General features: G+C 23.3%; 3 protein-coding genes and 1 pseudogene across 3 annotated transcripts; all 4 read right to left on the bottom strand.

Annotated features, from left to right (window-relative positions):
- Positions 1-2815: 2815 nt before the first annotated feature.
- Positions 2816-7150, bottom strand: LOC145839337 (uncharacterized). The gene is made up of 2 exons (XM_082946924.1): positions 6493-7150; positions 2816-3435 (listed from the first exon to the last, which is right to left on the bottom strand). Exons 1-2 carry the CDS (start codon positions 7148-7150, stop codon positions 2816-2818), a joined length of 1278 nt encoding a protein of 425 aa, XP_082803050.1.
- An 8769-nt stretch (positions 7151-15919) lies between these two features.
- Positions 15920-16732, bottom strand: LOC145839336 (uncharacterized). Its single transcript, XM_082946923.1, has one exon. The coding sequence runs from the start codon at positions 16730-16732 to the stop codon at positions 15920-15922; it is 813 nt and encodes a 270-aa protein (XP_082803049.1).
- A 16368-nt stretch (positions 16733-33100) lies between these two features.
- Positions 33101-46532, bottom strand: LOC145839335 (uncharacterized). Its single transcript, XM_082946922.1, has 5 exons — positions 46319-46532; positions 42220-42329; positions 40303-40552; positions 40020-40231; positions 33101-33169 (listed from the first exon to the last, which is right to left on the bottom strand). The coding sequence occupies exons 1-5, from the start codon at positions 46530-46532 to the stop codon at positions 33101-33103; spliced, it is 855 nt and encodes a 284-aa protein (XP_082803048.1).
- Positions 46533-49681: 3149 nt separating this feature from the next.
- Positions 49682-65164, bottom strand: LOC145839334 (uncharacterized; annotated as a pseudogene).
- Between the last annotated feature and the right edge of the window lie 6925 nt (positions 65165-72089).

Raw genomic sequence — 72089 nt, 5'->3', positions numbered from 1 at the left:
ATTATCAAGTTTACACTATACTTAAAAAACTGAATTGCTCGATAGAAAATTATTCTCACCTTTAAATTTTAGAAACTAGTTCTAAACCAGTTTAACAAAATGTGTTTAAATAAATAAATATGTGTTTAATAAAAAAACTAGTTTTTGACTTTTAAATTTTGTCATGTATTGACATGCATCTGTTTTCACTACATTTTTGAGTAAGTTTGTTTTAAATTGATTTTATAAATAGAAAATTTTATACATTAGTTTGAGTGGCTTTGTGTAGTGTTGATCTACTCGAGCAAATTTAATCAAACAAAAATCTTTTTATCATTATGAACCAAAATATAAGTTATCAACTTACTTATGTAATTAACTTTTTTTGTATACGTTACAAAGATTAATTCTATGATTATTTTTAAGAGTTTCAATGTTCATATTTATATTAAGTAGATACAAAACAAAGCCCTAATTAAGTTTAACTAACTCTTTAAAAATTGTTAAGACTAGTATCGATTATGCAAAGAATAAAATTAAACTAAACATTATTTTATGCTTAAAATTCGTTATTGAGATCTGATATTACTAACAATGTTACTTGGACTATTATGTAGTAATAAGTTTTTGCTATGGAACAAATTAAAATGGTTTGAAAATGTCATATATTTATACAAATATTTAAAATTCTTTCACATACTCATGTGTAAGTATTGTGAATTTAAATTTAGACTTTCTAAAATAATAATTTATTTATAATTAAAAAGAAGGTGTACTGAGTTTTTCATCCCTTGTATAATAATAAAATACTAAATAAACAATGGCTGTTAAATAAAAAATATTATAAAACGTTTAGGACTTTATTATAAGTTATTTGAAAGATATCTGTTTTTTTTTTTTGTTATTTAAACCTAAAATAATTCAGATCTTAAAACCTTCTAAAAGTTTTGAAAGTATCTTAGAAAATAATCTTAAAAGTTAAAAATGTCTAAAAATATATAAAGTCTAGGTATGGTCACTAAGAAATACTAATTTTTCAAATTGTTATTGTGAAAGAATTTCTGAATTAATTATTTAAAATTAAACTGTTTCATTTTTTTATAATGAATTTACAAAGTTTTACAACTATAATCATTAATTAAAATAACTTTAAAACATTTTTTTACCTCTATTAAATTATATATAAGATTATTTTTTATTATATAGTTTAAAATCGACATTTTAAGCGTCTATGTTTTTTTTTTGTTTTCTCGTTTTTAAAGTAGGCTAATATTTTTATAAACTGTTATTGTCAAGTCATTTATAAGTATTATTTTGCAGAGAATTTTTACTTTGTTTTTTTTTTTCAATTTAATAACTTCCCTTATACTTAAGAAAATATATAATTACAATGACTAACTAATTACAGATTAACTACTTACTCATTACTTGATCTTACTATATATATTTGTGTGCTTTGTGTTGTCTTATTGTTGCTTAAAAAGCTCTGAAGATTCTTTAGGAAAAACAGTGTCAGCTAAGTAACAATCGTTAAATAACATTTAAATAAATATTCTATCAATCTATTTAAAAATAAAACCAATCTTTAAGACAACTAAAAACCTTTTAAGACGCATAATGAAAGTTTCTTACTGTCCAAAAATGATACAAAACAGTAAGTCACTAACTCGGAAAATTCTTATATTGTGAATAACCGGGTATACTCACAATTAACATCTAGAGAAATCCTAACCAATATGTTTTTAATTATTTTATACTTATTTATTTTTACTCTACGGTCATTCCTAACCCTTACCCTTGGTCGGTAAGCAGTTCTCAGATTTGATCGGTTGGGATTTGTCCGCGGGTTATAACTTAGTAATTCCCGAATAAAGGTATAGTTTTGTATTAAAAATAAGCTTATTTTAACAAGTAGACTAAATTGTTAACGACAAAATAATCTTTAAATTTTTCACCTTAAAGCTATTTTAAAAATCGTTATCCCATAAAAAATCATCTTCAGTCTGTTTAATATTATAAGAAGCAAATTATTTAGTACACTTACTCAATACTCCATGCGATCAGATTAAAAACTGTTAAACTTTGCAGTAACTGGAACACTAGCGCGATGTAAATGAATAAACTATTTTTTTTATTAAATTAACAAATAATTATAATTTTCATAGCCCAATGTAATATCAGAAATGTAAATAAAAACTCATACGCAGTAAAGTCCAAGTAAAAACTAAATGTGTTATTATATGATTTTAATGCTGACTAGTTAATTAAAATTGTTATACATTGAAAGAAAAATTATTTATTTTCCTGTTTGAAATGGCATTAGAAAATATTTAATTTTAAAACTTTTTTTAGTTCTATTTAACAACCAGTTCTTAAATTTACAATATGTTAGTCATTAAACTATGCACAATAGTAAACATTTTAATTAAGTTCAAATAGTAGTTTTGTGGTTTAAAATTTTACAGAGAATGACAAATTTCCATTTTAAAGTTAAATATGGATATTAAAAATAATTTTAAGTTTCTAGTTTTTCAAATCTAAACTGATAATAAACAAATTAAATGTACAATAAATACAACATTACAGTCTATATAGTAAACGTTTATTTAAGAATTACTTCATTAATATAAGTTTTTAAACAGAGATATAACAACAAAAATTTTATATACCAATAGCTTTAAAGAATATTGTTTTATATATCTAAGTAGCTCCATCATAGAAAAAACAAACAAAAATAAAGCCTCAAAATTTAGTGTGTATATAAATAATGTAAGTTAAGATTATACATAAAAGAGTAATTTAAGTTTACCGACAATCTTAATTTTAAAACAAACTGCTAACAATATTTAGAGTTATATTCAGATATTGTTTTAAGATAATCATGAACAATACTTCTTTGTATTTTACATTTCAGTTCTGATTGCTTTTCTTTACTAAGTTCTTTATGACAAATACATATATGCCTATTTCGAGTAGAATTGTCAGTAAACCATTTTCCACATTCTGCACAACCATAAGGTTTTTCTCCTAAGTGAATTCTAAAGTGTGTGACTAAATCACTTTTCTGACTGAATTTTTTCTTGCAAATATCACACTCATGGTCTTTTACTTTAGTGTGAGTTAACATGTGTTGTTTTAAATGACCTTTTTGAGAAAACATTTTTTCACAAACTTCACACTGATGTTCTTTCTTTCTAGTATGAACCAGCATATGTATTTTAACACTATCTTTCCTAGTAAAACTTTTGTTACATAGATCACATTTAAAGTTTTTTTCTCTAGTGTGAATAACTAAGTGAGACTTTAAATTACTTTTCCGCGAAAATTTTTTATGACAAACATGACATTGGAATTCTTTTTTACCTGTATGAACTGACTTGTGTTGCTCTAAACTTACTTTTTGTCGAAATTTTTTGCCACAAACGTCACAATGGAATTTTTTTTTCATGCTATGAACTAACATATGTGTTTTTAAATGACTTTTTTGAGCAAATCTTTTCTCACAAATATCACATTTGTATGGTTTTTCACCAGTATGTATTCTTTTGTGAACTTTCATGTAAAATTTAGTTTTGAAAGTCTTCTTGCAAACATCACAAGAAACACTTCTAACAACCTTATAACTTTTGTTTTGACCAGAATCACCCATAGTTTAAACTAAAGTGCTAAAAGTTATGTAAGTATGAAAAAATATGTAAAAAACAGAGATTGATGTACCTTAATTAAACTAAAAAGTAATTAATTATTTAATAAAACTTTTTAAACTTAACAAATCGAAGCTAAAAACAGTGTATTTTATTATAAGATAGTACTTAATCAATGTTTTATTTATCATTTAAGTAACGAGTTATTTTACAATGTATTAGGACTGATGTTTTGGAATATATTTTTTATTACTTATTAGATTACCTGTTGGCTAAAAGTTACATGACTTGGTTAAAATTCGTTATAAAAATTAAAATAAACAAAGATATGTGTTAAAAAATTGTGTAGAGTAATTTCTATTTCAGAGACAAAAATTATTGGAAGTTTACATTTCTGAGGTTATTTAACATTCAAATTCTAAATTGAATATCTAATCGCAGGAAAACAGTAATAAATGTTAGATTTGTTTGAAAATTTTAAATTTTACAATAGTAAAACTGTTTTTAAAAATTATACATAATTTAAAAAAAATAGCAATTAGTTATCATTTATCTTTTAGTTATACAATACATATATTTTAAAAATTTAATTAAACAAAAAAATTTTACTTTAATTTTGATAAAATGTTAGCTGTCAAGTACTATTTTAATGTGGGTTAAAAGGTTTCGTGTATCTGACAATGGTAAACTGTAATTTATACATTATTTTTTAGATATGAGATAATGAAATAAACAGAAAGTACTTTTAATTGCTGACAATTTCTTTCACTCGTTAAAACTTTAGTTTAAATAAAATTGCCAAACAGCTTAGATAATAAATCTCTTTTTTTTTTCTTCGTTAAAAAACAAATAGAAGTAAAATTTATTTACTTTGAGAGATTGCTGATATTTAGTAATATGTAAGTAAAATTTAAGATAAAAAGTTCAGATACTGCAGAAGAAAACACAAGCTAAATATACATAAATAAACAAAATGCCTTAATCAAGACATCAAAAACTACTAGGAAACCAATTCAAAAAAGTCTGAACTATTTTAAAAACGTTTAATACTTAACTGTTTTAAGCTGCAATACTTTTAGAAAATTTTGTAGTTTTTTTTATTTTCTTAAATAAATTTATGATTGTCGTAAGTTTTAATGTATCTTTCAATAGTTATCCTGTTTTTAAAATAGCTTTATCTGCTTATGTAACTAAAACTATTTTATAAGTCAACTAGGGTGGCCATTGGTTTGTAAGAAATTTCTTCCAGGTTTTCTGAATTTCCTCCAGGTTTTTAAGAGTAAGTGTTTTAAGGTCTGTTTTTAGTTTAAAGTCAAGTTTAAAAACTAACTTAAGTAATATGACAATATTTAATGATACTGTAAAACTACTTTAAATGTGTTTCTGAACGAAAAATTTTTGATGATGACAAAAAATTTAACTATATGAAAGGTTTTTTGTGTCAAATCGACATTTTACAATTTAGCATGTGAAAATTGTTCAAAGTTTCAGGTTTTTTTTTCAATTTTTTAAGTTTTTTTTAGCCAAATTCAAAAATTTTAGGTTCAGTGACCACCCTGTATAAACTAGATAAGCAAGTTTTTAATAAGTTTTAAATCGTTATATTTAGTTAGAGACTATAATTGTTTAACTACTTAATTTTATCTCAAAAACAGTACTTTTTGGTATAATTGCAACTTAGTTTAAATTGCTTAAATTAACCAGAAGCTTGAGTTAACCAGTTTCTAAAATTTACATAACAATAAGGCTTTTCTTTAGGGTGATATCGGAATTATCAAATTAAAATTACTTCCAAGTTTGTAAATGATAAGATTAAAAACAATCTTTATAACTCTAAAGCTAATAAATCAGTCTATTAATGAATGTAGTAGAAAACATAAAAATAATAATATTCTTGTACTGTAGTTAAGATTTAATCTCTTTTACTGAATTAACTATAATTATTGCTCAGATTACACTAAAGTATTAACGTTTAAATCTATTAAAATATAAGATTTTAAATATATATAGTACAGGCATGTTTTGACTAATTACCTCTTTTCTGTTATTCCCTTGAAAAAATAAGAAAGATGAAGAAAACTATTCCAAGAATATCATTTTGTTTATGGACTTTGATTTGGTTATTTAATAAACTTTGAATAATTAATATTGAGTTTATAATACTGATAGATTATAAATTGCAGTTAAAAAAAGTCCTAAGCTTAAATAGATTTTATATAAAATCAAATATGACGTCATGATAGGTTAAAGTTTTAAAGTGGCATTTTTTCTGGGAACTTTTTACTAAGATGTTTTCTTTAATATTCATATCAATTTTAATCTACAAACCACTTTTTTTTTAACAAAAAGCATTAAGTTGTCGTTAAATAATTAAAGTTTTATTAAAAAAAAAAAGAAATTAGTTAAATTATATAAACAAAAAGCTAATGCATTCTAACAACAAAAACATTAAAACTAATCTAATATATAATAGATTTGCTTACAATGTATTGCAAGTACTTCTTTTATAGTTGGCAACATTTCGTTGTTTTTTTAGTGTTTAAACAACAGTTTTAACAAAAAAAAAACTTTTCACGCCAAAAACTTATAGAGAAATGAGAAAACATCATGAGTTAGTGGAAAAATGTTAGTTATAATCTTAAAATCATCAGTAGCTTTAAAACCGCATATAATATAAAATAAACAAACTTATAACAGTATTGCTACAAAGAAAAGAGTTTTAATAAATAAAGTCTGCTCAAACGAGTTGTTACTACCTTTTTAACAATATTTCAGTAAAATAACGAACCACCATCAATAGTGAGCTATTTAGAATTGTAATCAGATATTGTCTTCAGATAGTCAAAAACAATACTTCTTTGTATTTTACATTTATGTTCAGATCGTTGTTCTTTACTTAGTTCTTTATGATGAATTTGTAAATGCTGAGTTCTATTAGAAGCAGCAGTAAACCATTTTCCACATTCTGCACAGCCATATGGTTTCTCTCCTAAATGGATTCTAAAGTGGGTTACTAAATGACCTTTCTCAGAGAATTTCTTCTTGCAAATATCACATTCATAAGTTTTTGCTTTGGTGTGAGTCAACATATGACGTTTCAAACTACTTTTTTGAGATAACTTCTTCTCACAAACTGGACATTGAAACTCTTTTATTTTAGTATGAACTACCATATGTTTTTTTACACTATCTTTTCGAGTAAAACTTTTGTCACATATATCACATTTGAAAAGTTTGTCTTTAGTGTGAGTAACAATGTGCAGCTCTACGTGGTGTTTAAGTTTAAAATTCTTATGACAAGCATGACATTGAAATTCTTTTTTTCCATTATGTACCAGCATGTGTCTGGTTAAACTGCTTTTGTAATCAAAATATTTATCACAAACTTCACATTTGAATGGCTTTTCTTCTGAATGAACTTTTTTGTGTCTGATTAAACTTGATTTATATTTAGAGATTTTCTCACAAACATCACAATCAAGACTTTTAACATTTAGACTATCTATTGTAGGTCCATGTGTATTCATAGTTTAAACTGTTGAACAAAAGCTATTCCATGTAATAAAACAAAATATTATACAATGTTTATCAAGTTTATTATCCATTTTAAAATAGCACTTTGGTTTATATATATAAGTACATCACAAAAAGTATGACTATAATAAGCTTTTTAATAAACCATATGTTTTTATTTTCTTTTTATTATTGATAAATAATTATAGATGATAGTTAACCTAAGAAATTAAATTATTTGAAGCATTTTTTAATAATTAAATGTATAAATATAGAACAATTGTATAAAAATTTCTCGTAGTTTGTTTACAAACAATTATAATTTTTCTTTTTAATTTGGCATGAAAAATTACATCAAAAACAATTTCTACATACTAGTAGACTATGTAAATATGTTTTATTTTAGAAGGCTTCATTTTTATGTTATAATTAGTTAAATTCTTCAAACTTATACGAAATTAGTTTACTATTTTAACACTAATAAACATAAAAACTAATATGAAAACTTAATTGTTTTTAAAGTTTGATGATTTATCTACTTTAACTGTTATTTGTATTGTATATCAAAAGCATTAGATTGATTATGTCTATAAAATATTTTTATAATTATGACAGCATTACACAACCTCGTTTGTTTTTTTTTTTAATATATGAATTTAGTAAATTATTTAACTTATAAACAGTTTAAGTTTCTGGTTTGTAGTAAAAAAGAAGTTCAATATCACACAGCTTATACAATTTCATTGTTTTTGTTATTAAAACAGACAGTTCTAAAAAATATTGCAAGTATTATTTAGTCAAACTAAAGTTATTTAGTAAAATTATGCATAAGTATATTTAAAATCTGAGAAAACATAGTTGTAATTTTAAAGCTGTCAAAAATAACTTTTTTGAAGTTTTAATCAAAAGTCTTTATAGCTTTACACAAGTATACTTAATTTTATTTCAAAAACAGTACGTTTTGGTATTATTGCAACTTAGTTTAAATTGCTTAAATTAGCCAGAAGCTTGAGTTAACCAGTTTTTACAATCTACACAACAATAAAGCTTTTCTTTAGGGTAATATCGGAATTTTCAAATTGAAATTACCTCCAAGTTTGTAAATGATAAGATTGAAAACAATCTTTATAATAGTGGTATTCAAGATACGACGTTTACTAGTAACTTACAGAAGGTTAGAACAATTAAGCAGAATACGTCTTTTGCGGGATAGACATGTTTTAAAAGTTTTGGCAGAACAAGTAATTTGAAGAGTGTATGATTCTTTAAGGTAGAAATACTTTCATTTCATTATTTAAATATTAATAAAATAAAACTTAAACATCCAATCATTTTATATTTATAAAAATGTACAATGTACATAGGTTGAAATTATACTGAGAGTACATTTTGATATGTTTATTAAATAAAATTATATATTAATGTGTAGTCTTTACTTAGAAAAAGTTTCACGATCCAAATTTTTTTGCAATTGCTCATCACCATTCTGAACAACGTGTAAAAAAATACTTTTTTGCATATTTCATTAATGGAATGCATCAAAACCAAGTTAAGGTTTCTTAAACCAGGTTACGGCAAGATTTGGTAAACTAACAAATCCGGTCTTTTAAAGTTAATTTTTTGTTTATACAAATTTAAGAATACCAATTATAATGTTCGATATAAGACTTATACATAAAACTTTAATTTTAAGAAGCATATGTTGGTTTATTAGGAAACAAACTTTTTTTAAAGTCAATATTATAAGACATATGTTTTTAAACGTTGTTTAGAATGGGGATTGACAATTGCAAAAATATTTGGATCGTGAAACTTTTTTAAGTAAAGACTACACATTAATAAACAATTTTAGATAATAAACATATTTTGTATAAACAAATAATTATCTTATAAGTACCGGATTTCTTTGTTTACCGAATCTCGCCGGAACCTGGATTAAGAAACATCAACTTGGTTTTGATGCATTCGATTAATGTACAATTAATAAAGAATAATGTTTTTTGCATAAACAAATTTAATTCAAAATAACGATCATACTTAATATGTAACAAATAGTTTGATTCCGTAAATCATCAAACATAAACAAATTTATATAATTACTCGAAATGAAGCTGTCGCATGTTTTTATTATTATTATTTTTTTTTTATTATATTTTTGTCTATATATAAATTACAAAACGTTAAGTAAAAATCCCTAAGTTATAACTCCCTAAAGGCTATTTTTTAATCGAACACCAGGACACATAACAATAAACTTCAATCATAATCAGTTGTTGAGTGTATCCAATATTCTATATTTTACTGTAAAATGTTTTAAGTTGACTAAAATTAAAACCTAAATAAATTTTTTGAAATAACTTTTTCGAATTAAAACGACTTGCTCAGTAATTAAAGACTTCGTTTATATTTTTATTGCGTTAATATACAAACTGAAACTAATACCTGAGACTAATAAATTATATAGTTAAGTTAAAAATAGTTTTATATTTAAAAGTGTTGTTCACACTACAAATTTTGGTTTGTAACAATCTTTTGTTTACTTTTATTGTAATATATATTTTTTTTTGTTTTTCGTTTATCAAAGCTGTTATACTTAATGTAAAAAGTTATGGTAAGGCTTTAAGTCAAAACTTAATAGAAATCTACTAGAAGTTATATTAAAAAGCTATTATTCGTATAATTTATATGTTTTACTAATTTAAATATGAACATTTGTTTACGATATTGTTAAGAAATAGTATGTTATTTAGAATTTAAGCACCATAGTTCTAAGAAGCGTGTATTAATTAACGCGAATTAAAAATAATCTTAAAAATATTGTTAAAAATAGATTTAACATAAGTTTCTTTATTTTTCTTATTTATAAAACTTATGTTTCAAGAAGGTTTACAAGTTTACAGGTTATAGAAGGTTCAAGAAGTAACTAAACTTAAATTCTACGCGTTTTTATAACTTTAATATTTTCTTAAGTCAACATAAAATAATCAACCAGAGAACTTACTTGTTAAAGTCAATGTTAAACTAAGAAATAAGTTTTTTTTGAATTTTTTACAGATTATTATAGATCCATCAACTAAATCTTAAATTTTGAAGTTGTTAAAATACAAATTTAATTAATAAATTCAGTTAATAAACAACCTTAACTATTTAAAATTGAAAAATTCTACATACGATATTTTACAATTAAATTGCATAGGTTACGTACCTTTATTTATAAATTAAATCAAACGGAGTTGTAATATGTAAAATTCAATTCAAATAACTAATTCACATAGAAAACGATTACTAAAATAGAGTGTCATAGGTCAGTGTAAAGTTATAATTTCTGTTGAAAAAAATATTTATATTAACTAAATTTTAAAACAAATTAACTGCTAACAATAAGTCTCCTTAGAATTGTATTCAGCTATTGTCGTAGGGTAGTCATAAACAATTGTTTTTTGTGTTTTTAACTTTAGTTTTGATTGTTGCTCTTTACTTAGTTTCTTATGAAATTTACGTATATGCTCACATATATTAGAACTTCTAGTAAACCATTTTGCACAACTATAAGATTTTTCTCCTAAGTGAATTCCAAACTTTTTGACTAAACCACTTTTCTGACTGAACTTCTTTGTGCAAATATCGCATTCATGTGCTTTAACATTACTGTGAGTCAACATATGTTCTTCTACTTTTTGGAGTGAATTTTTTTTCACAAACTTCACATTAGAAATCTTTTATTTCAGTATGAACTAGCATGTGTGTCTTCATATTACTTTTTTGAGTGAAACTTTTGTCACATACATAACATTTAAAAGGTTTGTTTTTAATGTGAGTTAGTAAGTGATGTCTCATATCACTTTTTCGAGCAAACTACTGGTGACAAACATGACATTGAAACTCTTTTTTACCACTGTGCATCAGCATATGACTCGTTAAGTTACCTTTAATTATAAATTTTTTGTCACAAACATCACATTTGTATGGTTTTTTTGCTAAATGTATTCTTTTGTGAATTTTCAGGTAGGATTTAACTTTGAAAGTTTTATTGCAAACATCACAAGAAAAACTTTCAACAACCATATCACTTTTGTTTTGAATAAAATCATCCATAGTTTAAACTTAAATGCTAAAATTTATGTAAAATATTGTGTAAAATAACGGAGATTGGTTTACTTAATTTAAATTGCTAAAAATAATTGTTTAATTGTAGCTTTCAATCAATTAAAACTACTTAAAAAACAAACAAATTTGCTTAAATTGAAAGTTTTTATCAGAATACGTTTAATTTAACAAATTATAGGTAAATATGGTATATTTTAATATTTAATAGTGCTAAATGAACATCCTATATTTTTTGAAAAAACAGATTATTTTTAATGTATTAAGATTGGTTTTAGTATTAATATACTAGATTACATGATGATTTAATGTTACATGACTTGCTCAAAACTAATTATAAAACTTTGAAAACTAAATAAACAATAGTATATAACAAAAGTTGTAAAAATTAAATTTTATTTAAATGCAACACCTACATATAAAATTTACACTTTTGATGTTATTTTATTTTAAGTTATAAATTAGTTTCTACTTAAAAAAAAACTATTTACTAAAGTAAAACTGTTTTTTTACTTTTGTTCTAAAAAAATTTTAGCACTTGGTTACCTTCTAATTAATAGTTGTTTTGAGATAGTTATATAGTCAAAAATTTTATGTTTTAAAAATCTTAAACTAAGCAGTATACAAAATTGTTGAAAATTTTAAATAATTGTTTGATGCTGTTTGTGTTAATATTTATCATATATCTTACGTAGGCAGACTAATATTTGTACAAATTTTCTAATATATGAGATAATAAAATAGACATAAAACATTTCTTAATTGCTGACAACTATCTTATTATTATTTTAATTTAAGTGTGATTAAAAAAGCCAAGTGGCTTGATAGCAAACTAATCTCTGGTTTAGCTGCATTAAGTATGATTAAAGTTTTTTTTTGTTTAACATGAGAAATTGTTGGCGTTTAGTCAAGACAATAAGTTACACTTTAAATGTAAGCTTTAAGTAGAGCATAAAAACACCGCCATAAATACCTAAAAATTCTGATTAGTTTAATTAAAAACTTCAGAAGTTTTACTAGGAAAGTATTTCAAAAAACAGCTGAAGTATTCTAGAAAATTTAACAACATTTTTAGTGAAAATAGTTCTCTAAATATTCAAAGATTTTTTTTGTTTCTTAGATATATTTATGGTTTTCGTTACTTCAAATGTATCTTTCAATAGTCATCCTGTTTTTAATAATAGCCTTATCTGTTTTTAGCAATTTTAAAGGATAACCGAAATTCTTTTATTAGGGAATTAATTATTTATTAGTTTATAACTTACTAGTTTAAATCTTGCTATTAAGTTAAATGTTTTATTTCTAACTTGGATTGCTTAATATGGTTTTAATGTTTATTAATAAATTTTGCATATTTTTTTTTTATTTTTTGACGAAAATCTTACCTTATAAACTAAGAAATTAGCAAATCCAATCATTTATAACTAATTGTAAGTCCAAAAATCGTTTCACTTTAGCAACTTTTTTAAACTAAATAACTTCTGATTATGAATGAACTTTTTATTGTAAGTAAAAATATTTAAGTAAGTTTTTTTGAAGTGATCAAAAATGCTTCTTTTTTAACAATTAAAACGTAAAACTTTTGTCTTAGTATTTCTCATACAATTTAATTATAAAATATTTTACCTTTTGAGCAACAAAAAAATTAAATGAATAACTTAAATTTTAACTGATAGCTAAGTGTTTTACCTGGTTTAGAACTTTTTTATTTAAACAATACTATTTTGAAGGTCTTCAAAAATCTAAAATTTATTTTTTACTTTACACTCAAGATTATTTTCTTAAAAACGTACAATATTAAACTGTCTTTTACGATTAAAAAGGAACACATATGTAAAGTTTATTAAAACAAACAAAAAAGTTTTAGTGTAAGTTTATGCTAAGTTCAATAATATTCAAACTATTAAAAAACATATAAGTCAAAAGATTTAAGAAGTAAATTATTATTAAACAATTCTAGGTAACTAAAAACTATAAGTACAAGAACAAAGCGAATATATTCTTAATTTTAATAATAAGACTCTAGAACTACATAGTTTGCTAAAAATTACTAGATGTCTCTAATTACTAAAAGACTAAAAAAACAATAAAAAACTAAAAATATTAAATAAAATTTAAACAGAATTAACTACAGAAACAAAAATAAAATAAAATAATAATATATTTATATATAAGACAATATATTTTTAAGCTTTTTCTTTGGCTGAAACACCTTATCTGGGCATTTCAAACAAAACAAATAGTTTACAAAAACAATAAAAATATAACTTAGTGAAAATTTAATTGAAGATGAATATAAAAGTAATACTGCTGTGAATACAATTATGATTAAAGTTTTTCATTAAAAACAATAAAGGTTTAAATTTAAACATGAACATTATCCAAAAGTTTAAACCACTAAAATGAATTTAATTAAATGTGTAACACTATCAGTTATTTTTATTCTTACATTTTCTTTCAGTTGAGAAATTGTAGCTAAAATATAAATTCAAAAGAATTGAGCTACACTACATTTGTTTACTTCGAATAATTTAACTTATAAAATTAGAAAAGAACATATCTTTTAACATTTAGAACTGTTACTTTAACAATTTAAAAGTATAAAAAAACAGAGATTAATGGTTACACAAAAAGAAAATATGAAACTTATCTAGTAAAAACTTAACGTAAAAAATTATTTGAAGAATATATTTCTGTTAAAAAATTTAAGATGTTGTTGTTTTAATGGTCAAAGATTTAGAATAACAGTTAACTTTAAGGTTAACTACATAAGTTTCTGGAAATACTTTATTATTTTTAATTTGTAAATTATAACAAATGAAAACATATTTAAACTTATATATTCAACTATAACAATATACAAATATCAATTATGTACAAAACACAAAAAAAAAGTAAAAACTGACTTTTTATTTACAACAACGAAATATATATAAAATAGATTGGAATTAGAATCAGTTTAAACCTCTAAATTTAAGGTATATGTGGTCCTAAAGAAACATACGTTTAAACAATTAATTTTTTAAAACTTACAAAAACAAATTAATACTAATAGATTTAAATATACAACATAACCTTGTAAAAAAAACACACAAAAACTATTAACTATATAATAAATAAATACAAAAATTAGATAGCCATATTATTTACTTTATATTTCAATGATAAATTCAGTTAATTAATTAACTAACTACTTAATTTAAAGAATTATTGAAAACACCTTACTAAATAAACTTACATAAAACAAACATTAAATTATGAAATGAAAATATTAATCTTTATAATGTTGCACAACATACTGAAATATTAATATAAAAGAATAGTCTTTTAGAATTTTTTTTCAAGTATTCACAAATAGTAGTGTTTTTTTATTAATTCGTCACTCACATTTAAAATATTTATCTTTTATATTAAACACCTTTAAAAATTTCTAATTAGTTAACCAAAAAACAATTAAAAATTTTAACAGTTTTACCAAATGACTTAAAATTGAAAAAAAGCCCTAAGTAATTATTAAAAAAAAATATTTAGTTATTAAAAAAGGAAATACTTAAGGATTTTTGGTACCAACTGTTTAAAATGTTAAAAAACTATTTATACTAAATTTGTTTTTACTTTAGTAAAACATTAAAGTGTACATTAACTATTAACATTACTAATTACATAACACAAAAAAATAATTCTAAATAGAAATAAACTATTAAGAAAAAACTCTTAACAAAACTTATTTACAAAAATAAACAGTGTATTAGATCATAAATGTATTTTAGTTGAAGAAAAAAATGTTTTAATAAAATATAGATACCATTTAATTTATTAAAAAAAAGTTTGACTTATTTTTATCATTTAACATTGATACTTGTTATGAAAAATATTAAAACAAACTTTTAGTTATATAGAATAGTTTTACTAATTTTTAGCGAATTTTTAAATACATACAACTATCTATAAAAACAAGTAAACCAAACTAGAGTATTGTAGATTAGTACAAAACTACAAATTACTTTAAATAGGTTAAATATTATTAAATGTTATTCAAAATGTTAAACGATTTAGTTGTATAACAAAATATTAACGAAAAGGCTAACTAAAATTATAAATAAATTTTTCCTTAAATAGTCATCACCATTACTTCTTTGTATTTTACATTTCAGTTCTGATTGTTCTTTTCTTAGTTTCTCATTAAAACAGCGAAATTTCATCTTACTTATAATATAATCGAAATAAAAATTAGGAATTAAGATAATAAAAACTTTTATTTGTCCCACAAATAAAACATTGATTTTTTTCACAAATATTATTATATATGATTTTCTAATATAAACACATAAAATGTGTTAAACAATTTGAAGATAAATAAGAACTAAAATACTTTAGAATAAAAATTCTTTATATTAAAATTAGTCTACGATTTAAACGATAAAAGTCTCTATATCTTAGGTTATTTTAGGTAAGTTTAATGGATACAAATTTATGACAGATTTATAAATAAAATAAATTTATACATTATTAGCTTTTGAAAGAGAATTTTTCAAATATTCAAATAGCTTCTTCATACTGACTAAAAAACCTAACTAAAGCATCATAAACTATTACAAAATTATTAACTATGTTTATAAACGCTAAAAAAAGGGCTATTCAGAATCTTTACTTAAATTTATATTCAAAACAAAAAATTGCTAACAATACTTAGATTTGTACTCAGATATTGACTTAAGGTAGTCATGAACAATACTTCTTTGTATTTTACACTTCAGTTTTGACTGCTGTTCTTTACTTAGTTCCTTATGACAATTACGTATATGACTAGTTCGACCAGAAGCTTTAGTAAACCATTTTCCGCATTTTGCACAACCATAAGGTTTTTCTCCTAAGTGAATTCGAAAGTGTGTTACTAAACTACTTTTAAGTGAAAATTTCTTCATGCAAATATCACATTCATGGTCTTTTACTTTAGTATGAGTCAACATATGTTGGTTTAAATGACCTTTTTGAGAAAACCTTTTCTCACAAACTTCACATTGATGTTCTTTAATTCCAGTATGAACTAACATATGTCTATTTACATGATGTTTTAGAGTAAAAGATTTGTCACATATATCGCATTTGAAAAGTTTGTCTTTAGTATGAGTAACCATGTGTCGTTTTAATACATGTTTACGTGCGAATTCTTTTAAACAAACAAAACATTGAAATTCTTTTTTACTACTATGTACCAGCATGTGATTTGCTAAAGTTCCTTTTCCAGCAAAATTCTTATCACAACTATCGCACTTGAATGGCTTTTCTCCTGTATGAGCTCTTTTGTGAATAACAAAATTATTTTTAGCTGTAAAATTTTTATCACAAACATCACACTTGTATGGTTTTTCTCCGGAATGAACTCTTTTGTGACTGATCAAACTAGATTTATATTTAAAGTTTTTCTCACAAACATCACAACTAATACTTTTAGCATTTAGAATATCACTTGTAGGTCCATGTTTATCCATCGTTAAAATTGTTAGACAAAAGCTTTTTAATGTGAAAATAAAACATAAAGAAATATAATAAGATGTTTATTAAGTTTCTTATATAATTTTAAATAGCAGAAATAAATATATAACAAATGATTTAGCTACAATAGGTTTTTAATAAACCAGATTTTATTATTGACTGTTTATTGTTCATTGTTTTTAAAAATTTTATGATGATTATTAGCCTATTAAATTCTACTACAATAAAAAATTTTTGATTTTTAGTTTGCAAATATAAAACAGTTATATAAAAACGTTTCTTAGTTTATTCATAAACGGTTATTAACTTTTAAAAATTGGCAAAATAGATTACTAGAAAATTTATCTCAACACTCTATACTAGTCCATGAAACTATATTTTATTATAAAATATATATTTTTAATGTTTATGTTAGTTTATTTAATAAATGCAATATGATTTATTTTTTCACCTCACTTAAGCATAACAAAAATACTACTCATTTTAGTAGAAAAACTATGTAATCATTTATTTTGTAGAATTATGTAACTTAGTTAATATAATTCTATTAATAATTATAATAAAAAAGTATATTTACTTACATCTTAAAAAGTTAGTTATTTTGAAATTAACGTTTTCACTATCTTTATTTTTATTTATACTTATGTTTATTTACTTGTGTTTATTGCGAAAGCAGAAAAGAATTGTAATGTAAGTTTAGTTTAAAGCTTTTGAAATTTCTCTTCAATTACATAGTTGTAACAAATAATCTATTTAGTTCAAAAAAGTAAGTTTTATAACTAAAATATCTTGTGATTACTAAGTGTAAAGTATTTGTTAGTTACTTAATAAAGTTTCTCAAAATTAAGCTAACATCTTTAATTTTTTAAGAGTTAAAAAACACAACTATGCCTTTAAAACGTAGAAAAAAATAAGCAACTGTAAATTAAAACGTTTTTATCATATATTTTTATGATTGATGTTCTTAGCAGTAATTTGGGTCATTTATTTTATAAATGACAAAGAATTTTTTTTTTAATTCTTTTGTATTCGAAAAGTCACGTACTTTATTTTATCTTTTAAATACAAAGAGTTAGTAAAACAACATTGTATCGTCAAAAAGTGCACTTGAAAAATAGATTTAAATAGTAAAATATTTAAAAAAAAATGTTTGTCATTTCAATAACAATAAACATCTAACTAAGCTTAATAGATTTACCATATTAAATTTTAGTACTTAACACTAGTTAAAACTTGCATAATATAAAAACTATCTAATTATTTACTTTTTAAATTTTTGTATCTTAGTTATTTTAATTCTATTATCGTTATTTAGTTCGTGTTGCATTTACCAATGTTGAATTCAAATACGTTTAATTAAACACTTTTACTTAAGTCGGCAAACTGCGGCCCAGAGCTATAACTCGGCCTTAAAGTAAATTTCAACCAAAACTACACTTGAAAAAAAGTTTTTGTTGTAATAAAATGTTTATTCAAAATGAAGCAATAAAATATTTTTTTTACTATACTTTATATCATTTTATAACTTTTATTAGCTGTTTTATAACGATAGAATTTCTTAAATAAATGTGATACGCTAGCAGCTTTTTATTTTAAAATAGACTGACTGCAGCTTTGTAAATCTGAAATTGTTAACTAGTTTTTCTAAAAATATCTCATTAATAATGTGTTCCTAAATCCGCTCATTTAACAATTACATAATTTAGCATTTATTTGTCATAGGTAGAAAAACAACAACTCAAATATAGGTAGCCATACTATTTACAAGTTTACATAAGTTTAAAAAATGGACCACGCCAGGACACTACCCGGAGTCTTCTGATTAGATTTGAATTTGTAGCGTTTATATTAATAAAATCTGCATAAAATAAAAAACGACCGCGCCAGCGATCCGAACCCAGAATCTTCGGATCGTACATTATCCATTGGGCAACGCGTTCAACTGAGAGAATTGAGTTTGTATGGTTTATATAAATATGGTCTACAAAAGTTTTCTATAAAAAGCCCCGAATTCTGTTGAGAGAACTAAATTTGCAGTGGTCTTTCATACTAATAAAATCATTCTTAAAGTTTTTTTTTTAAGTATGGCCACTAATTTTTTTAAAGTTTTTTAATTTGTTTTATACTTAAAACGGGGCAGGTTCAAAACCCGACCGCAATCAAAATCCACCCGCAATCAAAATCCATCCAATCAAAATCCATCCGATCAAAATCAACCCGAGTCAAAATCTACCTGATCTAAATAAACCCTAGTCAAAATCTACCCGATCAAAACCTACCTGAGTCAAAATCCAACCGAGTCAAAATCCAACCGAGTCAAAATCCAACCGAGTCAAAATCGCCTGAGTCAAAACTCACCCGATCAAAATATACCCGTTCAAAATCAACCTGTTTAATATAAGTAAAAGTAAATGCATACTTTGAACAGTTTTTAATTAAAAATAAAGTAATTGAGTCACTCTTCTACAAACTAAAAATTATTCATCTTAAATCTTTTAAAAAGTTAAACTTTTTTACTATCTATTAACTGTTAAAAACATAACTTATTTTTTTGGAATTAAAACATCTGGCAAATTTTTTTCACTAACAATACATGCTTGTCAAACAAAAATTCTGCAATGTGCTTTGAATAATATCAAGCAAGAAATTATGGTTTTAAACATAAATTTAAAATAAATAGTTAAGAAGCAAATTTAAGATTTATTGTATCAATAATATGTTGTTTATTTTGTTAGTTCCTACTAGTACTTTTTTTTTATAGAGTATTTACCGCGTAAGTATGACCCGTTACTTAAAGCTGCAGTTTATTTAAAAAAAAACAAAGTTTAAGTAAAGTTGACCAGACAATAGCGTGAAATATAGGATTAAATCATTTACAAAAAGTACTATAATCATTCATAAATTAAGACAAATACAAAAATTAGAGATTCAGTAATTAAAACTAAAGGTTTCAGTAATTACTGAATCTCTTATTTTTGTATTTATTTTAATTATTCATACATCATAATTTAAAGTTATTTTTTAAGCTATTTATTTAACAAAACTTTTTCAAATTTAATTTAAATTTATCACTTGACAAAGAAATCTTGTATGGTTTTGAAGAACTTTGTGTAATAAAATATAAAAAACAAAATAAATAATCTATTGATATTAAGTTGCAAATGGTATATAAATACGTTCAAAAACCTTCTTATAAACGTACTTATTAAAGTGTTGTTCTACAAGTTTTTCATACTTAAAAATAATATAAGTAAAAAAAAAACTTAACCTATGAAAAAGTGGTTATTTTTATATGTTTCTTAAAACTAACTTTCCTTAAATTAAATCTAATTTTCTTGTTTTAAAAGATTACATTTAATCAGAAAATTCAATATAAAAAACAATTTACAGTGTTTTTAAATAATTTATTTTTTGGTTTATTATAATATATACAATTAAAGATTATAAAACTTACGTACTTCATATGAAATGTGTCTATTCACTTTTAGTTTATACAGATTGATTAGTGTTTAAAGTTTATATTTTATAGTTTGAAAAGAGAATTTTTACATAGTTAAACACCTCCATCCAATCAAATAATAAAACAAACAAAAAACAATATAACTTATATTATTTCAAATTATACATCAATTGATTTATTTTATTGTTTCGACTTGATTTCAATACTTAGAATTGTATTCAGCTATTGTTTTAAGGTAGTCATGAACAATGCTTTTTTGTATTTTACACTTCAGTTCTAATTGCTTTTCTTTACTAAGTTCCTTATGATAAGTATTGATATGATAACATTGATTTGAAGCTTGAGTAAACCATTTTCCACATTTTGCACAACCATAAGGCTTTTCTCCCAAGTGAATTCTAAAGTGTCTGACTATATTGCTTTTATGTGAAAACTTCTTCTTGCAAATATCACATTCATGTTCTTTTAATTTGAAATGGGTCAACATATGCTGTTTCAAATTACCTTTACGAGAAAATTTTTTTTCACAAACTTCACACTGATGTTTTTTTATACGAGTATGAACTAACATATGTGTTTTTACACTACTTTGTCGAGTGAAACTTTTGTCACAAATATCACATTTGAAAAGTTTGTCTTTAGTGTGAGTAACTATATGACGTTTCATATTACTTTTTCGAGCAAACTTCTTATGACAAACCTGACATTGAAACTCTTTTTTACTACTATGCACCATCGTATGACTTGTTAAGTGGCCTTTAATGATAAATCTTTTGTCACATAAATCACATTTGTATGGTTTATCTTCTGTATGTATTCTTTTGTGAATTTTCAGGTAGGATTTAGATTTGAAAGTCTTCTTGCAAACATCACAAGAAACATTTTTAATAACCAAATTACATTTTTTTTGACCAGAATCAACCATAGTTTAAACTTAAGTGCTAAAAGTTACGATGTGTAACAGAAAAAATTGATTTATCTAATATATATTAAAAAATATGACTTTCAATCTTTAAATGCTTTTTAATTAACAGTATTTTTTTTATAAAATAGTAATAAATGTACAAATTTTATGTTTTTATATAATAGCTTATTTTTTAATGTATTAATAGTGGTTATTAGTAAAACTAACTCTTAAGATAGAATTAATTAGACTAATTGTTGACTAAAGGTTACATGACTTAGTCAAAATCACCTAAAAAAACAAATTCCTTAATAAACAAATGTAAATATAAAAAAACTGTTTACAGTAAATTTTATTTCAGATGCAACTGTTAATAATAAAGTTCACATTTTCGAGGTTATTTTAATTTTAAATGCTAAATTGAAAGTATAATTGTAGAAAAACAGTTAGACTCTTAAACTTACTTTAAAACTTTTCGATTGCATAAGACTAAAAAAGTTTTTAATAATTTAACAAAAACTTTTGTTTTAAATAATTATAACACCTAGTTACACTTTATTTATTAGTTATACTACAATACGTCTACTTATAATTAGTACGTTTTAAAAATGTTAAATTAACTTTTTACTTTATACTGGATAAAAATGGTGGCTGTCAAATTATACTTTAGTCTAATTTTAAAGATTTAGTGTATCAGACAGTAATAAACTGTAGTTTGTACAATTTTTTAAGATATGAGATAATTGACTAGACATAAAGCACTTCTTAATTGCTGACAATGTTTTTCATATATTACCAGAAGTATGATTAAAATATTTTATCAAAGTTAAAGTTATTTAAATAAAAAGATTTTTGTCCTTTAGTTACAACATTAAGTTAATTTTGAAAAAAAGGTTCATATATGGGAGAAGAAACTCCACCTAAATATAGCTAAATAAATTGAACGATTTTGTCAAAAACTTAAAAAAATTTATTATGCAAACAAGTCAAAAACAGCTGAATCGTATTGAAAACATTTGATAACATATTAAGTTTCAATACTTTTCTGAAAATATCGTAGTTTTTAATTATTATTAATAAATTTAAGATTTTCATCGGTAATAATGTGTCTTTCAATATTTATTCTTTTTTTAAATATAGTCTAGTTCACTTTTAGCAAAGTTAGAAGTATAAATATTATTCATTTCTAAGTGAATATTTTTTATTATCTTTATTGTCAAACAAAAGCTTTTGTGAGAAAAACAACTTAGCTTGTGCCATTTTAAAAAGAAATATAGATTTTTTATTAATAAAATTCATGTAGAGTTTAGGTAAATTAAGTAGCGTTATATTGATATGATGCTAAAAATAAAATTATATATAAGCTTCGGAAATTTAAGCTGTGAAAAATTACTTTGATATTTGATACAAGCATGTTTTGTTTGAATGTTTGATCAAGATATTTTTGTACACCAAATACTTAAAAAACGACAGTAAGTGTGTCAGTTATGAGGTCATTAAACTTATTGTTGTAACGACTTTTTTAATTCCTATTTCTGTTTTGTAAAGAATTATTATATAAGTTTGTGCTAACGAAGTTCAAACAAAACGGCAATCTATAAATAGACAAAACGAGGTGGCCTATAGTTTTTCAGAAATTTCTTCAAGTTTTTCTGAGTTTTTTCAAAGCTTATGAAAGTACAAGTTTTAAAGTGTTTTTAATTTAAATTTAGTTAAAAGTATAAAACCGTGGTATTGCAACATTAAAACGATACTGTAAAGCTACTTTAAATGAGTTATTAAAATGAAAATTTTTGATAAGGACGAAAAATGTTTGTATTAATGATAGATATTTCGAGTAAAATTGAAAATTTATTAGTTAACACGTAAGAAGTGTATAAAATTTGAGGTGTTTGTAAAAGTATTTACTTTACCTAGTTTTTATTTTGTTTTATATTACAGACTTTATCATTCTTGTAATTAGTAATCAAATGATAGATTTTACAGACATAATCCTAAAAGATGTCATGGAAACAGGTTTAGCCGATGAGGATATTCTTAAAGAGGTGCTAGGATGGGAAAATCTAGATAAAAAAATGTCAATGAGACAATTGGTTTTATTGAAGGAAAAGAGATGGCACGTGATGCGATGTCAAAACCCGCTGTTACAGCCTAAGTTTTCTCATACAAATCCTTAAAGAAAATACGCAAAAACCAAGTAGTAAAATAGCTTGTAGCACATGTAATAAATCAACTTATAAATTTATTTGGAGCAGTAAAAATAGGAAGTACATTGAGTACTTAATTGTTTTTTTTTTTTGGATGTCTGACGTTGGGAAACTATTATATGTTTTTAAAGTACATTCCTTTTCACTAACTTTACACTGATGTCCCTTTATACCAGTATAAACTAATACACGTATTTTTATTTAGTTATTTTCAGTAAAAATTTATAAAACAATTTACATTTGAATAATTTTTCTCAAGTGTAAGTTACTAAAAGGTTTTTTAAAATAAATATTTTAGCAAAATTTCTATCACAAACGTAACATAGAGTTTTTTTTAATTTTAAAAACCAACATATGATATTTTATAAGTTGTATTATTGAACAATTAATTAAATTTTGAATATATTAATTTTGGCAAGAAAATCAATAACAAATTGAGCTTATTTATTTAAAAAAGTAAAAAAAAAATTTTAATATATTATTAAGAAAAAAAATTCTACTAAAGTTGCCGAAAAATATACTTTAACTAAAAAACAAAATAATAAAAAAAGTTAAATGTTTTACATACAGTTCAGTACAATCAACTGTTTTTTATGATAAATTTTTGTAGATTTTAATTTAGTTTTGGTGTAGTAACTAAGAACTAGCTTATTAAAATATGAAGTAATCAACACACCTAGCGCATTGTAGTTTCTAAAAAACTTTTAAACGTGTTTTACAAACTTATATATCATTTATTTTGAGTTATTTATACAAACTCTAATTAGTAAATTAATAACTTTGTGTTAAGATATTGACTTGGCTTAAAGTCATAAACGATACTTTATGTATTTTACAATTTACTGATTGTTGTTCCTTATGACAAGTACGTATATGCCAACATCGTTAGAACTATTTGTTAACTATTTTACACATTCAGCACAACCATAAGGTTTTCCTCCAAAAAGAATTCTCAAGTGTTTTAGTAACCTACTTTTAAGTGAAAACTTTTTTTTGCAATTTAATATTGAAATTTCTAACCGTTATTGACTTACATGTGAAGTTTCACATAAAGTTTTCTAGTAAAACATTCATCACATTAATCACATTTGAAAAATTTCTCTTTAGTGTTAGTTACTAAATATTTTTTGATAACCTTTTAGAGCAAAAATTTAAAGTTTTTTTACAAGTACGAACTTTTATTTATATGTCGTAAAATGACTTCTTAAAATGTTTGTCATACAAATCACATTTAAATTCTTTTTTTTGAGTGATAGTAGCTAAGTGTCGTTATAAATCGCAACCAACAAGACATATAAAATTTTAGTTTTCGAATATTGTTTTTGATTAGTCATATACAATACTTTTTTTTACACTATACAAAAGAACATACTTTTTGTGTTTTTATTTAAATACTTGTAGTTAAATTAAAATATAATAAATAATAATAAGCTATTTTTTTATAGTTTGGAACGACTTCTTGATGAAATAAATCAGTATTCTACGCTTATACAGTTTAAGTTTTCCGCAAAAATAACTAATTAAATATCATTTATTTTAATCGTATTAAATTAAAATTTTGTACTATCTATTAATTGTTATTAAAAAAATGCAAACATTTGTTAAATTTAATACTTCAGCCGAATTGTTGCCTGACAAATAAGCAAAAAGAATTTTAGTTTTATTCAATAAGACTTTTTTAAATAAAAATTAAGACACTATTATAAACTTTTCTATGTTTTTAATGCTGATTAGATAATTTAAAATGGACCCAATGAACCCATATATATATTTATTTATAATTTTCAAAGAGATCAAAAATGTTTGATGATAAGATTTATTTTTAAGTTATTCACTTTTATTAAACAACAGTTTAATTAGCGGTACATAAATTTACATTATTAAAGTCATTAACTTATGCATTATTTAGTATTTTTTGTTTATCAGTATTACAAAAATAATTAATACTTATTTTAATGTCACAGCAAATTGTTTTTCACAAACGCTATAATTTATCAACCTTAATTTTGGTTAAAAAAACAATTGTTCAATATATTCAAATTACAGTCTTTATAGTTTATAAATATTTAATATAAATTTTATTAATGTAATTTTATAAACAGAGATATAACAACAAAAATTTTATAAATTCATGGCTTTAAAGGATATTTTCTGTAATCAAATAGCTCCATCATACAAATTAATAAGCAAAATAAAGTCTCATAAGTTAGTGAGTATATAAGTAGTATTAATTAAAAATAAATATTGAAAAAGAGCTATTTAAAGTTTACCGAAAAACTTAATTTTATAACAAACTACTAGCAATAGTTAGCATTGTATTCAGATATTGCTTTAAGATAGTCATGAACAATAGTTCTTTGTATTTTACACTTTAGTTTTGACTGTTGCTCTTTACTAAGTTCCTTATGAAGAGTACTTATATGCTGATTTCGATTAGAAGCTTTAGTAAACCATTTTCCACATTCTGCACAACCATATGGTTTTTCTCCCAAATGAATTCTAAAGTGATCAACTAAATGGCTTTTCCGAGAAAACTTCTTCTTGCAAATATCACAGTCATGAGCTTTTAATTTGGTATGAGTCAACATGTGTTTTTTCAAATCACCTTTTCGAGAAAAGTTCTTTTTACAAACTTCACACTGATGTTTTTTTAGTTTAGTATGAACCAGCATATGTGCTTTTACATGATTTTTTAGAGCAAAACTTTTGTCACATATATCACATTTGAAAAATTTGTCTTTGGTGTGAGTAACTAAGTGTCGTTTTAAATTGGATTTTCGAGCAAAATTCGTATGACAAACATGACATTGAAAATCTTTTTTACCACTATGTACCAACATGTGTTTTGATAAATAACCTTTCATGACAAATTTTTTGTCACAAATATCACATTTGTATGGTCTTTTTCCTGTATGTATTCTTTTGTGAAATTTCAGGTAGGATTTACTTTTGAAAGTCTTCTTGCAAACATCACAAGTAATATTTTTAACATTTATGTTACTTTTGTTTTTACCAGAATCAGCCATAGTTTTAACTTAAGTGCTAAAAAATTTGTTTTAAAACAAAAAAAAAAGATTGATATACTTGATTTAATTTTTAAATATATAGTTGTTTAATGATAACTTTTTATCAATAAAAACCACTTAAAAATAAAAAAATGCTTGTTGTGATAATTTCTATTTAAGATATTAAACTTCACAAATTGGTGTTAAAAATAGTGTATTTTTTTATAAGATAGTACTAAAAGAACAATTTTTAATTAATAACTTATAATATAATAATAATAAAATATATTAAGTTTTTAATAACATTTAATTGTTATATTATTAAAGATTCGAGAGCCGAGAGGTTACTGTTTTACTAATTAATTTTTTTATTTATTTTTAAAGTAACAACTTAATTAACAATTTATTTAAAGTGAATTTAGAATTTTTTAATATTACTTATTAACTCATCTATTGATTAAAAATTACATTACATGGCCAAAGTCATTAAAAAAATAAAAACTTAAATAAGAAATAAGTTTTGTTATTTAAGTTGTGTAAACCATAAGCACATATCAAGTTGTAGAGATATAATTATTATTCTCAACCTTACTTGAAAACGATTTTAATTACAAGAGTAGAACTGTTTTATTATAAATTTTATTTCAGATGCTATTATTAAAGTTTACATTTCTGACCGTTATTTCACCTGTTAATTAAAGAATTGATATTTTATTGCAAAGAAAAAAAATAAGTCTAAAAATTACTTCAGTACTTTTCAATTTACAAGAGTAAAACTGTTTTTAATAATTATACTTTTGATATTAAAAAATTGTATTACTTAGTTATCTTCTATTTGACAGTTGTACTTAAATACATATATTTTAAAATCTTACAGTAAGTGAAATATGAAAAAATTACTTTTTTCTAAATAAAAACTTTGTTTTTTAAACACTTATTTAACTTTTTATTTTTAGAATTTTTTTTGGTATATTTAAAGTAGGCAAACTTATACATGTACAAATTTGCTAATATATGAGATAAAAAAACATACAGAAAGCATTTCTTAATAGCTGATAACTTTCTTTTTTTTAAAACTTAACTGTGATTGAAAGTGCCAAAAAGCTGAGAAAGAAAGCAAATCTTTATTTTTTTATTATAAATTTATTCAAAACTAAAAATTTTTTAACTTAAGAGATTGTTGTTGTTTAGTATAAACATTTAATAAAACGTTGGATAAAAAGGTTAAGATAGGGCAGAAGAAAACACCACATAATGTAGCTAAATAAACTGAACAACGAAGTCAATAATTAAAAGATTTTACAAAGAAAAGAAGTTCAAAAATTATTGAGTTATTTAAAAACATTCGATACAATATTAAATTGCAATACTTTGCAGAATTTTTTTTACTTTTTTAATTTACAAAAATAAGTATATGGTTGTCCAAAGTTATAATGTATCTTACAATAGTAACCCTTTTTTAAAACATAGCCTAAACTGCTTGAATGACTAAAATAAAGTCGTTAATAAGTCAACATATTTCATTTTTTTAGAGTGAAATAAAACCTTTTGTGAGGAAAGCAAAGAAGTTTGTATCTTGTTCTTAAAAAAAAATCGATATTTTTAGGAATAAACTTTATGTAAAAAGTTTAGGTTGAAATTTAAGTTGTAATACTAGCGTTATATCAATACGATGATTACTTAATATAAACTATAAAGTATTTTTTTTCAATAAGTTTTAGCTGTTAGAAATTGTTTTTTAGCTATAGATAGTTGATACAAGCATTAGTTGTATGATTAAATGATCAAAATACTTTTAAACCAGATACTTGAACCAAAATTTTCATAATAAAAATTAGCCTGTTTTATTGTCATAAAATTAACTGCCATTATGCTTTTGTATACTTATAATTCTGTATTGTGTAAAATGATTATATAAACTTGGGTCAATGTAATTTAAACCAAACGGTACGTTTATAAAATCTTTATTTTATTTTTATTATAAAATAGATCAAAAATAAAATTTTTATAACTTAAGAGATTGTTGTCTTTTAGTAGAAATATTTAGTAAAACTTGGATAAAAAGGTTAAGATAGGGCAGAAGAAAACACCACATAATGGAGCTAAATAAACTGAACAACGAAGTCAATAATTAAAAGATTTTACAAAGAAAAGAAGTTCTAAAATTATTGAGTTATTTAAAAACATTTGATACAATATTGATTTGCAATACTTTGCAGATTTTTTTTTTACTTTTTTAATTTACAAAAATAAGTATATGATTGTCCAAAGTTATAATGTATCTTACAATAGTAACCCTTTTTTAAAATATAGCCTAAACTGCTTGAATGACTAAAATAAAGTCGTTAATAAGTCAACATATTTCATTTTTTTAAAGTGAAATAAAACCTTTAATTTAAACCAAACAGTACGTTTTTAGAATCTTAATTTGTATTGATATAAACTGGGTGGCCACTGGTTTTTGAGAAATATTTCACAGTTTTTTGAAAGTACACGTTATTAGGTATATTTTTAGTTTAAAACTAAGTGAAAAGTAACAAAAAGCAGTTTTAATTGGTATAACAACATTGACAACATTGAAAAGATACTGTAAAACTAATATAAACATGTTTTTTTATATAAACAATTTTAGATACTGACAAAAAATGTTTCACTTTATATAGATTTTTCGTTTCAAACAAAATTTTTACTACTTAACATGTAAAAATTGTTGAAAATCCCATATATTTTTTTCTAAAATTTTCAAACTGCAATTTTTTTTAAACTATATCTAGGATCCCAGGTCAAATGGCCACCCCAAATGAACTAAATAAAAAAATGATTTATTTAATGAAAAAATGATTTATAACAATTAAACTTATATGTTCATATTATGATATCATAAAATAGTTGAACATATTGAGAACCTGTTTTTAAAACAACACTTTTAGGTAATCTATGTTTTATTTATTAATTTTATAATGCAGCTTTTTTTCTATTTACTTCGGTATAAGATGTTAAATTTTCTTTTATTTGAACATAAACTTATGTAAAGCAAGTATTTATTTTATTTTTTGATAGTAAAAATTTATTTCTATTTTAACAATCTATACCACATCTTCTAAAATATATTTTTAACCTTTTTAACCATTCTAACATTTTACAAAAACTGACCATTTCATTTTATTTAATCAAATAAAAGTTTATTATACATAATCAAATTTAAATAATTTTTTAAATAAGCACTAAAATTAAACTTTTTCAAGTTCTTAGTACTTAAAAGATAATTTCATAGTATTATACTGATATTTATGAGTTTTTCAGAAAAATATTTTCTAAATTTGATAATCATTTTAAATACTACTAATAACGTAAATAAGCATATTTAAAAAGTTTATGGTAGTCTTATACTACTATACATTAGAAGTATATAACTTATTTAGAGTTGAACCTTGTGTAAACCATTTACCACATTCTGCACAACCATAAGGTTTTTCTCCTAAATGAATTCTGAAGTGTCTGACTAAACTTCCTTTCTGTGAAAACTTTTTCTTGCAAATATCACTTTCGTTTGCTTTAACTCTAGTATGAACCAACATATGACGTTTCAAATCACCTTTTCGAGAAAATTGCTTTTCACGAACTTTACATTGAAAATCTTTTTTATTCGTATGCACTAACATATGTTTCTTTATATAAAATTTTTTGGTAAAACTTATTTTACATAAATCGCATTTAAAGTTTTTTTCTTTAGTGTGAGTAACCATATGATCCTTCAAATGGTGTTTACGTGTAAATTCTTTCAAACAAACAATACATTGAAACTCTTTATTGCTACTATGTATCATTAAGTGAAGTTTAAAAACTTCCTCTCTGGGTAAATTTTTTATCACAAATTTCACAACTGAATTGTTTTTCTTCTGAATGAATAACTTGATGAGCTTTTAGTTGACTTTTTTGAGTAAAATTTTTGTCACAAGTATCACATTTGTATGGCTTTTCTCCTGTATGAATTCTTGTATGAACTTTTAGGTTAGACTTGCTGGTGAAACTTTTCTTGCAAACATCACAAGTAACAATTATATCCATGTATAAAACTGATTAAATAACTAAAAATTATAAATGAGTTTAGAAATATACAAATGTTTAATAACCTCCTTCAATATTAAACGTTTCAGTACTTACTAAATATTTATAAATTATATATTTTTTATTTTTATAGTCTATTTGATTTACATTTATATTTGGACATAGGAGATCATCAGTTGTTATAAATAAACCTAAAATATTTTTGAACAAAGTAATGAAAGTTACTTATAAAGTATAAATCAAAACAAAATGAGAACCAAATTAATTAACTTATGGTTTAGAAACTTGTGGTTTAACAAAAACTAATCTAAATAATACTTTTTATATTCTTTAAAGAAAATGTAACCTGTAATTCAAGTAATTACCTGTTTGTTATTAGTGTTGTTTATCTTCTATTAAAAGTTAATTTAAAGTTATACAAATTTTAGTTGCTATGATACTAAACAAGACTCATAGTACATTATTAAACACAAATTTTAGTTTATTTTCATTTAGTTTATTTTCTTTCATTTTATTTTGTTCAACTGATTGTTTATTACTAAAGAATTAAATATTTAAATGATAAAAAAACTATGTGTAATAGCTCGTAAGAAACTTTATAAGCATGTGGTGTACGACTCGATAACGAAAAGATTCCTTTGTACACTCTGTCTTTACAACAACATTTTTGAGCGTTTTTTTTTTTCGTTTAATAAACAATGTATATAAGATTTTTACATAAATACTTTTATAAATTTTTTATATAACAACTTTTCTTAACTAAATTTATCACTTTAAATATAATCTAGATAAAATATAAAAAATATTTTAAACTATTTTAAGCTGAAATAGTTCTGTGCTACTTAGTATAGGAAAAAATAATAAAGCAATTTTTTGCTAACAAGTTCAGAATTATTTATTAGTTGTATTAAAACTATTTGTGGAATTTTGAGGGTTTTATTAACAAGTGTACTAAGTGATTTTTACTATGAAGATAAACATACTTGTTAATTTAGATAGCTTAGTCAAAATAGAAGTTCAAAATCACTATCATTAAAATATTAAATAAAGCTTAAAATGTTTTGTTGATTTTTCTTTTAATGAAGGTAAATTGTAAGTTTTTTTCAACCCAAATGTTATGCAAGAAAATATTTGTTTGATTCGAATTAAATTTAACTTTAAAAAGAGTATTTGAGTTAATGTCGTTTAACTTAAACTTAGTTAGTTTCTACTAAAACGAATATCGAATGTGTTTATTAGAAGGTGATATTCTAAAGAATGTTAAGTTGTTTTATGCAATAATTTAAAGTTTGTATAAGTGGTGATCAGTTTATATGATTTAATTTTGAACACCATAGCCTACGACCAAACATTTCAGAGGTTTTTATGTCGTTCAATTTACACACTGTAGACAGGACAGAGTAAAAATTGTTTTGTTTTAAAATAAAATTGTTAAATAAACTATAATTTTAGTTTTGTTTGCTACAAACAATAAACTATGACTAAAGTTCTAGTAACTCAAAGAAATTAAAAAAAAAACTTATAAATATTTTAAAATGATACTTAAGTTTATATCAAAATGTTTTATCATTGCTGATTATAAAGCTTCGGTACCTTTCAAAAATATAAGTTTATAAAAATTTTTTTATAATATTTCTCCCGTTATTAAAGGAGAAAAATAGCATTCAACTTAATAATTTAAAAACAAACTAAAATAACGTAAATTAATAAAATAATATGTAAATTGTGTCGTCAAAATATGTATATCACTATAAACTCTTAATAATTCTTTTACTAACTTGTATCATAACAAAATGATATCATCTTTGCAGTTTTTTAGAATTGTATTAAGATATTAACTTAAGATAGTCTAGGAAACTATATACCTTAGTCAGTAACTTTAAAATAATTTCAAAAAAAATTTTCTCAAAAAAAAAAGTTCAAAATAAAGCTGGAAATTTTTGTATATCATCATATACCTAAAGATAACCGAATTTTTTTAGATCTACTACAAACTAGTAAACAGTAACCTTCAAGTTTTCCCGTTACAGAGATGTTATTAAGGGGTAATAGCGATTAGTAAAGTAGATTAGTACAACAATCAAAACAAAACTTATGTTTTATTTACATAAACTAAACAACACAAAGATACAATTACATCACTCTAGACTAGAAATACATTTAAACATAAATGATAATACATAATAAGTATCTTATAACTTTATCAAGAAAGAATCTTAAATTGAACATGTTTGAAATGCATCTTAATTTAAAGCACACCAATAACTGCCGAATGCTCATAACTTTCAAAATGTTGTTTATTTTATATCAAGCAAAGAAAACTTCTTTTATCTTACGTATTCATTGAAACAAATTAACTTCTAACAATTAAAATGTTCGTTTATTGAATACCGGAGGCAAGTCATGAAATCTGCGTAAAACAGTTTACAACCGCTTTTAAATAAATTTATCGAGTAAATATCGCTACAATGTGTCTAAGTTATTAAGTTAAGTATAAAATAGTTATTAAAAAAACTTTTATTAATTTTTGAGTAAGATATATTGACAAATTGGTTTTTTATACTGTTTATTATTTTTATTATATTTTTATACAATATTTTTTACTTATTATTTTGTGTTAGTTAGAGACATTTTTTAATATCTTTCAAATGTAATATAGTAACAGATTGTTTAAACGGAATGTTCAAAACCGAATTTTAGTTTTGCGTTAAACAGACTAATTAGGAAACATCTTTATATTGAATACCAGGGGCGTGGCGTGGGGTGTTGCACTGCCGCAACTGCACCACCTGGAAATTTTGTAAGGAAAAAATTAAGTATCTATAATATTTTCGTTGTTTTTTAGAACGAAATCTCTTTTAAAACTCCAATTTAGAAAACGACCATTTTGCCCACTTCACTGCCGCAAACTCTTAGCTGACTGCCGCAAATGAACTCAAAAAAGCAAAATTTCTTCAAGAATTACCGCAAAATCAATATCTTGCGGTAAGTAAGCTAAGTTGAAAATTCCCTAAAACAGGACATGCTTAAGTATCATCTACAAGCTATTGTAAACATAAATTGAAAACTAAGCTAAGCTACTGCAAAGGATTAAACTTGAGTTTGTGTACTCACATGATTTTTTAAATTAAAACTTGTCATAAGTTAAATATTTTGTGGGAAAAAATTGGAACTTAAATCACCAAAGTCTAAGAAATTTGATTTTTTATTTTAATCTGCATACATAAACTTAACTATAACTGATTATTGTAATCATAAAGTTAATAAAATATTTAATTAAATAATATTTAAATGTAAAATTTGAGTTCTGAAAAAAATGTTAAGCAGTTTATTAAAAACCTCTAGTTTACTCTTACAGAAAAATATTTTAGATTTATATTAAATAAAAATTATAATTATTGAAACAGTTACATATATAAATAAAGTAAATAGCCTTAACTTAAAATATTGGTCTGACCCCCCAAGAAACTTTGATTACTTAGAGTAGTTTAACATTTTAGTCTACTTTATATGACTTTTGGTTTAATTTTTTCATAAAAAAAGCAAAAATTTTAGATAAAATTGTTGAAACATGGTTGCCTTGACTCTGAAAATAACAAGTTTATTTAAAGTTAAAATATAAGTGTTTTACCCCTATGGCCACATGAAAACTAACTAACCAATTTTTTACTGTTATAATGGTTACATATTAATTAATTATCTTTAAATTTCTTGAAAAGTTCTACAGCCTCACCAACTAGACTTTAAAAAATTGAGCTCCTGAGAAAAATACTGTCATCAAAATGAAAAACAAATTAAATTTAAATACATAAAAGATACCCTTAAAAAACTATTGAATTTTAAATCTCCAACAATAAAACATTAAGTTTAGAAAATAAGTTAATAAAAATCTTAAAGTTTGTTGAAAAAAGTTGTGCAAACTGTGAGGGGTAAGGTGGGGGGTGTATAGGCACTTTTTTACATGTTGTTCTTATTCTAAGTTTTTCAGAAAGCTAATAGTTACTCTTTAATAAACTTGAAACTTCCAATTAAACTTTTAGATACCATCGGTCAGGCCAGAGATTACATTGATTTATTATACAAGGAGCAAACTAAAACAGCAAAAAAAATACAATTTTACTGAAAACCTATATTCTCCATCATTTTTAAAGCAATTTTTATCAAACTTTTTCATCCTAATCTTTATGAAATTTTATACTTTTGTTGAAGAGAAGTTTTAAATTTTGGACTATCAATATATATTTTTATATATACAAAAAAATATTACTTTTGTTATAACTTTTTTTTCTTAATGTTTTAAATATCTATTTTAGCAAGTTGTTTTATTCTATAAAAGAAACATCTAAAGATTTTGAGGCCAACTTATAAAAAAAGATATGATATTAGTGATTTGATTTATTTGTTGATGGGTTTATATTATATTAATAAGGACTCTTTTGTATCTCTGACTGTGAGTTCCCATATCTCAAAAAATAATATGATTTTTTAAATTGATAAAAAATGCCTTGCAGTTAAATTAAAACTGTATAAAATAAGTTCAGTAAAATAATTCTAAAGTATATGTTAAGGGCATAAAAGGGGGTAAAACACTTTTTTTTTAAACACTGTTTTAGTTTGTGCCTCCTGAAAGGAACCTTTTGTTGCCTTCGACTTTGAACGGCTATATCTAAAAAAGTATTTTGATTTTTTTAAATCTGTAAAAAGCATCTTGTAGCTTAGTAAAAACTTCATAAAATAAGATCAAATTGTGAAGAAAGTGTTTCATCCTCCCAATGCCCCTAAAAGCAAAGCCTATCTTCAGGTGTAGCAAAAGTTAAGTTGTTTTCAAACTTGATAGTAAAAATATATTAAAAAATATCTTCATGTCCTTAAAGTTATTGATAAAATGAAACTCTTTGTTTTTAAAATTATTGTAATCTTTTTTTTAGCTATATTCAAGATTGCCACACACTCAGGGTACTCAGTGAAACTTAATGATATTTTAAGTTCTAAAAAATCTCAAGAAAACTCAGGGTATTTTGATTTTTTCTCAAAAACACATGGTGACTCAGGGCATTTCAAGGTCACTCAGGACAGTTTCTTTTGACTCAAAGAGTGGCAACCTTGCTTTTATTTAATTTTTTTTTAAATATTGAAATTATTTATTAGTTTACTCTGTATAGTTAGAACAGTTTAAGAATTTCACAGTTATTGTTGGCAAAATATTTTACTGTTTAAAATCCTGTTTTTCTTTAGAACTTATAAAAACAGTGAATAAGTGTTATCCTGTAGTTGAATGTAAACAGTTAGAAAGAGAACTGAAAACATTTTATTCACATGCATCAGGATGATTTAGTGAAAATACTCTTATATCTTGAAGAACATAACCTGACTAAAATATTTAATGAAACTACAAAGCTTTTTAGAACTTTGATAACTATTCCCATGACTAGTGTAGACGCTGAAAGAACATTTTTATCTTTGAAAAGGATAAAAACATTTTTGAGAAACACCATGGGTCAGTCAAGATTAAATTCTTTGAGTGTAATTTCGATTGGTAGGGACTTACTTAAAAACTGTGCTAGTTTCAAAGAAGAGTAGATGGAGAAATTTATCAGCAAAAGGAGAGAAGAATGAATTTTAGTTACAAAGGTGAAAAGTTAGGGTCTAAGTATTTATGTTTGCAAAGTTAGACTTTAGATTTAATTTTTTAGGTGGACATTCAGTAGTAACTATTTTCTGTACTAAGCAAGTTTAGTTTTTCTTTAAAAAGTTGTAATTTGTTCATAAATTTTTCTTTGTTTGTAGACTTTTTAATTTACTTGCCAAGCTTCATTATGCATTCCTTTTTTTGTTTAGTTAAAAATAAGTAAAAATATTATTTTTAGTTTGGTATTTAATCCAATATTTTTCAAGTAAAGTTGAAGCTAAAATGAAATATTGTTGTAGTTACTGTGTTTTTTATTATAATATAAGTTTCTTATATCTAAATTGTAAGCTACTTTTAGTTTTAACTTTAGAGCCTTTGTAAAACTTAATATTATTTAGCTTGCTTGTTTTACTTTTGAGTTTTTTACTTATTTAAACTTTTTTTTTATTATAAATGAATTTTAAATTTTTTTACTGAGTAATGTAAGTTATTTAAAAAAAAAAATTAATTTCTACACAACATTTTATTTGTTTGTAGACTTTTTAATTTACTTGCCAAGTATAATTAGACTTTTTTATTATTAAATATTAGTAAAATTATTATTAATAGTTTGATATTTAATTAGTGCAATATTTTTTAACTAAAGTTGAGGCTAAAAAAATATTATTGCAGTTGCTGTATTTCACTTATTATAATATTAATCTGTTTAATCTAAATTGTAAGTTAGAGACTTCGTAAAATTTGATATTTATGAGCTTGCTTATTTTACTTTTGTGTTTTTAACTTAAGAGTCAAGCTGTTTTTTTTTCAAACATAAAATTTTTTATTAGTTATAAGTTGATACTCGTTTATTTTTTTCATTATTCATCAGTAAATAAGCAATTATTTTCTACTGAGTTTTAAAAAATTTTACTTAAAATAAACTTGCAGTTTGTACATAATATTTTTTTGTTTGTTTGTAGACTTTTTAATATTCTTGCCAAGTCTAATAAGACATTTCTTTTTTTTTTTGTTAAGTTAAATATTAGTAAAATAAACATTCTTAGAATGATGTTTAATCAAATATTTTTTAAATTAAGTTGAGGCAAAAAAAAAACTATTAAAGTTGCTGTGTTTTTCAATATAATAAAAATTCGTTTTGTCCAAAAATGTTTTCTACTGTTAGTTTCAATTTCAAAGCCTTCTTAAAAATTAAAACTCATAAGTAAGCTAACATTTTTTGAGTCTTTTAAATTACTTAAAATAATTTTTTTTCTTATATTTTTATATTTACTTGAAATTTTAAAGTATTTACCTTTTTTTTTAAAGTTGTTTTCTTACATAATTTTTTTTTAAAAAATAAATGTTTAATTTCTAAACAAAATTTCCCAGGTTATATTAGCAATTTAATGTAATTCTTGTAGAAAAAAGTCTTTATTTAAGATAAAAAAGAGTTTTAAAGTAGGGGATTTTTTTTTCTAAATTCTGCACCACCTAAAAAAAATACCACGCGACGCCACTGTTGAATACATAGGCTTGTTTTTGAAATTACCACTGTAAATATGAAGAAAAAAAAATTTAAATCATTCAACGAAAACGATGATTAATCAGACATTTTCACATATTTAACAAATTTCATTTACAAAATTTCTTACTTGATTTTGATGGCTAAAAAGTTTAAAACTATTAAGAACCTGTTTGTGAAAAGATACTTTTAATTAATCCAGCTTTATATCTTATCTAAACTATACTTTGTAGCTTTAATTCCTATTACTTAATTAAAAACGTTATTAATTCATTTTTGTAAAAAGAAAAACTTTATCTATAACAAACACTTATCTAATTTTTGATAATTAAGAACTGAGCTTTATTACAACAGATTCTAGCAAATCTTTTAAAACAATTGTTGTTTTTAGTTTTCCGGCTGAAATTCTTTTATTTTACAAAAGCCGACTATTTAAATTTTATTGCTCAGATACGACATTAATATAAATACTTATTTTTTTTAATACTTATTAATTATCTTAAAATTGGTACTAAACTTTAACTATTTCATGTTATTCTAGCTTTTAAAAGTAGTTTGGTAATATCAATTTTTACCGGTTTTTCATAAAAATATTTCAAATTTGAAGATCAAGTTAATTTTGCATTAACTTGAGGTTAATTAATTGCATTAATTATTCACCTGAGGAGTTCAGAAGTTCACGGTATTATTTAAGATAAAAATAAAATTCTGAAATTATCATTAGTTCAATAAAATTATAAAACTATCATTAAAGCAAGAACAAACATTACTTAAACATCCTGAATAGCTTAAAAATTTATAGAAATTAAACATTAAGCAAATAATTACAAATATCTAGATTCAAAATCATTAATTGTACTTTAATGATTTTCATCATGCCAAGTTAGAATATATTAAAAAAGAAAATTGATTATAAAAATTCTCTGTTTATGTAAACTAACAATTTTGTTTCTTTTAATTTGGGTCGGCTAAGCAGCAAGTTTTTGAAAAAGCATTTTATACTTAATTAACTGATCCAAATTTATACTACAATAGAATATTTAAAACATTTATACACTTAATCTAACCATCCTTACCAGAATGTATAAAAAATAAATATAAAAAATAAGTATTATTACTTCAAATCTAAAATAAAAATATAAATGATATTAACCAATCAGAATCGACTTTAGATTTTCAATCGACGCTTTAATTGTATTTCAGTTTTATTTAATGATTGCTCTAACAGTCATTTACACTCACATTTATTATTTAAATACACTTTTTGGATTTTAAATAAAAAAATGTTATGATTTTATATTTAGCTTCTAATGAAAATTACAAATAGTAAAGTATATTAAAAAGTCACAACGAATTAAGAAATTGTAAATTATTTGTACTTTATTAAAAATCAATATATTTTTAATTTTATTCATAATATTTTTTTAGGCTACCAATAATAACTTAAATTTTTTGTTTATTGTATGGAACTTATAATTTTACTTTTATTTTCGAGTTTTAGCTCATAGTAAATAAATTATAGCAACATTTTTAAACAAAATAAACTTTTTTTTCAAATTTATTTATACTTTTAAGCATTGCAAGTTAAAAATATTTATTTAAAAAAAGTTTAAGGAATAAGTTTGGATAATTGAACTTAAGTATTATAAATGCGGTATATAAAACTACCTTTAATTGTCATTATTAAAAATTATCGTGGATACTTAAGTTGTTTAATATACTAATTCATTATAAATAGTATGAAATGTAGTGCTACACTATTTCAAAACGTTTTTAATAGATTTTTTGCAAATAATGTTTGTGAAATTCAACAAAAAAATGTATTTATAACTTATTTTTCAATATTTAGTTAAAAGTCTTAAGTAAAGAAAAGCATAAATTAATCAAATTAAAATTTAAGCAAACAAGTTAACTGCCTAATTTGACATATTGATTCATTTTTATTATTCTTTTATATTATCATTAGTTATTACAATTACAATAATTGAACAAATTTAAATATTAGTTATAATTTATCGACGTATAATAAAGTCATAACTTTTTAAAAATATTTGATTGTTTATTAAAATATAAATTCAAAAAACTAAACTAAGAAAGAAAAATAAAATTAAAAAAATTTAACTTTTACTGTCTCAGAGCTTATGAAGCTTTTAAGTTTGATCGTAAAATAAATATCAAACTTGAATGTTTAAGATAGATATGATTTTTAAAGTAGTTTTTTTTATAGAACTTATTTCTATTACACAAAAAAAATTAAAAATACACAGAAAAGTAAATAAACTTACATCAATATAAATCTTTTTTTTACTTATATAAAGATCATTTAACATATACTCAAAGTTTACTTATGTTAATTAATATGATAAAAAACAAACCGCTAACATTAAGGATATTTAGAATTGTATTCAGATATTGTTTTAAGGTAGTCATGAACAATACTTCTTTGTATTTTACACTTCAGTTCTGATTGTTGTTTTTTACTTAACTCCTTATGATAAGTTTTTACATGCCTATTTCGACCAGAACAATCGGTATACCACTTTCCACATTCTGCACATCTATAAGGTTTTTCTCCTAAGTGAATTCTAAAGTGTTTGACTAAACTGCTTCTTTGTGAAAACTTCTTTATGCATATATCACATTCATGAGCTTTTATTTTAGTGTGAGTTAACATATGACGATTCAAATCACTATTTCGAGAAAACTTCTTATTGCAAACTTCACATTGATGTTCTTTTATTCATTATGAACTAACATATGTGTTTTTACATGACTTTTTTGAGCAAAACTTTTGGCACACAAATCACATTTAAAAAGTTTATCTTTGGTGTGGGTAACGAAGTGCTTCTTTAGGTTGGATTTCTTAGAAAAATACTTCCCACAAACATAACATTGAAAGTCTTTTTTACCACTATGTACCAGCATATGGGTTGTTAAGCTGCTTTTTTGAGTAAAACTTTTATAACAATTTTCACACTTGAATGGCTTTTCTCCTGTATGAATTCTTTTGTGAATTTTCAGATAGGATTTAGTTTTGAAACATTTGTTGCAAACATCACAAATAACACTTTTAGTATTATCCATGTTTAGAATAGATTTAATAACTAAAAACCGTGAATAAATTTTAATATAAATATAGTTTAAAGTTTCACTTATTCATTAATTGTGTAATTATACATTTAGTGATCTTAAAAAACAAAAAAAAAATCTTCTGGTATGAAAAAGAATAAGTTAAATAAAAAAATGAATTAAGCCTATTTTTTTATCATAGCTCTAATAAAATATTTCTATTACATTAACCTTAGCATTTGTTGCTTGACTTACACAACTTCATTTTTTAACTATTTTTAATCAAACTTGAGATGGTATTACTATTTACAAATTTATATTTCCATTATGAATAATTTAAATTGAAAAGTAACAGAATATTGACTGTTAAAAAAAATAAACAGCTATCATAAGTTATATCAACGATAACAAAGAAGACAATTTTATAACATGCCATAAAAACTAGTTAAATTTCATAATTTTATTTTCTAAATTAAAACCATTAAAGAGAACCAATTAATCTTATAGAAAGATCTAATCTGTTTCTAACAATATTTTTAATGTATTTATGAAACTACGAATTGATTGCTGTTAATTGAATGACAAAAATTCTAAAAATACTTGGTCCTAGGATCTGGTGTACCGAAAAACTCTTTTTTATTGAGTTATACAAAACTAAAATATAGTATGATACTTTGTCCTTGACTAATAATTATTTTTGAAGTGATTCTAGAAGTTGTACTAATTTTAATATAAAATTATCAAGTTAAAACATACACGTAATTAACATAATCAGAATTACTAAAAACTAATAGTGAAAAAAATATTATAAAATAAAATTTGATCTTATATCTAAGTCAGGCTTAACAAAAATTGGCCAAGTGACCCTAAATTGAAACTTACACTGGATATTCCGAAGTTGACGATGAAAAGCAAAAAAAAAGTTTTAGGCGTTTTTAATTGTAGTTTTAAAACTTATACTAGATATTATGAACAAATTTTAGAAAATTTATGGGGCTACACGCCGAAAAAAGGGGGAGCAACAAGGCCATAAATTGAATCTAATAATCTGTAGTTGGTGATGAATAGTAAAAAAATGTTAGGTTTTGTTAATTGGCGTTTAAAAATAAAATTTGTTGGACTAGGCCGTAGCCTTTTAAATTTCTTTAAAGGGGACCTTTTTAAAAATTGTTTTGGAAACCCTGCTCTGAGTGCTTATGAATCCTAATAATTTTTAATTTTTAGATACCATCATTAACCCATTACAATCATGTTTAAAACCAATAAGCTTAAAAATTACTATCTTCCAAAAAAATACTCACTATAAAACAACACTATATTTTATTATTAGAATTCTTGGGTATTAATGTAAGTATATATAAATTTTTTTTCAACACTGATATTTTGTTTCGTATACTTTCTATTGTGTTGTACTTTCAAAACTTGCATATAACACATAATCGATTACTAATTTTTTTAAGTAATAGTTTTTGAAAACATTTAACATACTTTTAAATTGTGTTTATTCAAAAAAGTTAGTTTCGGGTTATAAAATGTTACTTTTGATTACTTTTTATTTAACAACTTTCGCATTACAACTAGTTGTCTTGGTAGAAAACACACAGTAAAAGTCTTGTTAACCTACCTTTAATGATATATCTTTTGTCGCAAATATCACACTTGTATGGCTTTTCTCCTGTATGAATTCTTTTGTGATATTTCAGGTAGAATTTAGTTTTGAAGGTTTTCTTGCAAACATCACAAATAATACTTTTAACAACCATATTTCTTTTTTTTTGACCAGAATCACCAATAGTTCAAACTTAAGTGCCAAATTTATGTTTAAACTGAAGAACTGAAAAAAAAAAACTGAGATTGATGAAGTTTAAATCAAAAAAGAACTAATTGTTAATGATAACTTTTAATCAATAGAAATATTTTAATAAAAATAAATTGCTTTACTTGAAAATTTTTATCTAATTTTGTTAAACTTAACAAATTGAAGTTAAAAACAGTGTATTTTTATTATAAAGTGGTACTAAATGAACATTCATAAAACAAAAACTTATTTTACATTCTATTAAGACTAGGTTTTCGTAATATTTTTTTATTATATTACTTATTATATTACCTCTTAACTATAAGTTACATGTTTTAATCATAATCAATTTTAAAAGTTAAAAACTTGAATAAACAATGATATATAATAAAGTTTCTGTACATTGAATTTTTATTCAGACGTGTTAATATGGTTCACATTCTGAGCATTAATTTACTTTTATATTTAGAAATGAATATCTAGTTTCAAAGAAAAAATTTTAAGTCTTAAATTTACATCAAAACTTTTTGTTAAACATGATTAAAACTGATAATAACATTTACATATTTTTCTTTAAAAAATTTAACAGTTTGTTACATTTTATTTAATATCTTATATATATTTATCAGTTTGTGTCGTACTTGAAATGAAAAATCTATTTATTTAAACAATAAATTTTATGTATAGTTTTGATTAAAATAGTAGCGTTATGATATACGATGATTACTTAATATAAACTATACAGTTATAAGGTGAAGAAATTTAAGTTTTAACAGTTAAAAAATTATTTTTTACCTGTAGATAGTTGAGACAAGCATGTGTTCAATGATTAGATGATCAAGCTATTTTTTGTACGCCAGATACTTGAACAAAAATCTTATTATACCTGATTTATAGTCATTGCTTTTTAAGCTTATACATCTGTATTGCGTAGATTGGTTATATAAGTTTGTGCTAACGTAGTTTAAACAAAACGATAAATTGTTAGATACTTAATCTATATCGATAAAAACAGAGTGGCCATTGGTTTTTGAGAAAATTTTGACAGTTTTTCTGAATATAATCCAAGTTTTTGAAAAACACGTTTCTAGGTCTACTTCTAGTTTAAAGTTTAGTTCATAGTAAAAAACCGTATTATTTGATAATGCAACATTGAATAGATACTGTAAAACTATTTTAAATATTCTTTTTTGATATGAAACTTTTCGAGAAAGATGAAAACATTTTGTCGATATTATGAAATATCGTGTTAAATTGAAATTCTATAACTAAACATCTAAAATAGTATAAAATTCGAGGGGTTTTAGTAATTTTTCCCAAGGTTCCAGGTTTTCAAAGTTTTTTTTTTTAATTTCTCAAATTCTAGAATTCAAGGTTTAGTGGCCTACCTGTTAGCAGTGTGAAGCCTTGCAAACATTTTATTCTCTAAATAAAATTTCAAAACACTTAAAATTAAGTTGAGAAATTTCTGTATATCTTCATAAAGTTAAAAAAAAAACCGAATAATTTAAATCTACTATAATCTAGTAGATAGCAACCCTCACTTGTCTTATTGTGTAATAGATCCTTAAAAAAACTTAACTAGTTTTGTGTTTAAGTTTTAGAATAAAACATAGACCCTTTTTGTATTATTATTATTATTGTTATTAATCTAGGGGTGACTTTTTAAGTATTTTGGATAATAGCAGAGCAACAAATTATTCAAACGGAATAAGTTAAAAAATCGAATATTAGTTTTACGTAAACTGATCATTTAAAAAAATATAAGTTTTTATTAAAGAGAGGGAAGTATGAAGAAAAAAACTTCAATAAAAACGGTGCTTAATCAGATATTCCTACTTATTTTAATAAATTTGTTAGTGCAATCGTTAAGAATTTTCAACATGATTTTGATTGCATAAAAAGTTTAAATAATTAACAGCCTGTTTGTAAAAGAAAACTTTCAATTAATCTCTGCTTTATATCTGAACTATATAAAGCAGCTTAACTTATTATTACTTTGTTCGAAACGTTATTCTATTTTTCTATATTTAAAAAACTTTATCCATAACAAACATTTATTTAAATTCTGATAATAAAATATTGATTTATTTTCTAATTCTAGGATAAGTTTTAGAATATTATTTTATTTTAAATGATTGTTCTTTTTACTTTTTGTGGTCTTAATTCTCATATTAAACAAAACTAATTATATCTTTTTAACTAATCAAATACGAAATAAATATACATAATTTTATTCTATCATTTTCTTAAAATTGTTATTAAACTTTATGGCATAAAAATTACATAACAATTAAGAGCCTGTTTGTAAAAGAAATTATTAAGTAATCTTTTCTTTGTATCTTAACTATACAATATAGCTTTAACTTTTTTTACTTAGTTAAAAACTTTCGTTTTTTTTAAATACCTTCATCTACAACAAACATTATTTTTTGATAATTAAAACTTGAGTTCTATTAATACAGATTCTAGCATATTTTTTAGATATTTACTTTTTATAGTCTTTGCTGCCTTGACTTTTTATTTTACAAAGATTGACCATGTCAGTTCAGCCACTCATAACAAAATAAATAAAAACAGTTATATTTTAATATTCACTATAAATTGGGTTTTAAACTAAATAATTTCATGCTATTTTAGGTTTAAAATATAAATTGTAAGTATTAATTTTAAATTAATGATTTTTTCAAAGAAATATTTCAAACTTGACAATCAAATTGAATTATACATGGCGATAACCTTAACACTATTAAGGTTAACAGACCTGATAAGTTCCCAGTAGTTTTGAAAATAATATATATTGCAGATATATAACGTGTGTTTCAGAAAAAAAATTCTTAACGAAATAAACGTACAATGAAGAATTCTGACAATTATATTTGTTTTGAAATCAGTATTAAAAAGTGCAGCTAAAAGGCCTAATACCAGAATTTATTAAAAGTTGTATAGTATACAAACTAAACTGCTTCTATAAAAGAATCTATATCGGACAAACTTCCAAAAATTTAAAAATTAAGATCGGACTTTTTTTATCTAAATGTGTGTTGAAATTTTGAAAAGTAAATCCTCAAGTTAAGACAAACGTTAATTAAAAAATCTAAATAGCTGGAAAAAAATAAATAATAAACATTAAGCAAAAAATTAATATTATTTAGATTTAAAACAATTATTTTTTGCAAAATTTTTTTTGACCTTGTCAAATAAGATACTATATCAAATTAAACAAAAATTGTATTTTAAGTTCTCTACTTAGTTCAACTAAATATTTTTTTCCTTTAATTTTAATTCAGGTTTATTTTTGATTACTTTATATTTATTCATATTCTCATTTATCAGTTTATTAGTCTATTTACTCTTTTGTTTTCGAAGAAAATGTTTATATAGTTTTTTCACCTCCTAGTATGAGTTACTGACTACAAGTAATAAAATATATTAAACTATTAAAAAAAAATTATGAATTGTTACTTATTTGTACATCACTAAAAGTCAACATTGTTAACTTTAAAAAATAGTGCTTCATCATTTTAATTTCTTTGATAAAAGATAGGAAACCATTTATTAGAATTTTTTTTTAAATATCTTACTTGGTAAATTTTTTGCATAATAACCGCAAACAAACGTAATTGATTTAAGTTAATAACTTACTTTTTTTCTAAAACTAAGAATAAAAATTTTAAAGAAGATAAGTATAAAGTGTTTAAACATTTCAATTTAAATGAAAACGTTTCCTAGCTACATTTATTTAAAACATCTCTAATATTTTACTTTATTAGTTTTAAAAGTTCTTATAGTTATAAAAACCTTACAAACTATAAAATTAGTTTAGAAACTTTCTCTTAAATTTGATTTTAACTAGTGTTTTAAAATTACCTAATAAATTTATAAAAATTCTTATCTTTAGTGTGAATAACTAAGTGTCTTTATAAGTTAGATTTTTCAGTCTTTTATTTCACTATGTACCAGCATATGTTTTGTTAAATTACTTTTTTGATTAAAACTTTTATGACAAATTTCACATTTGTATGGTTTTTCTCCAGTATGAATTCTTTTGTGAACTTTCAGACAAGATTTAGTTTTGAAAGTTTTCTTGCAATTATTACAAGAAACACCTTTAACAACTTCATTAATTTCATTTTGATCAAAATCACACATAGTTAATCTTAAATTCTAAAAGTTATGTTTATCAATGTAAAATAACTGAGATTGATGTACTTCATTTAAATTAAAAAATATTTAATTTCAAACGATTACTTACCATTAATAAAAACTATTAAAAAAATTGTTTGTTTTAAAAATTTTTATCTAAGTTTGTTAGACATCACGTATTAAAATAAAATAAATTGAATACTTTAGTCAGTAACTTTAAAATTTTTGCAAATGTTTCTCTCATAAAAAAATGTTCAAAATAAAGCTGAAATATTTCTGTATATCATCATATAACTAAAAATAACCGAATCATTTTAAAAATACTACAAATTAGTAATTAGTAACCCTCATGTGTCTTAGTTATTAACTTGTATAACAGATGTTTTTAAAACCATAATAGTGTTGTGTTGAAGTTTTTGAATAAAACATAAACACTTGTTACAGTTGTTTTTAATCTCGTTAGAGACTTTTTGATTATTGATAGTTACATTGATCATTTATAAAAAAAATACGTTTTTATTAAAAACAGGGACACTTTTTAGGCTAGTTTTTAATGCGACTCCTGTAAAATATTAAGAGAAGTAACAAACAAAAACGACGTTTAATTATATATTCTCACTTATTTTAATAAATTTGCTTGTATAATTTTTAAAAAACTTTGAACTTGATTTTGATGGTATTGAAAGTTTATCTTTACTAAAAACCTGTTTCTAAAATAAAATGTTAAGTAATATATGCTCTGAACTATACGACTTGGTGTACAACTCGATGACTGAAATGTTCTTTTGTACACCAGGTTCAAGAACAAAATATTTTAGAACTTTTTTGTCGTTCAATAAACATTACACAATACAGTTTTTGTTTTACTTAACTTAAAACGTTATTCTATTGTTTATATTAAAAAAAATATCTATTTCTATAACAAACATTTGTTTAAGTTTTGATAATAATGTTTTCTTTTTTTAATTCTAGCTTTTTTTTGCTATATAATTTTTTTTAAAATATTTGTTCTATTTATTCGCTGTGGTCTTAATTCTTAAACTAAAAAATAACTATTTCATTTAAACTTCTCAAATACATACATTAATATGCATTATTAATTTTAATAATTCTCTTAAAACTAGTACTAAACTTAAGTCATGTCATGTTATTTTAGGTTTTGAAAATAATTCATTAGTATTTATACTCCTGAGTTTTTTAAAGAAATATTTTAAATTTGAAAGCCAAACTAAACTTTTTACAATGATAACCTAAACAAACCTAAGGTATACAGACCTGAAGAGTGCCCGGTAGTCTCAAAACTATCATACAATAAAGATGTATAACGTGTATTTGAAAAATAAAAAAAAACGTTATTGAAGTCAAAGTATAGTAAAACAAATCAAGGAATTATATTTGTTTCAAAACCGATGTCAAAAATAAAATTGAAGATCTGATACTCAATTAAAACAAAAATTTTTTAGTGTACAAATTCAATTGCTTCAAAAAAAAAACTTTATCTGACAAACTTTTAAACTTTTAAAACTATAATCAAAAGAAATTTTACTTAAATTTGTGTTGATATGTTTAAGAAAAATTTGAAAATAATACAAGTCAACGACAAACGCTACTAAAGTATTCTGAATAGTTGAAAAAAAAAACGTTATGCAAACAGTAATAAAAGAAAAAAAATATTATTGCGACAAAGTTTTTTATAAAGTTAAGTTAAAGGTATATTGTTCTAAAAGTAAACAGAATTTAAATATTTTCTCTCTACTTAGGTAAACTGACCATCCATTTTGTTTATTTTTATTGGGGTCGGCTGCAGTTGTAAGTTTTTAAAATGTTTTCATTCATAACACTATGCAAATTTATGCAAAAGAGGTAAGTTAATAATAAAACAGAATATCAAAAACATTTATACCTTTATCCCTATACAACCTTACCAAAATATATAGAAAAAGTAAACCGAAAAAAGTTTTGTTACTTATAAATTAAAAAAAGTATAATTAAAATAGTAGCTAATCATTAGCGACCTTAGGAATTGTAGCCGAAGCTTTAATCGTTTTTCAGATTTAGTCAATCGGTGCTTTAATTTATCATTACTCTCATTTACCACTTATTAAGTATTTTTTTTGTTTTGGAAGAATTATTATTTTTTATTTTGTGTTTAGCATTAAATGTAAATTACTGACGACAAGTAGTTAAATGAAATAATTTGCGACAAAAAACAAGATATTTTATTTGGGAAGGGGTCTAAATTACACGAATACAAAATTGCACGAGGTTACTGAATTGCACGACATTGCTAGGAGCCAAATTTGCGCAAAATACATTTTTGCACAGGGGAATAGGTACAGAATAAAAAAAACAAAAAGATAATTTAATAAAATATAAAATTACAATAAAAAAATAAAAATTTTTGCAATAGTTTGTCATTCTCAATTATAGTTACTATAAATATAATTTTCAAACATAACAATTTTTGTCAAAATAAGTTTAAAATCTGAAGTAGTAAAATAAGCCAGATGACGAAATTTTATACTGGCACGGAAAATTTATTTATAATGAACTTATTTATTGTCTAGCATAAAATGGTTTCAATAATTAAAAAGTAAACATTATTATTGACTTTATTAGACTGCACTGTAACTTAAACAAAATATTCTTAAGTTAGGACTATTTTAGATTTTAAGCAATGTAGTAAACATTTGAGTAGTTTAAGTTTGTTAGAAATGGCAACATCTAAAAATTAACCACTAATTACAATCAACAAATAAACAATGTAAAATCTTAACCATTTTTGTTAGTTTATTAACAAATTAAATTTCACTAATAGGTTAAATCAAACTAAAACAACAAAAAATTATAAAATAACAATTTATAAAACTAATTTTAAATAGTAAAACTTAATTTAGTGTAAAGCTAAATACTAATTAACCAAATTTATACATCGTTATAAGTTATTTAGAGCTTTCTGACCGAAATCTTACTTTATAACAAACAAATTGTTAACAATAAGGCTATCTAGAAATGTATTCAGATATAGTCTTAAGATGTTCATAAACAATATTTCTTTGTATTTCCCACTTCAGTTCTGATTGTTGATCTTTAATAAGTTGCTTATGATAATTACGTAGATTTTGATTTCAATTAGAACTGTTAGTAATCCATTTTCAACACTCTGCACAATCGTACGGTTTTTCTCCTAAATGAATTCTAAAGTGAGAGACTATTTTTTCTCAGAAAATTTCTTTTTGCTAATATCACATTCATAACTTTTCTTTTCCGTATGAATCAACATATGTTTTTTTAATTCACATTTTTGAGCAAACTTCTTATCACAAGCTTCACATTGAAAACTCCTTTTACCAGTTTGAATCAACATATGCGTTTTAAGACTACTTTTTTGTGTAAAGTGTTTTTCACACAAATCACATTTAAAAGCTTTTTTTTCTTTGTGTGACTTTTTAAATGTATTGTCAAGTTACCCTTGAGAGAAAATGATTTCAAACAAACATGACATTGATAATCTTTTATACCATTATGTATCAGCATGTGTTTCCTTAAATTACCTTTTAGAGAAAATTCTTTACTACAAATTTGACATTTGAAGTCTTTTTCACCACTATGCACCGACATGTGATTTGTTAAACTGCCTTTTTGAGTAAAACTTTTATCACATATTTCACACTTATAGGGCTTACTTTTTGTATGAACCTTTTTGTGTAGATTTAGTTGTGAACTATTCTCAAAGTTTCTCTTACATACATCACATTTAAAACAGTTATGAATTCTAACTCCTTCAGTAAAGTGGGCTTTATTCATAATTTATTTGTATAGACCTAAACTTTTACAAATTTTTGTATATACATTAATTAAAAACACGAATTTATTCTTTCAAGAATTTATTTTACAAACTAAGTTTCTTGTCAAAGGCCTCGTCAATGCTCAAATAAGTTTTATTCAGATAGAATAAAAATTAATTATTAATCAAAAATAATACATTTTTGTTAATTCAAAAATATTCTTATCAATAATATGAAATTTTAAATGACTACTGTTTAAGAAGTAACATGCTAAAATCTAAAAATCTAAATATTCTTAAAAAGTTGTATTGCTTAAAAGTATTAGTTATAACATTATAATATTTATTATAATAACACATATAAAAACATAGTTTTAATATTATAAGTCAGTATATTTTTGTATAAACTTTCTGAGTAGAAGTCTGGACTTTTGTATGCCGTGCTCAAGTTAAACAAAGGTTTTATCATGTCAATTCGATCATCAGACCACTAGCCAAAATACACAAGCTTGTGGTTTGACGATTGAGTTAGTATAATCAACCTTTATGTAAGTTATTTTATTGTTTGTTAGCATAGTTACAAGATTTCAATAACTTGAAAACCGAGCAATTAAAAAACAAACAAACATTTATCACACTAACACTATTGTTATCAAAACCTATTTAACTATTGTTGCATCTCAGTATAAATGTGTTTTTTTACATAACGAACATAATTGTTCAACGTGCATTTAACTCGATATATATGGCAATAAGCTATATAAAAAGTAAAATCTGAATTTTTGAATGGCCGTTGCTGTAGCATATAAAGTTAAATCAATCAATATAAGAAAAAATCTAACGTCCATGTCCCCCTATTTTAGATCTAACTATTTCTAATCTTGTATTTATTGTTGTAAAAGTGTTTTATGTTGATTACAATACCTTAAGTTTTATTAATTTTTTGTAATTATCATTTTATTTATAAATACCATTTTGAAGAGTGTTTTTTCTTATTGTTAATTTTTCGACAATTTAATTTCCCTTATATTTACTTAAGTGAATTGTCAAATTCACCAATTAATTATTAATAAATTCTTTTCTAATTACTTGATCTAGCTCCATGATTTTATGTGCTTCGTGTTATTTTATTGTTACTTAGAAAGCTCTGAAAATACTAAAAACAATGTCAGCTAAAGTAACAATCGTTGAATAAAGTTTGAAATAACAATTTATCTAACTATTTAACAACAACATAATTCTGTGAAAACAACTAAAAACTTTTTTAAGATGCACTATGCATGTTTCAGGCTAACCAAATATACTATAAACGTTAAGTTACTAGTTTAAAAAATTATTATACTACGATAAACGGGTTATTACAACTCCCACCCATGCACAATTTCAACCTGGAGATGTTCTAACTAAAATATTTTTATGCTGTTTATATTTTTCTCTCACTGTCATTCCTAACCCTTAACCTTGGTCGGTTAGCAGTTCTCAGTTTTGATAAGGTTAAATTGTGCACGGGTTATAACTGAGCAATATCCGAATAAAGGTATAGTGTTGTGTTAAAGGCTAAGCTTATTCTAAGAAATAGACTAAGTTGTTAAAGATAAAATATTCTTTAGAATTTATTAACTTAAAACAGTTCTCAAAATTGTTATTCCATAAAAATTCATCATGAGCCTGTTTACTATTATAAAAAAAAGCTAGTTATTTGATACGCTCTCTCAACAATCCATGCGTTCAGATTTGAAAACTGCTAAACTTTGCAGTAACTGGAACACTAGCGCTATGTAAATCAATATAATAAACTGATAAACTAATAAATTACTAATAAATAATTATGAATTTATAGCCCAAATTTAATATCAGAAATGTAATTAAAAACTCATACGCAGTAAAGTCCAAGTAAAATTTAAATCCCTTATTACTTTTTTTCAATACTGATTAGATAATTAAAAACTGTTTATCGATTAAACCAGAAAATATTTATGTTTTATTTTCAAAAGGGATCAAAAAAATGTTTAATAATATAACTTTTTTTTAGTCTATTATGATTTAAAAACTGGTTCTTAAGTTTTCAATATGTTGCTTATTAAATTATGCACAATAATAAATATTTTAAGAAAATTCAATAAGTAGTTTTGCGTTGTAAAACATTACAGAAAAATGACAAATTTCTATATTAATTTTAAGTTATTAAGTTTCGATATTACAAAACATGTTTCTAGTTTATTAAATTTAAATTGATAAAAAAACTACATACGTACAACATATACAAAATTACAATCTATATAGTAAACGTTTATTTAAAAATAACTTCATTAATTCTCTTGAATAGAGATATAAGAAAAATTTATATACTCATAGCTTTAATAAATATTTTTTTAATGTTCAATTAGCTCCATTAGATAAAATTACAGACTGAAACGGAGCCTTAATAATTGTGTGTAAACAATAATGTTTATTAAATGTATATATATATATATATAAAGAGTTATTTAAAACTTACCGACAGTCTTAATTATATAACAAACTGCTAACAATATTTAGAGTTGTATTCAGATATTGACTTAAGATAGCCATGAACAATGCTTCTTTGTATTTTACACTTCAGTTCTGATTGCTTTTCTTTACTTAGTTTCTTATGATGAGTACGTATATGTTTATCTCGATTAGAACAAGCAGTGAACCATTTTCCACATTCTGCACAACCATAAGGTTTTTCTCCTAAATGAATTCTAAAGTGTCTGACTAAACTTCCTTTCTGTGAAAATTTCTTCTTACAAATATCACATTCATGGGCTTTTAATTTGGTATGAGTCATGATGTGTTTTTTTAAATTACTTTTTAGAGAAAACTTCTTTTCACAAACTTCACACTGGTGTTCTTTTCCTCCAGTGTGAACAACCATATGTGTTTTAACACTACTTTTACTAGTAAAACTTTTGTCACAAATTTCACATTTGAAAAGTTTATCTTTGGTGTGAGTTACTAAGTGACGTTTCATATCACCTTTTAGAGCAAACTTCTTATGACAAACATGACACTGAAAATCTTTTATACCACTATGTACTAGCATGTGCTTTGTTAAGTAACTTTTTCCAGCAAAACTTTTGTCACAATTATCACATTTAAATGGCTTTTCTCCCGTATGAACACTTTTGTGAAAAAATAAGTTATGCATAGCTGTAAAACTTTTATCACAACTTTCACACTTGTATGGTTTTTCTCCTGTATGAACTCTTTTGTGAACAAACAAATTATGTTTAGCTGTAAAACCTTTATCACAAATATCACACTTGTATGGTTTTACTCCCGAATGAACTCTTTTGTGGCTGATTAAAATTGATTTATATTTAAAGCTTTTATCACAAACATCACAAAAAATACTTTTAGTATTAAGACTATCTCTTTTAGGTCCATGTTTATCCATACTAAAACTTGTTAGACAAAAGCTATTTAATTAGAAAAATAAATAAAATGAAATATGATACAAATTTTATCAAATATATTTTACGTTTTCAAATAGCTCTTACAAGCACATCACACAAATTATAATTATAATAAATTTTTAATGAACCTTTTTATTTATTTGTTTATTTTTCAAAAGTACTTTATGATGATTATTAACCTATAAAAATCTATAAATTTAAAAATTTTTTTATAGTTAAATCTGTCAATATAAAATTATTGCACCAAATATCTGCGAATTTATTCACTAACAGTTATTAACAATTTAATTTGGCACTATAAACTACTAGAAAATTATCCTTTTACATCAGACCATGGAAGCATATTTTGTTATAAAAGGAACCTTTTTTATGTTATAGTTAGTTTATTTCTCTTTTTACCCTGCTTTTCATTTTAAAGAAAATATCAAAAAAAAATTCGGGTAAAATATATATATTTAACAGATTTAAATTATATTAACTTAAAGTTTGTATCAAAATATTAGCAAAACATTTTTTTTTGCATTTCTTTAACTTACATATTAAAACGAAAACACAATAAAAAAAAAATTAAATTGAATAAAATGATTATAAATTAGTTATAACGTAAGTTAAAATTTTTAAAATGTTTTAAATATTGGTTAGAAATGAAGTACTTAATAAAAACTAATTTATTTCTGAAAGTTCTGAAGCATATATGAATTACAAATAAAGTTCATAGTTTAAAAATATATTGTCATAGTAATTCTAATGCCAAATATTAGTATTAAAGACGCATATTAGTATAAAAAACATATTGATGATCTACACAGTTTAAATTAAAAAATATTGTACAAATTTGTGATATAAATTGTGTAATAAATTATGTAAAACTATTTTTAGAGTAAAACCAGTTCATAAATTTCATAAACTTATTTCATAACTTTAATGATAGCATAAGAATTTATAAGCTACATACTTTTACTTTTTTTAGATATCATCTACTAATTACAATAGACTGTTTTGATAAAGTTATATAACTATATATATTTATAACAGTACATATGATAATCATATTTACAATTTTTTATACAAGATTAGAATCAACTTATAAACTGAAACATTCTACAAAAAAAATATAATTTTTATCAGCTTTTTTTACTTCTTAAAAGTTATCATTTATAACAGCTTAATTTAAGTATTGAACTTTTCAATTAATAGCTGTTTAATTTGTAGTTAAATAGTAGTATTAAATGCAGAATTTTGACTCTTTTAAATATATGAGGATAGTTTGCTTTTTCTTTAGTATTTTAAAATTTAACCAATGACTAAAAAGTTTCAATTAAGAAGCAAGTATCATTTTAGCATTAAAAAACAAACTTTTGTTAATTAGTAAACCTCTAATTTAAAACATATAAATCTAAGTTTATTTATTCTACTACAACAGCACAGTCATTAAAAAAACCTGTGAAAGATAGTGCAATAGTAATGAATAAGAAACTTAGGCTACTGTAGCTTAAGTTCTTTACAAATTTGATCAAAATGTAGTTTTTTTAACCTTTTTTCCTTTTCAAAGCCAGTAATACATATTTTATTTTAGAATCACTTCCAAATATACAGTTAATAGTTTTGTGTTTATTTGGTAACAAACGAATAAATACGCACTATCTCAGTGTATGAAAAGCATATTGTATGTTTATCTCAAACAGTTTTCTTAAATATTTTTTGAGTAGTTAGTTAACAAGACTATAAGCTAATAAATTAGACTACAGTCTTAAACTTAGTAGATCTTTTTAAGAAAATATAATTAACTGTCTGTATCATGATTATTATTATATATATAAAGTATAACTTAAAAACAAAATTAAATAAGATAATATTATACAATTAAATTTTTAAATTTAAATAAAATTACGATTTGTGAAACCTAATTATTTTCAACTGTTTATTTCGGTATTTTATATTTCTGATAAACTTTTATTATTCTAAAAGGTAATTGTGTAAGTTATTTATAGAAAATTAGGGCTAGGAAAAGTTTAGCTAGCTATTATAGTTTTTTCTACCATTTCCTATTACCAAATTTTGCCATATAAAGGAGTTTAAGCTTTTAATTTTAATTTAAGTAGGCTCTTAAATTTATTTTTAAAGTAAAGGATTGAATTTTAAATGGCGACTTTTTTAAAATTTGGTTATAAAAGTTTTGTATTTAAATTTCATAATAAATGTAATTAATTCATGGAATCTGCTGAAAATTATTATATTAAATGAGACTTGCAAAACATTTTTAACTCATATGCTCATATGCAATAATGTCTATGTAAAAGTTAAATATTATATAGTAAGTTTTTATTGCTGAGAACTTAATTAAAAGTAGTCTATTCATTTAACCAAAAATACTTACACATAGATTTTAAAGAGAAAACAAGTTTATTTAATATTTATTTTTTTACGTTTCATATCTATAATTTAACAAAAATTCAACAAACGGTTCTTAGTTTTTTATATTATAAAGGCTACAAAGTTATGAACATATAAAAATTAGAACAAGTTTAATTTTGAATTTTAAACAAAATAAAAAAAGAATTTATTTAATTTAAATATTTACAAAAAATATTGTTCCATAGTATTAACATTAATTTTTATGTCACAGGAAAAATGATTTTAACAAATTTTTAATGTTGTGAAATGTTTAACGTAAAATATATGAAATATTTGAGTTTTTATAGTTAACATAGTTTCAAAATAAATTTAATTAATAAAAATTTATAAATGAGACATAAGAACAAAAGTTTTACACTCCATAGCTTTTAATTGATACTTTTAAAACATTTAAGTTGCTCCAATATTTAAAATAACAAACAAAAATACAGCTTTATAAATCATCAAAAATTATAAATAGTGTTAATTAAAAAATTAATAAATTCTACTGTCAAGTTTAATTTTATAACAAACTGCTAACAATAATTAGTACTTGTATTCAGATATTGCTTTCAGGTAGTCATAAACAATACTTCTTTGTATTTTGCATTTCAGTTTTGATTGTTGTTCTTTACTTAGTTCCTTGTGACAAGTAAGTATATGCTGATTTCGAGTGGAACCTTAAGTAAACCACTTTCCACATTCTGCACAACCATAAGGTTTTTGTCCTAAGTGAATTCTAAAGTGTGTGACTAAATGACCTTTCTCAGAAAATTTTTTCTGGCAAATATCACATTCATGAGGTTTGACTTTATCATGTGTCTACATATGAAATTTAAAATTACTACTTCGAGAAAACTTCTTTTCACAGACTTCACATTGAAAGTTCTTTATTCCAGTATGAACTAACATGTGTGTCTTTGCATGACTTTTTAGAGCAAAACTTTTGTCACACAAATCACATTTAAAAAGTTTATCTTTGGTGTGAGTAATGAAGTGTTTCTTTAGAATAGATTTCTTAGAAAAATGCTTTCAACAAACATAACAATAAAATTCTTTTTACCACTATGTACAAGCGTGTGGTTTGTTAAACTAACTTTCGAGTAAAACATTTTTCACAACTTTCACATTTATATGGCTTTTCTCCTGTATGATTTCTTTTGTGAACGTTGAGACTGGACTTTCTTGTGAAACTTTTGTTGAAAACATCACAAGTAATTTTTTTAATTTTATCCATGTATACAACAGATTTAATTATTAAAAACTATAAATATATTTTTTTTTTAAATACAGTTATAATTTTAGTTCTTTTAAAACGTGTAATTATACTTTTGGTGTTTATAAAAATAAAAATAGTAAGTTATATGGTATGAAAGTGAAACAAAAAAAATAATTACAACTACTTTTTTATTATAGCTCTATTAAAATATATCTATCACTTAACCTTAGCATTTATTGCTTGACTTAGACAACTTCATTTTTAACTTTTTTTAAATCAAATTATAGATGGTATAACTATCTACAAGTTTATAGTTTCATTAGGAATAATTTAAATTAAAAAGTAACAGAATATTGACTATTAAAAAAAATTAAACAGTTATCTTAAAATATATTAACAACAAAGAAGACAATTTTATAACATGCCATAAAAACTAGTTAAAATTTATATACTTATTTTCTAAATTTAAATCATTATAGAGAAACAGTAAATTGTATAAAAAGATCTAATCTTTTTCTAACAATGTTTATAATGTATTTATTAAACTGAAAAGTTGATTGCTGTTAATTTAAGGATAAAAAAAATGCTAAAAATCCTTGGTCCTAGGACCTGGTGTACCGAAAAACTCTTTGCTATCGAGTAATACACCATTTGGATATAGTTGAATATTTTGACCTTGACTAATTATTATTTTTTAAGAAGTCTAGAAATTGTACTATTTTTAATTTAAATTTATTAAATTAAAACATACACGTCATGACATATTTAGAATTACTAAAAATTAACAGTGAAAGCATATCATATAATAAAATGTGATCATAAGTCAGACTTTCCTAAACTTAATTGAAACTTACACTGGATATTTCGAAGTTGACGATGTAGAGCAAAAAAAAAGATCTTAGGTGTTTTTAAAGGTAGTTTCAAATCTTATACTTGATATCATGAAACAGTTTAAAAAATTTATGGGGTTACAAGCCGTAAAAAGGGGTAGCCACAAGGCCATAATTTAAAATTTACACTAGATATTCTAGAGTTGATGATGAAGAGTGAAAAAAAAATCTAATGTTTTTTTAATTGTAGTTTAAAAAATAAACTAGTTAGACAAGGCCATAGCTTTTTAAATTTCTTTAAACGGGACCTCTTAAAAATTTTTTTGGAAACCCCGCTCTGAGTGCTTATGCATCCTAATAAACTTTAGTCTTTAGCTACCATCATTAAGACTAATACAAACATGTATAAAGCCAATAAGTTTACAAATTGCTATCTTCCAAAACAAAAATACTCACTATAAAAAAAAAACACTATATTTTTATATTAGAAGCCTTTGGTAGTAATGTAAGTATATATAAATTTATATGCCACTCATATAGGATTTTATATATGTTTTATCTCCTTGTACCTTTAAAATTTACACTGTACATTTAACTAATTACTAATCTTTTAAAAGTAATGATTTTTGAAAATATTTTACATGCTTTTAAATTGTGTTTATTCAAAAAAGTTAATTTTTGGTTATAAAATATTACTTATGCTTACTTATTATTTGAAAATTTTCGCATTCAAACTAGTTATCTTGGTAAAAAACATACGGTAAATGATAAAATGGTGTAGTGTTCTTAGGAGAAATAACTGGTTTTCATATTTAATATTGACAATACTGGATATGAAAAAAAAATGCTTAAAACTTTACAATTTGACTTATTTTGTTTGTATGTAGTTATAATGGTAACCACAATTTCAGGTCACTTAGGCTAACAATGACATCTCAGGCTAGCTAGGCTAAAAAAGCTAGTTTATTTTGATTTGATATCTGAACACAGAACTTCTAACAATATGTTAGATGTTAAATGTTATTATTTCAAATCTACTATTGTTTATTTAGTTTTATCTTAAAACAAAATAAACTATTTTTATCATCAACTTGTGAAGTTTGAAAACTTACATGAAAATTTTCACAAAAAGCAATTTTTTTTTAAATTGTATCTTATTGATTAAAAGTTATCATTAAACAACTAGTTATATTTCATTTTAAATCAAGTACATCAATATTCGTTGTTTAACACACTATTAAACATATTTTTCAGCATTTAACATTAAATTATGGATAAATCTGGTCAAAACAAAAAATGATATGGTTGTTAAAAGTGTTTCTTGTGATGTTTGCAAGAAGATTTTCAAAACTAAATCCTACCTGAAATATCACAAAAGAATTCACACAGATGAAAAACCATACAAATGTGATATTTGTGACAAACGATTTATCATTAAAGGCAGCTTAACAAGACATATGCTGATACATAGTGGTAAAAAAGAGTTTCAATGTCATGTTTGTCATAAAACGTTTGTTCGGAAATCTAATTTAAAACAACATATAGTTACTCACACAAAAGATAAACTTTTCAAATGTGATGTTTGTGACAAAAGTTTTACTCAAAAAGGTAGTGTAAATACACACATGATAGTACAAACTGGTAAGAAAGATTTTAAATGTAAAGTTTGTGAGAAGAAGTTTACTCAGAAAGGTAATTTGAAAAGTCATATGCTGACTCATACCAAATTAAAAGCTCATAAATGCGATATTTGCAAGAAGAAGTTTTCACATAAAAGTGGTCTAATTGTTCATTTTAGAATTCACTTAGGAGAAAAACCATTTGGATGTGCAGAATGTGGAAAATGGTTTACTCAAAGTTCTGATCGATGTAAGCATATACGTAATTGTCATAAAGAACTATGTAAAGAAAAACAATCAGAACTGAAGTGTAAAATTCAAAGAACCATTGTTCATGACTATCTTAAAACAATTTCTGAATATAATTCTTTTTATTGTTAGCAGTTTGTTATAAAATTAATTTTGTTGATAATCTTTAAATAACTCTTTTTCTATCTATAGTATTGTTAAAAACTATTTATAAACACTAATTTATGAGGCTATATTTAATTAAAGTTTTATATGATTGAGCCACTTGAATATTGAAAATTTTCTTCAAATCTATGAATATATATATTTTTGTTGTTATATCTCTGTTTATGAATTTACACTTATAAAATTTTATCTTTAATATACGTAAACTATAAAGACTGTAATTTATTTATAATGTACATTATTGTTTCAAACAAATTAAATTTGATAAATTATATACTTGTTAAAAACTTTTTTCTGTGACTTAAAATTATAGTTTGCGTAGCTTAAGGACTTTTATAATGTAAATTTAAGAACCGTTGTTAAATTGTTGTTTCATAAAAGTAATGAAATTCATGAATAGTATTATCATAATTTTCTTTGATCTTTTTCAAAATTAAATATTAATTATTTTGTGATTTAGTGGGTAGAAAATTTTTAGTTAAATAAATAGCGTTTAGAATAAATTATTACAGAAATAACTTTCACTTAAACTTATGTGCATTAATTTTTAAATTAGTTTGTTTATTTATACAGCGTGATCTTTTAAATTATGAAAAATTTAACAATTTTAAAACTGATCGCATTGAGAAGTTAGTGAGTGACTAAATAATTTGCTTCTTTTAATAAAAGATAACAGTCCCCAAGATGAATTGTGTTGTATAATAATTCTGAGACTAGTTTTTAAGTTTAAAAATTGTGTGGCTTTCATGTTATTGAGATTTGCAACTATCAATCAAATTAAGTTAAAATGTATATTGGTTTTTTTTTAGTTCCGGTGTTTCTTATTAACCGTTATATATTTTTAACGATAAGAATTAAAATTTACTGAAACTTAATGTAAGCCTCAAAAATGTTATTTTGACTATGTTTTTTCAAATAATAAAATAAAAACCTTGTTTCTTAAAGTTAAAGAAATAATGATAGTAAACAGTCCCATTGATGAAATTTGTCGTAAAATTATTTAAGAAGTAATTTCCAAGTTGATAAATTCTTTACCGTATTTAAACTTTAACAACATAATCTGTTACTTAAGAAATTAAATCTATAGAACTTTTTAATTTCATTCGTGAAATGCTCAGCTATAGCCCGCGCACAATTTCCAACCGATTAAATCTGATAACTGCTTACTGACAAAAAGTAAGATTAAAAATTAAGACTAATAGACAAAAATAACATTTTGTTCGGGAGTTCTGCAGGAAGTAAATGTGAAATGCATCTGCTTAAGTAGAAAATATTAATATTTTTTTATTATTTGTAATATAAGAGTTTATAGACCCAGTGACTAAATGTTTTATATCATATTTGGCCAGAAACTTGAATTGAGCGTCTTAATAATTTTTTAAATGTTCACAGAATGTTTTTTTTAAACAGGTTAATAAATTATTTGTTAAAATTTCATTCAACGATTGTTTCTTTAGCTGACACTGTTTCTCATAAATAATCTTCAGGGCTTTTTAAGTAAAATTAAAATAACAAAAAGCACACAAATATATATAGCGATGTCAAGTAATGAAAAAATAACGAGATGGTCATTTTATTTATTCTTTTCTTTTATTCAATGAAAGAACAACAATGTTAAGTTCGTGGAAAGAAGTTTAACCAAAAAAGTTATCTGAAACCACATATGTTTACTCACACTAAATTATAAGACCATGAATGTGAAATTTGCTAGAAAAAAATCAGCGAGAAAAGTGATTTAGTCAAACACTTAAGAATTCACTTAGGAAACAACCTTAAATATTTGCAGAAAGTGGAAAATGGTTTACTGCTGCTTCTTATAGAAATCTTCATTTACAAACTCATCATAAGGAACTAAGAAAAGAACAACGATCAAAATTAAAGTTTAAAATGCATAAAGGCCATTTTTCATGACTACTTTACGATAGGATCTGAATTCAATGCTAAGGAGAACTATTGTTAGCATTAAACTTTCTTTGAAATTAAGTTTATCTAAACTAAACATTTAAAAAACACAATTCATATTATCTACTTTATTTTAACCTTTAAAACTCTGTTTTAAAGCTCTATACACCTATTATTTTCATACTTGAATTGAATTAATCGATTTTTTTATAAATAAAGGTACAGAAGCTATGGATTTTAATTGTTACGTTTAACAAAATTGAATAATGATTTTTCAATTTTAAAGGTGTTTGTTGGTTAGATTAATTTTATATAAGTGATAAATTTAAGTTTGATCTTAGGGATAATAAGCATTTTGATATTGTCGCGATATTCACGCGATAAAATTATTTAAAAGCGGATGTTGTAAACTGTTTTACGCAGTTTACGTGATCCATGTATAATGCTTCCAGTATTGAAAAAATAAAATTTTTTTATTGTTAGGTTGTTAATTTATTTTCAATGAATACGTAAGAAAAAAAACTTTTCTTTGCTTAATATAAAATAAACATCAATTTAAAAGTTACGAGCATTCGGCAGTTATTGGTGTGCTTAAAGTTAAGATGCATTTCAAACATATTAATTTTAAGATTCTTCCTGATTAAGTTGTATAATACTATGCGATTTTAAGTAAAGTTTTATGAATAAAATTTTAGTTAAGAGTTTATGTATAACTTCCAAAAGCGAGAGAAAATTTAAACTTTTGTCGCTAACGGAGCGTTCTACTTATACAATGTTAGGGGCCTGGTTTATAACGCAACGTGCGCTTTAACTTGTATAAAAGATGTCCCAAATATAACGAGTAAACTATAATTGATTTAAATAACTAATATGACTTACTTACTATTTACTAAAGATTTTATAAATCAGTTACTTATACTAATTTAAACGAAGTTCGAGTCTGTGATAATAATTTTATTTACAATGAAATTTCGAAACAAAAAGGTGATAAAAATACTATACAACATAAAGCCAATGAATCGAGTTATTAATTCTTTTAAAAGACTAAAATACATGAATCTATGAAGCTGAAAGTAAGTGTTAGTTTAAACTCATAAAGTGTTCTAAAAGCGAATTAAACTCGATAAACAAGATTGAAACCATTTACAACTAGATGCAGCGAAAATCCGCCATGATTTATATTGGCTGATACGCAGCCGAAACTAAAAGCCAATTTTACACGCGATTTTTTAATTTATATTCCGCTTGAGAGAAAAGAAGAAAATAAATAAGAGACAGTTATTGCGAGAGCGGCACACTATTATATTGATAGATGACCTGAGGACTCATTATATAAACTCAGTAATACTATAAAAAGTCAACTAGCTAATAGATTCTAAATAGGATATCTTTGTGATATTCACTCAAGTACTGTTCAATAAATTTTAAGATTTATTAAACATTACATTATATACAAAGTAAACACACACTATATAGAATAAATAAGCATAATAGTCGATTAAAAAATACTCAGCTTAAATAAGAGTTAACAACTGACTTAGGCTCACCATTCTACCTAAAACAACATTTATTCAAGTTTATCATTAATAAGCATTGAGAAAATTAATCTTTTTTTGCAATCTTTTCTCTTATATTTAATAAAGCAGTGAAGCATGCAAAACTGCTACACTATATTAACAACATACTTTTTCTTAAAAACTTTATAAATAATTATAAAAACAGTACAAATAACACGATAAACATTTTAGTTTAAGCAAAGAAGTTTTCCTGTTTTATTTAAATGTAACATTTTTATTATTTTGTAACTATTCTTAGATAAGTTACTAACTTATCAAAGTAACAATAACTACATATACAGAGTATATAGTTATGAACTATTCTCTTAAATAAAAGCGTATTTATCGTTTCAAATTTAATTATATAGAACAATAATATATTTTGAAACAAAATGTATATTATTAAACTATTATATTATAATATATTATGATTTACATTAAATTTTAAAAATGTATTTAATATAAAAAATGAAATTAACTTTTTATCAAAAATTGTTTTAATAAAAAAAAATAGACTCAAATTAGTTAACGAAAACTAACAAACTAAAGCAAAATAAAAAGTTTAATTTTATGATTACTGTCTAAAGAGCTTAAGTTTATGTTAAGCTTAAGATTAATTATCAGTAACCAACATATATAAAAAATAAATATCTTTATATATTTTATAGATTTTTTAAGAATATGCAACTAGGTCATCGAACATATAATGTTATACACAAAAGTAAATCATTGTAAAAAGTATAAAGATTTTTTTTGACACTTATAAATACATCATTTTAAAAATTCTCAAAGTTTTCTAATATTATTTTATATAATACTAAACAAACCGCTAGCATTAAACATATTTAGAGTTGTATTCAGATATTGACTTAAGATATTCATTAACAATACTTTTTTGTATTTTACACTTCAGTTCTGATTGTTGTTCTTTATTTAGTTCCTTATGATGAGTACGTATATGCTGATTTCGACCAGCAGGATGAGTAAACCATTTTCCACATTTTGCACATCCATAAGGTTTTTCTCCTAAATGAATTCTAAAGTGTTTGACTAAATCACTTTTTTGACTGAATTTTTTCTTGCAAATATCACATTCATGAGCTTTTAATTTAGTATGAGTCAACATATGTCGTTTCAAACTGCCTTTTAATGAAAACTTCTTCTGACAGACTTCGCACTGATGTTCTTTTATTCCAGTATGAACTAACATATGTGTCTTTACATTACTTCTTAGTGTAAAACTTTTGTCACACAAATCACATTTGAATGCTTTTTCTTTAGTATGAGTAACCATGTGACATTGTAATACATTTTTACGTGCGAATTCTTTTAAACAAACATGACATTGATATTCTTTATTACCACTATGTACCAACAAGTGTTTTGTTAAACTGCCTTTCCAAGCAAAACTTTTCTCACATTTTTTACACTTATAGGGCTTTTCTTTCGTATGGACTCTTTTGTGCATTGTAAAATGTGACACGAGCATAAAGTTATTGTTATAGGAAAATTTATTAATTTTTCAAAAAACATAAAACTTTAATGTCAATTATTTTCCTTATCTTAAAAGCTATCTAATTTTTTTTTTTTTATTTTAGAGAACGCACCTTTGCCTTTAATTTAAAAAAAAAATTATTTAATTTGGGGTTGGAATTATTTCATGGGGTCCCTCCAAAAATAAAGGTTTTTTTTCGTTTTTTTTCATCAAATGGTATTAGAACCAAAAATAAATATTTTTTTTTAATTTTTTTTTTTGATTTCCCTTAGTTTGCATGTTATTAAAATTAGTAAATAGTTATTTTATAAATAATGTTAATATCTTTTACGATTTGGCCGAAAATCAAAATGTAGTATATTACACTATCATTTGCCTTGGCCATTTCCTAGATAAAAAATTGATAAAAGGAAAAAAACGTTAATAAGAATGCGATTTACATCAAACTAAATTAAAATAAAATAATTTAATTAAATTTGTTGTATATTCACATTCTTATTAACTTTTAACAATAACTTTATGCTCGTTCTGTTAGCAGTGTGAAGCTTTGCTAAAATTTTATTCTCGAATTAAAGTTATTTATTGTTTAAAGAAAGCTAAAAAATTATGTATATCATCATAAAACTAAAGATAACCAAATTATTTTAAAATCACTACAAACTAGTAAATAGTAACCCTCATGTGTTTTAGTTATTAACTTGTATAAAGATGTTTCAAAAACTTTATTAATTTTGTAGTTTAATTTTGGAAAAAACATAGACACTTCTTTTTATTACTATTAATCTAGGGTTGATTAATCTAGGGATGACATTTTTAAGTTTTTTGGCTAAAAGCAAAGCAACAAACTGATTAAATAAAACGTTGATAACCGAGTATAATTTTTGCAGAAAATTGTTTGTTTAGGAAAAAAATACATTTATATGTAAGACAAGAAACTGTTTAGACTCGAGTAACTCCTGTAAAATATTAAGAAAATTAGTTTTAACAAAAAACGATGGTTAGTAAGATATTATCACTTAGTTAGCTAAAATTTGCTAAAAAATTTTAAATTTTATTTTGATGGCATAAAAATTTTGTAACTATTAATAGCCTGTATTTGATAAGAAACTATTAAAAAATCTATGCTTTATATCTGGATTATACATAGTTGCTTTAATTGTTATTACTTAGTTAAAATCATTATTTTTTTAATTAAAAGAAAAAACTTCATCTATAAGAAACATTACTTTTTGATAATTAAAAATTGAGCTCTATTAAAACAAATTCTAGCACATATTTTATAAATTTGTGGTTTTTTAACTTTTTGGCTTTGATTTTTTAATTTTACAAAGACTGACCATATCAGTAAAGCTACTCATAACGGACTTAATAAAAATAATTATATTTAAACACTTTCTAAAAATTGGTATTAAAACTAAATAGTTTCATGTTATTGTAGGGTTAAAATCTAATTTGTTAGTAATTAATTTTAAAACTAATGACTTTTTTAAATAAATATTCCAATTTTGATAATCAAATTAAACTATACATGGCAATGACCTAAACAAGACTAAGGTATATAGACCTGAGAAGTTCTAGGTAGTTTTAAAACTTCTGCATATTGCAGACATATCACGTGTGTTTGAGAAAAAAAATAAAAGTCTTAACAAAGTAAACGTACAATGAAGAATTCTGAGAATTATATTTGTGTGAAATCAGTATTACAAGTGCAGTTAAAAGGCCTAATACCAGAATTAAATAAAATTTATATAGTATACAAATTAAACTGCTTCTATAAATAAAACTATATCGGACAAGCTTCCAAGTAATTTAAAACTAAGATATATTTTTTTTACCTAAATATTCGTTGAAATTTTAAAAAATAAATCCTAAAGTTAAGACAAACGCTACTAAAAAAATCAGAATAGCCAAAAATTAAATAAATAATAATCATTAAGCAAAAAGTTTATAATACCTAGATTCAAAATTTTTTTTTTCGCATTATTTTTTTGACCTTGTCAAGTTAAAAGGTTTATCAAAATTAAAAAAATGTATTTAAAGTTCTCTAATTAGTTCAACTAATTATTTTGTTTTCTTTAATGTTTAAATGTTAATAAACAAAGTTTATTTTTGTTTAATTTCTTGAATACTTTAAAGTTATTTATATTCTCATTTATCACTTAATTAGTTTATTTACTCTTTTTATTTTGAAGAAAAATGTTTATATTGTTTTGTTTAGCTCCTAGTATAAATTACTGATTACAAGTAATAGAATATATTAATATTTCACAAAAAAAATATGAATTGTTACTTATTTGCACATCACTTAAACTCAATATTGTTAAAAATTTATATTTTCATTATATGCTATCTATTTACTAACGATAACGTAAATAGTTTTTTGTTTTTGTTTTAAACTTATATGTTTTGACTAGAAATTAATTAACACTAACAATATTTCCTAGCTAAAAGAGCTGAATGCTTTTTTTTACATTTATACTAATTGGTTAGTTAAAAAAATTCATAGAAACTACTTATACTTACAAAAATCAAGCATTATCGTAGATATTTACATCATCTAATAAATATTTTAGTAAGTAAATTATAAAAAGTTGTGCTCCTTCATTTTAAAACGTTTGACTAAAGATATGAAAACATTTAGAAGAATTTTGTTAGTTTAACTAAGTTAAAAATATTTCAGTTGCAAATTTTTTTGCGCAATAACCGAAAGCAAAAAAATTGATTTACATCAATAACTAACTTATTTTCTAAAACTAAGGAAATAAAATATCAAACTATAAATTGTTTAAACATTTTAATTTAAGCAAAAAGTATCCTTGCTATATTCAATTATAACATCTCGATATATTTTTTATAATTACTTTATTAGTTTTATAAGTTCTTATAGCTACAAAAATCTTACAAAAAACTAGTTATGAACTACTCTCGTAAATTTTTTAACTACTGTTTTAAAAACACCTTGTTTTTAGTTTTATTTGTTACTATAAAACAAACCAAACTTCAAAGTAAATTTTTATAAACATTAAAAATATATAAATTCAAATAACTAAACGAACAATATTGTATGAGAATCAAAATGGTTTACAAACGTTAGAGTTACTGTCACTAGTCAAATATATAATTTAATGATTTTTATCAATTTCAAAGATTGCTTTTATAATATAAAACTACGACATGGAACATATAAGTTTACACATAAAAGTATAGCATTGTAGATCAGTATGATAATATATATATTTTGATAATCATTTAAACATCACTTAACTAAAATTCAAAGCTTTCAAGTATTGTTTCATTAGACGAAAAACAAACCGCTTATATTAAATATATTTAGATTTATGTTCAGATATTGTTGTAAGATACTCGTAAACAATTGTTGTTTGAATTTTGCACTTCAGTTCTGATTGTTAATTTATATTCATCTCCTTATGATGAGTTCATATATGTTACACAAAAAAAAATTAGCAACATTAACAAAAAATATTATTAACTTAAAAGGAATAAACTTCAACGCAAAAACAAATACAATATATAAACATTTTCTATTTGAAAAACTTAATGGCTTGTGTAAACTTGAGTACTTCTATTTAACAAATAAGTTATGAAAAAATTGTATATACAAAAAAATAAAGTTTTATGTTTTTACATAGAATTTATTATATATAAATAGATCATTAAACATCAAAAAAAATACAATACATAAACATTTTCTATTTAAGAGACTTCATGGCTTGTGTAAACATGAGTACTTCTATTTAACAAAAAAGGTTATCAGAAAAGTGTATACACATAAGTTTAAAATTTATATATTTTTACATGAAATTGTTTAAATACATCTAGTTCATTAAACACTAAAAAACTAGTGCAACATAGGCTGATGCTAATCTGTAAACAGTAAATAACACTATATACTGTATTTAAAGATTTTATAAACCGCAAACTAGCTGCAAGAAACATTAATAATAACTAAAATTGTATTCAGATATGGTCTTAAGATAATCATAAACAATACTTCTTTGTATTTTACATTTCAGTTCTAATTGTTGTTTTTTACTTAACTCCTTATGATGAGTTTTCATATGACTATTACGATTAGAAGCTCGAGAAATGAATTCTAAAGAGATCAATTAAGTTGGTATTTCGAGAAAACTTCTTCTTGCAAATATCACATTCATGTTCTTTTAATTTGAAATGGGTCAACATATGCTGTTTCAAATCACCTTTACGCGAAAATTTCTTTTCACAAACTTCACAATGAAAGTCTTTGTTTTTAGTATGAACTAACATATGTGTCGTTACATGATTTTTCTGAGAAAAACTTTTGTCACAAACATCACATTTAAAAAGTTTATCTTGGGTGTGAGTAACTAAGTGACGTTTCATATTACCTTTTGTAGCAAAATTCTTATGACAAACATGACACTAAAACTCTTTTTTGCCACTATGTACCAGCATATGATTTGTTAAATGGCTTTTAATGATAAATTTTTTGTCACAAACATCACATTTGTATGGTATTTCTCCAGTGTGTATTCTTATGTGCAATTTCAGGTAGGATTTCGTTTTTAAAGTCTTCTTGCAAACATCACAAGAAACATTTTTAACAACCGTATTAAATTTGTTTTGACCAGAATCAACCAAATGTATTTAAACCTAAGTGTTAAAAGTTATGTTCAATATGTGTAAAACAACAAAGATTAGTCTATTTAATTTATATTGAAAAAATAACTGTTTAATGATAACTATCAATCAATAAAAACTATTTTATATATAAAACATTTACATAATTTTAAATTTTTATTAAGTTTGTTACCCTTCAAAAATTGAAGCTAAAAACAAACCATAGCAATGTATTTTATTATAAAATGGTTCTAGATCAGGGTTTCCCAAACATTTTTTCAAATGGCCCCCTTTAAGGAGTTTGAAAAACAATGGCCCCCTTCAACATATAGGTTACTCATAAACTACAATAAAATAAACATAAGACCTTTTTTTTCTTTTTTGCTCTTCATCCGCAACTCAAGAATATCTAGTGTAAGTTTCTAAACTACGATAAAATACACATAAGACCCTTTTTTTTTTTTTTTGCTCTTCATCTGCAATTCAAGAATATCTAGTTCAAGTTTCAAGTTATGGACACACGGCCCCCCCTGTTGCTCCTTTACTGCTCATGGCCCCCTGAGTATCTGTCATGGCCCCCTAGGGGGCCACTTGGCCCACTTTGGGAAACCCTGTTCTATATAAATATTTAATTTATTTATGAAATCATGACTTGGTATACAACTTACTAAAACTGGTTATCATTAACAACTTTTTTTGTAATATTATTTATTAGATTACTTGATGATTAAAAGTTACACGAATTGGTCTAAATCATTTGATATAGTAAAAAGTTAAAAAAAACTATAATAAATAATGAACAATAATATATACCAAAAGTTGTATACATAAATTTTTATTTCAAATGATATTACTATCAACAAAACTTACATTTTTAAGTGTTATTTTACTTCTAAATGCTTCTACTTTTACTTCTCTTAAGTTATATAAAGTTGCAGAGAATTAATTATAGCTATCAAACTTACTTGAAAACATTTTATTTTACAAGATCAAAATGGTTTAACAACTATACTTTTGTTCTTAAAAAAATAGCATTAATATACATTCTATTTAAAAGTTGTACTAAGATACATATATTTAAAAATTTAAAGTTTAAAAATTCCTAAAACAAGCTATATATAAAATTTTGATTGCAATCTGGAGCAAATTTGGGTTTTTGTACACTTATTTTATTTTTTTTGTTTATTTTTTTTGTACATCTGACGCAGTCAAGCTAGCATTTGTACAAATTTTTGAAGATGTGAGTACTTATTTATTGCTGACAACTTTTTTATTATTACAACTTAAGTGTGAATAAAACTGCCAAATAGGTTAGAGAGCAAACACTTCTCATTTTTACTTAATTACAAAATTGATCAAAATTTGTATTTAGTTAATTTTTAGAGATTGTTGATTATTAGTCAAGACATCGAAGAATCTCAGAATTCAGGTAAGGCATGCTAAAACACAATCTAAATATAGCTAAATAAACAAAACACCTTAGTCAATACATAAAAAATCTAAATATGCAAATATGTCAAAAAACAGATGAACTGTTAAAAAATATTTAATTTCATACTAAGTTGAAATGTTTTTCAGAAAATTTCGCAGATTTTTTATTTATAAATTTAAATTTATGGTTTTCGTCAGTTATAATGTATCTTTCAATATTTGTGCTGTTTCCTTAATCTGCTTTTAACAACTTTAAAAAATTAAGTTATTAATCAATGATTGTTACTTTAGTTATTACTGTTTCTTCTAAAAAGATCCTCAGTCATTTTTTTAAAAACAACCTGAAGTAAAAATCTTTGAACAAAACTTTAATATTTTAGGCCTTATGTATTGAGCACTTTATTTCATACAGGTCTTAAACTTATACACTGTTAAAAGTATGACTAAAAATCTTTTATAAATGAAATTTTTTTATTTATTATTTTTGAGGAAAGCAAATCAGTTTGTGTCGTACGTAAAAACAAAAAATCGTTTTTTAATAATAATAAAAATTTTGTATAGCTTATTTTAGAAATAGTAGCGTTGTAATATACGAGGATTTTTTACTAAAAACTACACAGTTATTTTGTTAAGCTTGATAATTTTAAGTTTTAACTGTTTAAAATTGTTTCTGTAGCTATAGACAATTGATTTAAACATGTGTTATAATATCAGCTGATCAAATTGTTTTTTGTACACCAGATACTTATAAAAACTGTTAGCGTTTTTGTTTAGTGGTCTTTAAATTTACTTTTATAATGCTTTTTTTAACTTATATTTCTATTTAGTGTAAAACGATTACATAAACTTGTGATAA

Source organism: Thalia democratica, chromosome 6, assembly GCF_965202585.1.
Source record: "Thalia democratica chromosome 6, ktThaDemo2.hap1.1, whole genome shotgun sequence".
NCBI lineage: Eukaryota > Metazoa > Chordata > Thaliacea > Salpida > Salpidae > Thalia > Thalia democratica.
The sequence above is the reverse complement of the archived record's forward strand: the minus strand, read 5'-3'. Positions and strand labels throughout refer to the sequence as shown.

Bases quoted from the DNA above. Each gene is read 5' to 3' on its own strand.
- LOC145839337 (XM_082946924.1), bottom strand. From the start codon at position 7,150: ATGAATACACATGGACCTACAATAGATAGTCTAAATGTTAAAAGTCTT. The intron at 3,436-6,492 runs GTAAAATACAAA...CACATATGTTAG, and splicing joins ACAACGATCTGAACATAAAT to TTCATAGCATGAAAAAAAAA.
- LOC145839336 (XM_082946923.1), bottom strand. From the start codon at position 16,732: ATGGATAAACATGGACCTACAAGTGATATTCTAAATGCTAAAAGTATT.
- LOC145839335 (XM_082946922.1), bottom strand. From the start codon at position 46,532: ATGTGTGATTTTGATCAAAATGAAATTAATGAAGTTGTTAAAGGTGTT. The intron at 42,330-46,318 runs GAAAAATCTAAC...TTGTTAAAAGTA, and splicing joins ACATAGTGAAATAAAAGACT to TTATTTGTGATGTTTGCAAG. The intron at 40,232-40,302 runs GTTTTGCTCAAA...ATCAATGTGAAG, and splicing joins ATGTGATTTGTGTGCCAAAA to TTTGCAATAAGAAGTTTTCT.